We start from the raw sequence: 67,478 nt of genomic DNA on the forward strand, positions 1-67,478 counted from the left end.
CTAGACTAAGCTTACCTGTGAGAGAAACATCTTCCATCTTTTTACAGTTCTGTTTTGGAGGAGTTTCTGTCACTCCCCTTTGACTTTTATCTTAACTAATAGAAAAATACAAAGAAAATTTAGCAGCGTAAGGGACTAGCGAGTGGCACAGTGTGATATTTTAGACAAAGTGATTAGGGAAGGATTTTATGAGGGATTGTTATCTGAGCAGACTCCTGAATGCATGACTATGTCATGTGAATAGGGAGAAAGTATGGAAGGGGGAAATAGTAAAAGGAATACAGTATCTAGTTTCATTTTGGAAACCAAAATTAACATAATGATTATCTGTTGAGGATACCATTTCAACCAAGGAAAGGGGGAAATAGTAAAAGGAAAGGGGGAAGTAGTAAAAGGAAAAGCCCAGAGATGAGAACATGCTTTCGTGTCCAGGGACCATCAAGGAGGCCAAACCTTTTGAAAGGCAAACCTTTCAAATCTTTTCATGCCTGCAAATGAAAATCCTTGACCCTAGACATTGTAGAGACTAGTCAACTTTGCAAGGACTGGTCTCTGCAGGCCTCTTCAAAAAGCATGACCCAGTTGTGAATCTCAGCTTTTACCCAGCTTCATGGCTCACCCTCTAATGGTCCATTTCAAAATGCTTCCTGAGTTCACTATTCAAATACTACGCACTTTTCTGAACCTAGCATGAGTTCTTACTCCAGCTTAAGAACTGGCTCTATTGATCCACCCCTTCCTTTCTTCTTGAGTCTACATAGATATTACTGCCTATATTGTTCATTTTAATTATGAATAATCTATCATTCTGTTCTGATTCATGTGTGTGTCTCTTGCCCCCTCAATTAAGATGTAACATAAGAGCTAGATGTTTAAAAGTGTTTAAAATCCCTTTTGGCTACTATCTGTTCAAACAAAAAGTGCTCACTAAAAACTTTCTGCATGTCCGATGAATGCTTCATTTAACCGTCTCACAAACTAGAAACACAATGGAGAGAGCCTAATCTTTCCCTGTTCCTCCCTTTCGCCAGGAAGATATGAGTAGCTAAAGTATTTGGTGCTATATATAGTCAGTTGATGTCAGCTGAATGCCAGTCTCTTCAGAAAAGCTCAGTCCCCAGTTTGAGTCAGAGTAGGGACCATGCTGTCCCAGGTTCAAGGATAAAAACCATCAGGCCCAAGTGCCATCCATAGTCCATCTCCAGAGTCTTCCTCCACAAACTGGGATTCATCCCCGCTGAAAAAGCACAGTCTAACAGCAAGGTGAGTATGTTGTTTCCTAAAATGTTTTATTAGTCAGTTGTCCAAGAAGATTCAGAGTTGTGACTCATAAATGGGTGTTCTCTGCTTTAAAGCGCAGCTGTTGCCAATATTAAAATGCTACCACCAAAGAATTCTGGTTTAATCTAGTGTCTTCTTCATTCTTACAGTTTGCTGGAATTGATGGAGTGTGATGCTGGTACAAATGAAGGCCAGTGAGGAGACAATGATAGATTAAAATACTATGGAGAAAAGAGAGGGAGGGGAAAGGAGACCAGCAATTTCATTGTTTCTCATTGTCTGATGATCATTATATTAATGTCCAGATAAGACTGGGTCTCTGTTCACTGTGACATTGCCTGTCAGTGAATAACATACTCTGTCACCAGATAAGGAATGCATATTGAAGTCTTTCAGTAGCAAGTGATAATAACTTTTTAATAAAGAACAAAGATGTTGTCTTTTACAACAGTGATTATGAGACACTCCAAATGAGTTCTTCACATTGCCTCAATAATGTCCCTTTGTTTTTAACAGGGAACAAACAAACCATGCTATCACATAATGCTATGGTGAAGCAGAGAAAACAGCAAGCAACAGCCATCATGAAGGAAGTCCATGGAAATGGTATCAATAAAAATCCTTCATAACATTAATATAGATCAGCATGAATGTGGCTCCAACCTGACGTTGTTTAATATTCCATAGTTTACTTCCTTTAAATTCTTGCTGTTCTGTCATAACAAACCTAGAGCTCTAGGGGGTGTAGAAAAGCCTATGGTAACTAATCCTTTTGTAGTCATCCTTTCTCATTTGGAAGCTATTTTCAGAGGAACAACTGCGGTAAAAGGCATGAAGCAATCTGACAGCTGATGTACATTCTGCTTGGCCTGCCTTCCACATTATAAGTTAAGATCACTCTAGATTCTTTTTTTTTTCTGGACAAGTCTCATACAATCTTCTCTTCATTGTCCATCCCACATGGTTTAGCTTGATTTCTTTTACCTTACATTATATAAATCACTCAAAATAAGTTCTGTCATCTTTTTTATAAAGCTATTAAGTTAGAATTCATATTTATTGCTTATTATTTAACTCCATTTCTATTGCTTATTTATTTAACCCTTCAAATTTGGTAATTGATTTACTAACATATTTTGTGTGCAAAGTCTACTTTTATTTGTAACTTCTGAGAAAATATAAAGTTATTGTAGTCTTAAAGCATATGACTCAAAAAATATAAATATATATTACATACAAGGTACTATTTCACTCTCTCCTTTTCTTTAAATTCCAGCAAATAACTTGAGAAACCAATGCTTTATAACTTGCATTTTGAGTCTTATAAAGGAAATTCAACTTTGTTTATAAGCAAGGTATAGCATCAATTTTAAAAGTTAAGAAAAAAATATTCAGGTACTCTTAGGAGCTGATTTGAGCCATTCCAGATATATTTGTGGAATTTTCAGAATGCCTCCTTATTTCCTCTCTACTGACAAGGAATGCAGCCTTTCACCACTACATTATTGAGACCTAGAAGCTTTAGACCTGGGAAGAGTATTGAGCATAATGTTTTCATATTGCACCTTCCATAAAGCAAGAGGAACAGAATCAAAGACTTTTAGGTGCTCCCCACACAATGTAGTCATAACTAAGAGGTCCTGTTGTTGTTTTCTATTTTCTGCAATACAAAACCACTATACTGGATTCAACTTGGTTCTCCTGTTTTACTATAATGTCAAATTAGCTTGGAATAAAATGAGAATAATTCTGAATCAGATGCCAGAACTGAACTCGTACCAATCCAAAGTTCCAAAATTCATGCCTCTTTTTAAAATTTCATGCATCTTTGGATTTCCGGCTTCAAGTAGTTTACTTGAAATTATTTTATCGCTTCCCTGATCAATGTGTCAAAAATCAGATGATCACTAGAGTTTGTGACAAAGTTGTTTACCTTAAAATAAGACTTTTTATGTTATTGTTTTCTAATGGAATCCTAATCATAAAACAGTCAGTCCATTTAATGTGTTCCAGCCTAAGTCATGTGTTGGAGTCTACTCTGTTAGCTCTGACATAGATCATAAAGGTAAGAAGTTTTTTTTCCTTTTTTATAAACATAACTATTGTTTTTATGAAAAATACTTGGGGAAAAAACGCACAATTATATATCAAAGTGGGGGAAACCCTCAAAACCACTATCTCACCACCAGTAAATCCTAGCCACGGAGTCAGCTGAAACCTCCCTCCCATGTCACTGGATGAGTTCCAGCTCCCTTAAGAGGAGTCACATGCTCTGTCTTTGTTGGAATGTCAAGTATTTCAGATAACGTGGGGATAATCAGACTCTTTCCAAGCTCATCCCAGATGAAATAACTTCAGTACTTTATGAAACAGCTCAAATATTTTTCTTCTCTTATTTCCTCTGACATTTTATATGGAACTTCACTATTTGATGATGTTTAGCGATCTGGAGCTAGGGGAGTATAATTTTTTCTCAGGATGCAGAAATAAAATGAACTTCAGAGAAACTTTTTTGGGAGTGATCCTCCAAACTTTCAAATATTTTGCAGCAGTAAAGATCTGGATAATTTAAGATAAAACATGCAACTGCTTTGATCTTAATTGTAAGACAAATAAATCAAATTTTGACTGGATTGTCCTTTATAAAGACAAATGGAAAAGGATGTTCCAGTCAAAATCCCCTTTTACTACATTCCCTCCTCTCCCCTTGTGCATCGGAATTTTTTTTCAGCATCATAACTCATTTAATTTTTATTACTACTTTCCAAAAACATTTAGCTTGGAGGAGTATGAAATGTGACAATGAGTTGGCTAAATCAGTCGTTGTCCTCTGAACATGAGGTGGAAATTCAATCCCATTCTTGTAGGGGAAAGAGATTGCAGTGGGTGAGTCTTTGAGATAAATCAGTAGAAAAATATAAGAATCAGAAATGGAGAGTTTTACATCACAGCCCTCATTCCATCAGAAGGAGAAATAACCTCAAAGATTTACTGAAAAATTCTCTTCATATAGATTATAATGCTAACTGCACAGAATGAGTAAGAAGTGGATAACTCCCAGCCTCTACTAATCACACCCCCAAATTGTTGCTCATTTTGAATCCATTATGATTTGGTTTCAAATTATATACTAGAAGCAAATATACCACACTCCCAACAAATGACTAACAAAAAGCATCCCAAACATGAAGGCTGCCTGCTTTTAGATTTACCTTCCTCATATCACAGTTATGATTACCATCATCATCACCTTGGCAGGAAGCAGAGCTAATGGTAAAGCTGTCCTGGTTACTTTTGTGAGACAAACCTCTGTGCTTTATATAAAAGTATCTCAGCCACAGTTGTTACCATCTAACAAGTGCTATTGTAAAAGACAAAAAATAATTTGGCATTATCTGTGCATGAATTAGTTATGGAGACGAGAAGAGACGGCCTCTAATAGTCCCCACCCATGAGCCCTGCGTAATTTACCCCTAAATCTGTACATATTTTCCAGTATTAATCATATTTTTCTCTTGTTCAGTAACTCATTTGAAACTTGAAGACTGAAGGAAGAGAGAGAGGTAGGAAAGAATGAAAGGATAGGAAGTAATAAACTGATAAAGAGATGGGGCAATCAGAATAAAATAAGGAGAGGCACTCTAGAGGAACTGGCATCTGTTTAGAAATGCTGGGGGAAAGGAATTGGAATTTTAAAAACCATAAGAAGAACTGGGAGTATGATGTTCCCTGACTTCAAGCATGGATATTGCTGACAGTTTAGAATAAGAGCTTCATAAATAGAGAAGACCACAGTGCCTCCTAAGTAAGCTTCGGTCACCCTACAGTCCTCTCACCTGGGTTCTAGGAGGGCTTTTTTTGGTATGTATTTTGTTTGTTTGTTTGTTTCTCCTCATGATTGGGCAACAGCTTTTCCCAGCACACAGAAGAGAACTGGGCAGGTTGTTTCTGTAACTTCAGGAAGAGAGCTTAGCTTTTGGTCTGAAAACAGGAAGCCCAGGTTCTAAATGGAGTGCTGTTGTTAATGTGGTACCAGGGATCCTGGGTTCCAGACCAGACATCAGATTTCACATCAGAAAATGAGGAAGGCTGGATTTGCTGATACATCTAATTATAAAATTCCATGATTCTAATTTACTGAGCTATGTGCAGAAGCCAAACATCAGTGTGTTTGAGTTCTCCCATCAGTAACAAAGGAAATGATAATATTGACATAAATTGTAAGGACTCTTTGAAAATAAGTACAAAGTCTAGAATTTCAGATGAACGATTACATGAAGACCACTTTTACTTCTCTTGTAGGAACGTATCTTAAACTGTAACTAATCAAATCTTCAAAATTAAAATGAAGATGCCAAAAAGGCCTTTCACACCTCCTATCAAATATAAAAAGTTTATAGAAGAAGAACTTAATGATTCAGTGTACAAGTTTGGTAATTTTCTGTTGTTTGTTTTAACCTTTCACATTAGCATTCTCATAGCCCCAAGAAAAATAAGAGCTAGAAAGGTTTGCACGTTTTATTTTGAAAAGTAGTGTGCAGTCATAGCTTGTGAATTCATAAGTTTTCTAAGCATCTAACCTCAATAAGGCACTCCAGAAAACTAGTACAAGAGAACTAGGCTAAATTGTATTTTATACTGAAGTTGAAATTGTAGAGTTCAATTCTAGCTATATTATTCCATCATCCTAGCTTTCTTTGAAGACTTTTTCACTCAAATATGTTTTAGATACACATCCTATAAACAGTACTAGATTATTCTGTTTGTGTAATTCAGTACATTGGTAATCTCATTTTTTGAATGTTTATAGATTTATGGTTTTTAAATAATGTTTTTATTAATGACTAATTTTTTAAAACTTTATAAAATAGCCTTAGAACTCAAATCAAGATAAAGACGTATGAAATAAGAAAATAAAGAATCACAGATGGTATTCAAAATCAACATTTTTATGTAGAGATAATTATCACAGAACTTTTTAACAATTGGAGTTTTAAGGCATTACCCAAAATCACAGTCTGGACTATGATCTTACATGTTATATGTAATATGTACATACATATTACTTTATAGAAGAACATATTTTGTGGACTATTATTCAATCACATAGGCCAACTGTCCAGGGACAGGAGGAAGAGTTCTGTGCAAATGCAGATAATCAATAAGCCCACCCTAAAGCAAATAAGCTTCAGCTAGCTACCCTCTAGTAATTGCAGTTGCCAATCATGGTAGAACAGTTTTAAAAGGTGTTTTGTCTTACTACAATTATTTGTAAGTGAGTGTCTTTGCAAACTATGGATTAGATTAACTCATCTAACTGAAGTTACGGATCAGTATAAATGACACCAATAAGAAAGTATACCTAGCCATATTATTTTTTCTTTTTCTTTTTTTTTTTTTTGAGATGGAGTCTGGCTCTATTGCCCAGGCTGGAGTGCAGTGGTGCAATCTCGTCTCACTGCAACCTCCACTTCCTGAGTTCAAGTGATTCTCCTGCCTCAGCCTCCTGAGTAGCTGGAATTACAGGTGCCTGCCACTACGCTCAGCTAATTTTTGTATTTTTTTAGTAGAGATAGGGTTTTGCCATGTTGGCAGGGCTGATCTCGAACTCTTGACCTCAAGTGATCTGCCTGCCTCAGCCTCCCAGAGTGCTGGGATTACAGGTGTGAGCCACCATGCCTGGCCTTATTTTCAATAGATGATCTAATGCCACAAAGACAACCTTCTAAGCCATGAAGGCAAGGATATGTATTCTAAATAAAACATATCATTTATCAAGCATCAAGATTAAACACACCATTAAGAACTCGTGCAAGGGTTTTCAGTGAAGGGCAGGGAACAGCTGAACTTGGAATCTGTGTGCTCAGATGACAGCGTTCTTGACTCTGAAAGTTTAAGTAATGAGAGTGAGCATGCAATAGATTCCTTAACTCACAAATGTTTCTGAAACGCTTGCTCCAGTGACATCATAAATTTAACTATTAGAAGGGAAAGGAAGGGAAGAAAACCTTGGAGAATTTTGTTTGTGTGTTTTATTTGTTTATGCAAAATATCCCTGACACTGATGAATGTGTCCATTAGTATGCTATTATATATTTAACAATTGGTTCTCAAATGGGGCAGCAGTAGGGATGTTTTGATTTGTAGAATTTGCCAATTTCTGTGATATAAATGCTCCCACCATGACCAAATTCAAGCTACCACATGGAAGCCCTAAATACAGAGTTGGAAAGAGATACGCAGTAGTAGAACATTACATATTTTCCCCATACAGATACAATGGATATAAATAACCTCAAGAGCATAACGTCTCTTCTATCTTTTATAATCTAAACGGAACTTGCTAGTCTGAATCCAGAATGAAAAAGTTGAAATACCACATCCCATCACACTGTCTAGTATGTTGAGGGATATTCATAGACACACTGAAAAATAAACTTGCTCATCCTTCCATGATCCAAACACATAGTGACAGAGACTCCAAACACTTGCAAATAAGTAAGTGTGAATATTCCCTGTAGAACTCAGCAAAGATGATGAGCAAATCTCAGGAAATTGTTGTAAAATACCCTCACATACTCTGCTCTGTTTTTCTTATGCCTTTTCCATAGGCTATTTCTACCATTCCTGGGAACTGCGAAGCACAGCATTTTGTTTTGTTTTGTTTGGGGATGCTAGAGAGCCAAACAGAGCTGTTCTTCATTGCATTAGAAAGAGGTATAAAAATTTTAAAACATTTTTAATAATAGACTTTATTTTGTAGAGCAGTTTTAGGTTTGCAGGAAAGTGAGGGAGAAAGTACAATAAGTTCCCATATAAACTTCTTCCCCGCTGCTGTTCCCTGTATTATTAGCATCTTGCATCAGTGTGTATTTGTAACAACTGATGAACCAATATTGATAACTGTTGCAGTCCATTTTGTGCTGCTATAACAGAATACCTGAGACTGGGTAGTCTACACTGAACAGAAATTGGTTCATGGTTTCAGAGGCCAGGTAGTCCAATATCAAGGTGCCAGCATCAACGGAGGGTCTTTTTGCTGAGTCATCACATGGCAGAGGACAAGAAAGAAAAGGGGGCTGAATTCATCCTTGTATAAGGTCACAAATCCCACCCATGAGGGTGGGGTACTCATGGCTTAATTACCTTTTAAAGCTCTGGGCTCTTAATACTGTCACAATGGCAATTAAATTTCTTTCTTTTCTCTTCCTTTCTTTTTCTTTTTTTTTTTTTTGAGATGGAGTCTTGCTGTGTCACCCAGGCTGGAGTGCAGTGGCCTGACCTCGGCTCACTGCAACCTCTGCCTCCTGGGTTCAAGCGATTCTCCTGCCTCAGTCTCCCGAGTAGCTGGGATTACAGGTACACACCACCACGCATGGCTAATTTTTGTATTTTTAGTAGAGATGTGATTTCACCATATTGGCCAGGCTGGTCTCGAACTCCTGACCTCATGATCTGCCCACCTGGGCCTCCCAAAGTGCTGGGATTATAGGCGTGACCCGCCGCGCCTGGCCTGGCAATTAAATTTCAAAATGAGCTTTGGAAGGGACACACATTCAAACCATACAAACTAAAGTCCGTAGTTTACATTAGGATTCACTCTTTGTGTTAATGCAGTTCTATGGGCTTTCACAAATGCAGTGTCGTATATCTGCCATTACAGCATCACACAGGATAGTTTCTCAGCCCTAAAAATCCCCTATGCTTCAGTTATTCATCCCTGTCTCTCTACCTCCTTCCAATTCCTTGGCAATTATGGATCTTTATGCTGCCTTCTAGTTTTGTCTTTTCCAGAATGTCAAATAGCTGGAATCATACAGTAAGCAGATTTTTCTGACTGGCTTCTTTTACTTAGAAATATGCATTTAAGGATTCTTCATGTCTTTTCATGGCCTGATAGCTCTTAATTAAATTTTTTATCTTGAGATTTTTTTTTTAGATAATCATAGTTTCACACGCAGTTGTTAGATATAATATAGGGCTATCCCATGTGCCCTTTCCCAGTGGTAACATCTGGCAAAACTATATTACAATATCACAACCAGAATATTGACATTGATACAGTCAAGAGATGTAACATTTCCATTCCCATAAGGGTCTCTTGTGTTGCCCTTTCATAGCCATCCCCACTTCTCTCTTGGCCCTATCTCTCCTTAAACCCTGACCAATCACTATTCTGCTCTCCGTTTCTATAAATTTTCTGTAATTTCAAGAATGATATACAAATGAAATCATACATACAGCATATAACCTTTTGGGAATGGCTTTTTCATTCAGTGTAATTCTCTAGAGATTCATCCAGGTCTTGTTCTCAATGATTTGTTCCTTTTTGTTGCTGAATACCATGCTGTGGATGGACCACAGTGTTTTTAATAGTTTACCCATTGAAATACATCTGGGTTGTTTCGGTTTTTGATTATCAAGAAGGAAGATGCTATGAACATTTGTGTATATGATTTTGCAAGAACACAAGTTTTCTTTCTTTCTTTCTTTCTTTTTTTTTTTTTTTGAGACGGAGTTTCGCTCTTGTTGCCCAGGTTGGAGTGCAAATGGCGCAATCTCGGCTCACTGCAACCTCTGCTTCCCAGGTTCAAACGATTCTCCTGCCTCAGCCTCCCAAGTAGCTGCAATTACAGGCATGCACCACCATGCCCGGCTTATTTTTTGTATTTTTAGTAGAGATGGCGTTTCTCCATGTTGGTCAGGCTGATCTCAAAGTCCTGACCTCAGGTGATCCGCCTGCCTCAGCCTCCCACAGTGCCGGGATTACAGGCGTGAACCACCACACCCAGCCAAGAACACAAGTTTTCATTTCACTGGGATAAATGTCCAGTATTGCTGGGTAGTTCTGCATTTAGTTTATAACAGAATTTATGAAATTGTTTTCTAGAGTGTCTGTATCATTTTACATCTTCAGCAGCAATATGCAAGTGACCCAGTTTCTCCACATCCTCACCAGCAAATGGTGCTGTCATCATTTTTCATTATAGACATTCTGATAAGTGTGCAGTGATATATCATTGTGAGTTTAATTTGCATTTCCCTAGTGACTGATGATGTTTACCATCTTTTCAAATGCTTATTTGCAATCTGTATATCTTTTTCAGTTGAAATGCCTCTTCATGTTTTGGTCCACATTCTAATTGGATTGTTTGCTTTTTTAATAGTTAATTTTGATTGTTCTGTATTTATGCTAGACTGTTCTCAAGGTTATATGTTTTGAAAATATTGTTTCCCATCCTGTAGCTTGTCTTTTCATCCTCTTACCAGGGTCTGTCTCAGAGCAAACGTTTTTAATTTTGATGATGTCCAGTTTATCAATTATTCCTTTTATGGATTGTGATTTTGGTGTTGTTTAGCAACTCTTTGCCTAGCCCTAGGTCCCAAAGTTACACTAATGTGATTTTTCTTCCTTAGCCTGTTAACATGGTGAATCTTTGCCTCGCTCTCGATCTCAAAGATATAGTAATGTGATTTTTCTTCCTTAGCCTGTTAACATAGTGAATTACATTGATTGATCTTCGAATAGTAAAACAGCGTTGCCTCCCTGAATTAAACCCCACTGGCTCATGATATAAAATTCTTTTTATATATTGCTTAATTATATTTGCTAATAATATGTTAAAGATTTTGCTTCTATATGTATGTGGTATATTGTTTTGTAACTTTTTCTGTGTGTGTTTTTTGTTTTGTTTTGTTTTTTTGAGATAGGGTCTCACTCTGTCACCCAGGTTGTAGTGCAGGGCCTGATCTTGGCTCACTGCAACCACCTCTCAGCCTCAACTGATCCTTCCACTTCAGCCTCCCAAGTAGCTGGGACCAACGCACCACCATGTCAGCTAAATTTGTGTGTGTGTGTGTGTGTGTGTGTGTGTGTTTGGTACAGATGTGGTTTCACCATGTTGCTCAGGCTGGTCTTGAACTCTTGAGCTCAAGCAATCCACCTGCCTCAGGCCTCCCAAAGTGCTAGGATTACAGGCGTGAGCCACCCCGTCTGGCCTGTCTGTGCGTGTTGTCTTTCTCTGGCTTTGGTATCAGAATAACATTACCTTAATAAAATGAACTAGGAAGAACTCTCTTCTATTTTGGGGCAGAAATTATGTGGCATTGGTGATAATTGTTCTTTAAATATTTGATAGAATTCTTCAGTGAAATCATTTAAGTCTGAAGGCTTTTGGGAGGTGAGGAGAGTTTTAGACTATAAACTGAATTGTCTGAATAGTAATATAGTTAATCAAGTACTCGTTTCATGTTGGGTGAACTGAGGTAATTTGTGCTTTTTGAGGAACTGGTCGATTTTTTCTAATTTTCAAGTTTATGTGAATTTATATGTAGAATTGTTTGTAGTATTAATATTCTTATTATCTGTTTGCTATCTGCAGTGTCTGTAATGATATCTCTTATTTTGTTCCTAATATTGTTACTTTGTGCCTTCTCTATCTTTTCTGTGTTAATCTCACTAGAGATCTATCAATTTTACTGATCTTTTAAAAACCAGCTCCATACTTCATTGATTTTCTCTATTGTTTTTGTTTTTTATTTCATTGTTTTCTGCTCTTATCTTTATTATTTCTTTCCTTCTGCTTGCTTTGGGTTTATTTTGTTCATCTTTTTTTACGTTTTTTGGGGTAGACACTTAGTTTATTGATTTGATACTTTTTTCTTTTTTAACTGTACATTTAGTGCTATAAATATTCCTCTCAGCACAGCGTTAGCTGTTTCCCATAAATTTTGATATGCTGTATTTTCATATTCATTTAGTTCACTGAATTTTTCATTTCCTTTGAGACTTCCTTTTTTGTCCCATGAATTACTCAGAAGTATGTTGATCAGTTTCCAAGTGTTTGGAGATTTTCCTGTTATTGCTCTGTTACTAATTTCTAGTTTAGTTTTATTGTGATCAGTGCTAACACTCTGAATAATTTAATCATTTTAATTTGTTGAGGTTTATTTTATAGCCCAGGATATGATCTATCTTGATATATATTCCATTGGCACTTGAAAGAAATGTGTATTCTATTGTTGTTGAATAAAATATAAATGTCAATTAAGTCCTATTGGTTGCTAATATTGTAGAACTTTATATTCTTACTGCTCTTCTGCCTAGTTGTTCCATCATCTGTTAAGATGGGGGGAACTGGCCGAGCGCGGTGGCTCAAGCCTGTAATCCCAGCACTTTAGGAGGCCGAGATGGGCGGATCACGAGGTCAGGAGATCGAGACCATCCTGGCTAACTGGGTGAAACCCGTCTCTACTAAAAAACACAAAAAACTAGCCGGGCCAGGTGGCAGGCTCCTGTAGTCCCAACTACTCGGGAGGCTGAGGCAGGAGAATGGCCTAAACCTGGGAGGCGGAGCCTGCAGTGAGCTGAGATCTGGCCACTGCACTCCAGCCTGGGCGAAAGAGCAAGACTCAGTCTCAAAAAAAAAAAAAAAAAAAAAAAGATGGGGGGAATTGAAGTTTCCAACTATAATTGTAAATTTGTCTATTTCTCCTTTTAGTTCTACATTTTTTACTTTAAATATTGTGTAGCTCTGTTTTTGGTGCATATACGTTTGGGATTTCTAGGTAATCTTTGTGGATTTGCACTTTAATCATTATATAATGCCCTTCTCTGTCTCTGGTAAATTTTGTTGCTCTGATTTTATCTGATATTAATATCAGATAATATTTGGTTGATGTTGCTAGATGCCTATTTTTCCATTCTGTTACTTTCACTTGCTTATAATGTTACTATAGGCAGTGAGTTTCATGTAGGCAGCATAGTTCAACAAACCATAGTTGGTTCACTTTTAATCCAATCTGACATCAATTGATGTATTTAGATTATTTATATTTAATTTATTAATGTATTAGATCTTAAGTATGTAATTTTTATTTTTTTCTGAGACAGAGTCTTGCTCTGTCACCCAGGCTGGAGTGCAGTGGCAGGATCTCAGCTCACTGCAAGCTCTGCCTCCCAGGTTCACACCATTCTCCTGCCTCAGCCTTCCGAGTAGCTGGGACTACAGGTGCCCACCACCACGCCTGGCTAATTTTTTGTATTTTTTAGTAGAGACAGTATTTCATCTGTTAGCCAGGATGGTCTCGATCTCCTGACCTCGTGATCCGCCTGCCTCGGCCTCCCAAAGTGCTGGGATTACAGGCGTGAGCCACGGTATAGAGTTTTCAAATGTATCCGTTCATGTAACTTTCAGGAGTTGTTCTAAGTATTGCATTATATATGCATAACTTATCATAGTCTACTGATGTTGTCATTTTACTAGTGCAAGCAAAGTACAGAAAATTTATCTACTTTTGACCAGACACGGTGGCTCATGCCTGTAATCCCAGCACTTTGGGAGACCGAGGTGGGCGGATCACTTGAGGTCAGGAGTTCGAGATCAGCCTGGCCAACATAGAGAAACCCCATCTCTACTAAAAATACAAAAATTAGCTGGGCGTGGTGGTGGCAGGCACCTCTAATTCCATCTACTGGGGAGGTTGAGGTAGGAGAATCAATCAAACCTGGGAGGTGAAGGTTGCAGTGAGTCGAGATCAGGTCATTGAACTCTACCCTGGGTGACAGAATAAGACTTTGTTTCCAAAAAAAAAAAAAAAAAAATCTACTTTGATGTCTTTTTATTCTCTCCTGTTTATAAAATAATGGTCTTCAGTATTTCTTCTACATTCATTTACATCAATCAATGTTATAATTTTGGCTTCCACAATAAAATATAATTTAGAAAGCTCAAGAGGAGAAGGAAAGCCTGTTGTATATACCTATATTTCTGCTTACTAATACCTTCTTTATCTCTGATGTTCCAGGCTTCCTTCTTTTATTGTTTCCTTTCTGTTTTAAAAAAAACTTCATTTAGCCATTCTTTTAGGGTAGGCTTTCAGGCAACAAATTCTGTCAGTTTTCCTTCATCTGAGAATGTCTCAAGTTCCCCTTTATTTCTTGCAGGATATTTTTCACTGAGTATGGGATTCTGGGTTGACAATTCTTTTCTTGCAGCACCTAGAAAAATATGGCACAACTTCCTTTTGGCCTCCATGATTTCTAATGAGAAATCCACTATTATTTTAGTTATTTTCCCCTTATAAGTAAGTTGTTTTCCTCTGGTGGCTTTCAATATTTTTTCTTTGTCTTTAGTTTTCAGAAGCTTAATTATAAGTCTTGTTGTGAGTTATATGTGTTTATTATGTTTAGGGTTCTCTTAGCTTCTTGAATCTGTATGTTTATATTTTCTGTCAACTTTAGGACATTTTTCAGCCATGATTTCTTTAAGTAGTTTTCTAGCCTCCCCTTATTTTTCCTCTCCTGGAACTTCAATGACATGAATGCTATATCTTTTATTAGAGTCCCATGAATCCCTAAGAATACCTCGTTCATTTGTTTTCAAGTCTATTTTTCTCTGTGTTGGTCTTATTGGGGAACTTCTATTATTCAAACAGCTAAGTGATTCTTCTCATTTGCCCCCTCTATTTTACTGTTGAGCCCATTCACTGAGCTTTTTACTCAGGTTATTATATTTTCAGTTCTAAAATTTTTTTTTTTTTTTTTTTTTTTTCTGCTGCTGATGGAGTCATCGGCAAAAAAACCTTTCCATTTAAAGAATTTGTTTCAACTCATCCTTTTTTATGGCTGCATAATATTCCATGGTGTATATGTGCCACATTTTCTTAATCCAGTCTGTCACAGATGGACATTTGGGTTGATTCCAAGTCTTTGCTATTGTGAATAGTGCCGCAATAAACATACGTGTGCATGTGTCTTTATAGCATGGATGCAGCTGGAAACCATCATTCTTAGCAAACTATCACAAGAACAGAAAGCCAAACACCGCATGTTCTCACTCATAGGTGGGAACTGAACAATGACATCACTTGGACTCGGGAAGGGGAACATCACACATCAGGGCCTATCATGGGGAGGGGCGAGGGAGGAGGGATTGCATTGGGAGTTATACCTGATATAAATGACGAATTGATGGGTGCAGCACACCAACATGGCACAAGTATACATATGTAACAAACCTGCACGTTATGCACATGTACCCTAGAACTTAAAGTATAATAAAAAAAAAAAAAAAAGAATTTGTTTCAAGTGGTTTCCTAACTGCTTTCTGAAGCATTGTTTTAAATTATGGGTACTTCAAAATCTTTGTCAGATAGTTTTAATATCTCAGGCATCCCAGTGTTAGCATTTGATTGTTTTTTTTTTTTTTTCATTCAGTTTGAGATTTTTCTAGTTCCTTGTATGATAAGTGGTTTTCAAATTTAAGCCTGGACATTTTCACATTATGTTCTGAGACGCTTGCTCTTTAAATAAACCTTCTTTTTCATCTGTTCTTATCTGACACTGCTCCAGCAGAGAAAGGGGAGTGCCAACTCATTGCTGCCAAGTGAATGTAGAAGTCTGGGTTCCCTATTTGGCTCCACTGAAACTTGAGGGGAGCCTCTTTGTTATTGCTAGAAGAGGACAGGAGTTCAGACTCCCACATAGTCTTCACTAAGACTGCGGAGACAAGGAGCTAGTTACTGGCCAACAGGAATGAAAGTCCCAACTTCCCACTCGGTCTCTCTGACACCACCCTAGTGGGAGTATTGGAGAAACTTGTTACAGCCTCACAGGGTGAAATTCTGGGCTCCCCACAAGATCTTAATGTGGGTGAGAGTGAGGTCAAAGTGTTTTCTGTGGTGCTTGGCTAAAGTAGCGTGGCCATTGTCTAAACATTTTCTGTCTTGCAAAGGCAGCCCCTTTCCTGGTCCTTTAGCTGGAGAGAACAGCCTTTCATTGGTGCTTTGTTTGTCTGCACCTCTTGGTGTTTTTGGGTTGCCATCATCTTCAGCTTTAAGTCTGAGATTTAGGGGCTAAAAGAAAACCCAGAGTATTAACCACCATGTTGTTCCTTGGGTCTTGGGGTCCCTAGCTTGTCTGCCTATTTCTTTACACTTTCAGAGTTATTTATTTATTTATTTATAATGTTCAACATGTGAGATTGTACTTAATAGCTTTATAAGAAAAAATGCATCTACTTCATCTTCCCAGAAGCAAAAATCTTGATATTGTGACTTTTATAATTAGTGGACTCCTCTCCATGAAAAAATAAAATAGGTAAACTAATTTTTCTTTCAAAAGAAAAGTGAGGAGAAAATTACACAAGTAGTTCTGTTGTTTTATTCTAAACATTCCCAAAAGCTTAATTGTTATGGTTAATATTTCATATCATCAAAGAATGTTGCCTCAATCAAAATAATTATTTATTTTCCTAATGGCCCAGTTTTTCTTCCTATGCACTTAATGGTAGTCAACAGTGGCAAAAAGACTGTGTGGATATTGCAGAAATATATTAGTGATTACAGAAGCAAGTGGAAGCGTGTATCTCTTTTGGATTTTGGAAAAACTGTTTAGTAATAGAAATAGAAAATAACACTCATTTACTGAATGTCTGGCATATTTAAGGTATGGGAGACACAGAGAGTAAAACCTAAAGAAAATGCAAACCATAAAACAAATAAAGCAAAATCAAATATATGCGATTCAGTGTTATGGGAATATAGAGAATGAATGAGTAATTATGAATAAAAATTTTAGGTAAGAAATTAATATAAATGGCATGTGAGCTGTATTGGGGGAAAAGTTCACTCAATACTTATCATCTGCCTACTTTATGGAGGCTAGTCAGTGCTAGATGCAGAACAAATAGTATTTTGACTGAGTCTGGGAAATGGGGTGGGGTGGAGTGGGTGGGCAGGCATTTCAGTAGGGGGATAGCTAAAGCTGACACATAAAAATGTGGGGAGCAAAACAGAGTTTATGAATATAACTATGAAGCCATGCTATTTGAAAGCTCATTCTATACGGAAAGACTAAATTGTACTAGTAGTAATTACAGGTAACTTTTATTCACACTATGTGCCAGGTACCAGGCTACATGCTTTACACGAAGCATTTTTATTTCATTCTCATATTAATGCTTTGCAACAGGTATTAGTATTATTAGCTCCATTTTAGAGATGAAGGAACTGAGTTTAGAGAAAATAAGTAACATACTTATGATCATGCAATTAGAAAGTCGTGGAATTTTAGAATTAAGAAATTTAGAATAGCATTGAAAATGCTTACTTTGGGATTTTTACTCCTATGAATATTGTTTTACAGATGTTGATGGCATGGACCTGGGCAAAAAGGTCAGCATCCCCAGAGACATCATGTTGGAAGAATTATCCCATCTCAGTAACCGCGGTGCCAGGCTATTTAAGATGCGTCAAAGAAGATCTGACAAATACACATTTGAAAATTTCCAGTATGAATCTAGAGCACAAATTAATGTAGGTATAACTTGAACATGTGGTATCCAAATGAATGAGCAGTATTTCTAAATTTGTATGTATGACTAGTTTCTCAAGCAAATATTCTATATATCTTTTTTCAATTTATTCTGTTAGGCTATTTTTTTTTATCATAATGAATAGTTTAGGTGGGTAAACAAAAGAAGTATTATGTATGATATGAATATGCTTTTAGTTCAATAGGGACATTGTAAGCTTGTAGATTTGGCACTGAGGAACTTGTCTGTTCCACTAAGAGGAGGGACAGGGAATGGAGAGAAGTGGTACTAAAAGTTTCCATGGTCTTATCACAACCAGTTACATGTTTGAGATGGAAACACTTCCAAAGCACATAGCGCTCCACAAGCGAGGATAAGCATTTTATTCACTGAGTAAATCTTGGCACTGAAAACATGCCTAGGAACTACAGACACATTCAACGTCCTTTCAAAGCATTTATTCCGCATTGTGTAGGGAAGTCTGGTACTCACTAACGACAAAAACTAGTTTGGATATAACTCTTTGGACAGAGATTTCCTCAACTCAAAGCTAGTAAACAAACAAAAATTAAACTACATTTTACTTTATTGTATTAATATTATATTCACTTAAACTGTCAATGAAAAAGATTGTAGAGGAAATAGTTGATAGTAGAAAGGCAACCAGCTTTGGGAAGATGGCTTTAAAATTCAAATGGCTGGTGTGAAGAATCAAAAAGGAACAGTGCAATTGTCTTAAATTTGAAAAGATCATGATGACTTCAACAAATACGTTTTATTTACTGAGAGTTTCTTCCTAGAGCTATTAAAGATTTACTTACAAATTTAAGCCTGAAAACTCACCAGCTCCCATCACTAATAAGTTGTTTTGAATGGACAGCTCACTTCTTTACAGCAAACAGACTAATTTCCCTGATTTATTTTACCATAATTACTAAAACACATTATAGAAACTAATATCTACATCCACAAACACCAACATTTTGTTTCCCATATTTCTATTTTCCTTGTAACGTTTTTTGTTAACAGAAAATGTTGAGAGGACATTTAACAAATTTATTTTCATATTTGTGAACATTCTTCAGCCATCCATTGATTAAATCTAGTTTTAATTGTGAATTCAGTTAGCCATCAAATCTTACTCAACTATAGTATTTACACTTGTGAGAAATGATTTTTTAGTTGAAGTCAGTGTACCCTATAAGTATTCCCAGTATCCTCTTACCAAAAACATCTTCTAAGTATGAGTCAAAAATAATCCCTACCGCATCTGCTGGAGTCTATGTAATCATATTCTTTCAATAATGACAATAGAGAAGACTCTATGGAGTAGTACAAAATAAGGTGGCTTAAGGAAGTCTTTGAAAAGTCATCTGCAAGTTTAGATATTTGAATAAACGAATAATGTCAGTTTTTATAACTTCCACTTACATCTCTAGGAATAATGCTTTAACTACAATTCTGAAGAAAGGTACAATAAGATTTAAAATGTCCCTGTGAACACAACATATTATCTTACCACCAGTATTTCAAATTATTGACTATAATTTTATATACCTGTGGTTGAATGTGTGCTGGTTACACATAATACATATAAGACCATGTCTTGGCTGGGCACGGTGGCTCACGCCTGTAATCCCAGCACTTTGGGAGGCCGAGGTGGGCGGATCCACGAGGTCAGGAGATCGAGACCATCCTGGCTAACATGGTGAAACCTCCGTCTCTACTAAAAAATACAAAAAAAAATTAGCCAGGTGCGCTGGCCGGCGCCTGTAGTCCCAGGTGCTCGGGAGGCTGACGCAGGAGAATGACGTGAACCTGAGAGGCGGAGCTTGCAGTGAGCCAAGATCACGCCACTGCACTCCACACCCCAGTCTGGGCCACAGAGCCCGACTCCGTTTCAAAAAAAAAAAAAAAAGAACATGTCTTGACAATTTTTCACTATTCCCAGAAGACTGGGCACTGAATAAATAAAATGGCCCCAAACAGGTTTATTGAAATAAATAATTAAATATTGATAAATAACTCAGAGCAATAAGCAATAATAATGTATGCAATAAAGTCATATTTTATTGAGTTACATAACATACTCTGAAGTGTGATGAATTTTACTCTTCTTTCAAAATAAGTAAAGTAGTATTCAAGGAAGTATGTTCATTTGACTTAAGCAACACCATAATAAAGAAGATTGAAACTCAGCTGTCAGAACTCTAGAGTTCTTGGCACCAACTCCTTTCATGGTGTAATTAAAGGAAACTCTGGCCTGGGAATCAGGAGACCAAGGTTTGGTCCTGGCTCTCCCACCAGCCATGTGATTTAGCGTTAACTCAAAAAGGGTTTTTGTTTTGTTTTGTTTTGTTTTTTGTTTTTTGCCTTTCTGAATTTCTCCCTTCATTTTAAAAATAAAGATATGCACTCCAATACTCTCTCAGGTGCCTTCTGTCTTTAATGATCTGTGTGTTGCCTGATCTTAATTCAAAAAATTACCTGCACAATAAATCATTAAGGAAGATAGTGAGCCACATTGTACAATGATACACTTACTTTGTCAAGGCTGTAGATTGCAGCTTGAAACGTTAATATGACAGGAATTCAAAAATAATATTAGACTCAGGTCTATTTCCATTCATATTCATTTATACTTTTGGCAAATATTTATTGGGTGCCTATTATGTTCTAGATACTATGCTGCAAGCTCAAAGATAAATAAATACAGGCTTTATCTAGTGATATAGAGACCAAACAACATTGAAAGATAAGAGAGCTTTTATTACTTACAATCTAGTTCTTGAATGATCCTTGTGTGATTTATACCACATTAATCTAATTTATTGACTACATTTTCTGGAACAAGTTTTTACTTTTACTGCTTCCCTTGAGCAATAGATGTTGTCAAAGTAATAATTTAACTCAGCTTTATATATTTCGTATTCTAGTATAATGTTGAAGACCTCATATGAATGAAAATATAAACCACCCTCCTGGTAATTAATGCCATTTGTTCAAACATTACCATTTTAAAAATAGAAAAAATAAGTGTAGCTTTGAATTCTACTGGTGAGGGACACTGGCAAATTCAAGCTACATATACTTTCTATGACATAAACAGCAATAATAGTAAATATGTGTTCCTAAAAAGAAATGAACATTGCTTGCTACATGAGCCAATTTTGAAGCCCTAGTTCATAAACTATTTCTTAACCAAAATGGCAAAATGGAGATGGATGAAGAAAATAGGCCACCAGAAATAAAGTAAAATGGAATAATGCTTCATGATAATTAAAATTCTCTTCTTATAAGTTACTATATTTTTTGAATCACTAAAAAGATTCTATATTTTTTATATAGATACTATATAAGATACTATATTTTTTGAATCACTAAAAATCTTAAATACTACTGGGAAAAGGGGAAGTATACTATTAAAAGTAATTCTGAAATAAGACCACACTAAATAATTGGAACTCTAAATATATGTTTGCTTTGTTCAAAAAATAACTTCTACCATGTATTTGGCACAAAGCATGGAACAGACAAAGAAGCCTTCTTTTTTATTTCTATTGATATTTTAACAGAAATCATGTAAATCATCTTCTATATGTGTTTTTAATTTACATAGTCATAATCTATAGGATATGGCTCTAGTTTTGTTTTCTTTAGAGTCAACTTAACTGAGGTAAAGAGAGACATATTTTCATTTGTCTTTCCAACTTTTCTGAAAGGAATTGCAGGTGATGGAATGCTGTGGTGTAAGGCTTATAATTATATAGGTTACTGTCTAGCTATTATATGGCTTTGCTTGTTTTCTTAATGATGATGTAGAGGTATTCGGTGTCTCCTGATAATTAATGACTAACTAGAAAGAGTTGATTTTCTGGCTCATCATTAATTCCCAGGAAGAGGTTACAGAATGTTAGTATTACAATTCCTAGAAATTAATGTAGGTGGAATTATTTGTAAGTTTAGGTGAAATTCATTTCATGAACACATTCTAGGAACTTAGAAAATGTTATTCTTTGTGCATTATGCATTTAAACTTCCTAAATTTATCTCAAATGCCTTTTTATTTACAATTACAGTTATCAGGAACTCTACACTTTTTAAAGAGGTAGTATAGATTTAGAAGTAAAAACAAAAAGATACTAATCTAGTCAATTATTAAGTCCAACACCCAAGATAGGAGCTGAGTTCAAAATGCAAAATGTTATATTACACACACACACACACACACAATGCCTGTCTTAGTCCATTCATGTAGTTATAAATAAATAGCTGAGACCAGGTACTTTATAAAGAAAAGAAGTTTATTTGGCTGATGGTTCTGTGGGCTGTACAAGAAGCATGGCATCAGCACCTGCTTCTGGTAAGGGCCCCAGGAAACTTCCACCCATGGCAGAAGGGAAAGGGGAGTTGGCATCACGTGGTGAGAGAAGAAGGAAGGGAGAGGAGGGAGGAGGTGCCAAGTTCCTTTTAACAATCAGTTCTCATAGGAACTAATTACTGCAAGGATGGCACCAAGTCATTCATGAGGAATCCACCTCCATGACCAAACACCTCGCACTAGGCCCCAACTCCAACACTGGAAATGAAATTTCAACATGAGATTTAGAGGGGACAAATATCCAAATCATATCAGTGGCCAACTAGACTTCAACCAGATTATAAATAGGGTGGGGACTCCAAATGACATAAATGCAATACCAAAATCCAGGTAACAGGAACAAGTAAAGAAAGAGCATGAGAAGGTGGCATAGGTTTTATTGAAGTATTGAGATAATACAGAATATGGAGACATTTCCAGTAGATTAAGTTAGTCAGAAAGAAGAGGTAAATTCTAAGATGGGTCTTAGAGGAAACCTGGGATTTGGTTTAGTAAAGAACAGAAAGGAGGGTATTCCAAGCAGGTGAAACAGCCTGTGGGGCTGAGGAGGGCAGAGGGTAGCAGTGGAGAACTGGCTTGTAGAAGTTTGCAAGGAATGAAAGGAAATGTTTGTGAGGTGAGTACGACATCTTCATTACCAGGCAAAAGAGTTTGTATTTTATTCACTAGGCAATTAGGAACAATTTCCAAAGATTGTAGTAATGCCACACCAGCATTTGTATTCGGTCTGACTGGAAGGAAAATGCTGGGTGGAAAATGAACAGAAGGCAGATGATGATATGATAAAGTATGAGCAATGAGGATAACAGGCGCATGAAGACTAACGTGAAAAAGGAAGATGACATTTGTCATAGTGAAAAAGAATCAGCTGGGTTTGGCTATTCATTCACTAAAAATTCAGCTAATGTTCACTGACTGCTTGTGCTGTATAAGGCACCATCTTAGGCTTTGTAAAAGACATATGGGCAAACTGAAATTCCCTGTTCTCAAGTAGCTAACAAGCTAGTAAACGAAACAGGACAAAACATATTATTTTAAAGGTGAATTATAGCAAATGATATGGGAGCAGCCAGAAAAAAGACAAAAAAAACTTTTTATTGGAAGGGGAGGAAGAATAACAGAAGGGGTGTTTTTTAAATTAGGACAGATCTGATCATGGTAATGATGGAGAGGGGGTATCTTGCTAGGGGAACTCCTATGATCAAAGATCTAAGGTAGAAAGGTGGAAAAGCATACAAGATAATGGGGGAACCTTGATCTATGATCAAAGGTAGAAAAGCATACAAGATAACGGGGGGATCATAAATGGTTTGGTTTTAAGCTTAGGGTACATCTTTAAAAACCGATGAGACTAGGTAGGCAGGTCTCAGTGCAAGCCTAAAGCATTTAGGCTTATTCAGTACGCAATAAAGTGTGAACGTGATGATGAGTTTGCAATTAGGCATGCGATGTTTAAAGTTTTAAAAATGTTTAAAGTGGTAATATTTTTGCTATAAATTTTAACCTCGGGCAGAGACAGCTGTAAGAGAATTCCTTCCCAAAGTAGATCTTTTAAAATTCTAATAGAGATTAAGTATTTCTGTTTAAAAAGCTGTTAGTTGAAAAGATATATATGTTCCTGGGAAGTCAGTATATCATCAGATTACCGATATTTTATAAGTATAATTTATTCATGAAGATTTTATTTTATCATTGGCATTTTCTGCCCTGTCCAAATGCGGGCTTTGATGAAGCAGACGAAAGAAGGTAGGCTCAAATTTGGACTACTGCTTTGAAAGTAGACTTTTTTGGGATGCTGCAGAGATTAACATGAATGCAAAAGCACTTGGGGAGGGACTGTGTGGGTGAAGCATAAAAATGGAGATAAACTTTATTTTCTTCATAATTGTATTAGGTGAGGATCTTAATTTATGGCCTTTAGTTATGGTAAGTATTTAAGTTTTAAAACAAAATTGTATTCTATCCTGAAATTGCTATAAAGTTAAAAAAGTGTTAAAATGTAAAGGTATATTTCATCACAAAATCTTACAAACAAATATATAAATTAAAAAATTAAAGATTTTCTGTCACACACAAAAGAGTCAAAATCAGTGTCTAATTGCTATGCTTTTTACTAAATTTTTATTTTTGAAGTTAAAAGATAATTTGACCTAATCCCTTATTTTAAAATACACATATTTCCTATATGCAATTAAAACAATGATTTCTTGTAAGAATATAACTTAGCTATACTTTTGAGGACATTACCTACTACAATGACTATTTGTTTTCTTAAAATGCACACTGAACATTTTTAAGGTGCTATATTATTGCCATAGAACAAATCCTGTAATAGTAAAACACATTTATCGAAATTTAAAAGACAAATGTATTTTTTTCAGCATTTTATTTTCTAAAAATCACAAATTTTTCCTTTTGCAAATCTGTACAACCTAAAATATAAATGATTTTTGGTTTTTTTGGGCATACATATGATTGCCGTTCAAATTTCAGATTAGATTTTTAAACTTTCTATCCACTAAAGAATCTAATTAAAGCCCAAATATAAATACAATGGAACATAAGAATTATTAGACCAAATGCCTGGCCAATATGCTCTACATTATTAGATTAGTAAGGATTCAAAAATTAAATACATTTTTCTCATAGGGATGTTCTGAATAAAAAATGAAATGATTGGTATGAACCACTAGACACAGTGCCTGGCACACAGTAAGGCTCAATTAATTTCAGCTTTTATTATTATTAAGTGGATTGTCATCATACAACAGATCTTAGACTGATATCAGTAAATCTTCTCATTCAAGTGTGCAACCATCTTACTATGAAATACTTATTGAGGTCCCAGGAAGTAATGAAGCGACATTGCATTTAAATTATAAATACACAAATGAAGTTTTGCATATATAGCTCCTATTATTGTGCTTACATTTTTGAGTTTTCAGCAGAGTTTACTTTTGATTAAATACAGCACAGTATTGCTATGCAGAATGGGAAAGTGGATGGAAGTAACTTGGAAGGTGGTTCGCAGCAAGCCCCCTTGACTCCTCCCAACACCCCAGATCCACGAAGCCCTCCAAATCCAGAAAACATTGCACCAGGTAACCAATTCCCTTGCCAATAGAACAATAAAATTTCTATGTACCTAATGATATAACTCAAGGTATTTAAAGCCTTTGTTAAATAGTATTTAAATAATATATGTTTTCTCATTAAATATGTTTTTTGGGCCCCAGGCACAGTGGCTCACACCTGTAATCCCAGCACTTTGGGAGACTGAGGTGGGTGGATCACCTGAGCCCGCAAGTTTGAGACCAGCCTGGACTACATGGTGAAACCTAGTTTCTACAATAAATACAAAATTTAGCTGGGTGTGGTTGTGCACACCTGTAGTCCCAGCTGCTTGGGGGGCTGGGGTAGGAGGATCATTTGAGTCCAGGAGGTGGGGGCTGCAGTGAGTCATGATCACACCACTGCACTCCAGCCTGGGCAACAAAGAAAGTGAGATCCTGACTCAAAAAAAAAAAAAAAAAAAAAAAAAAATTTTGGCTAAATACAAGACAAATGCAAAAATTCAGACCTAAAGGAATCACATAAAACATTTATAGTAGCCATATATTCTTTGTTTTAGATGGTCTGTTAATCACCTGCTATATTGAAAATTATAATAAGTAATTTATAATTATATTGAAATCCTATTTGTATAGGATTGCATAATTTATAAAGTACTGCGATATATATTTTCTTCTTGAATTTCACAGTAACTCTATCACATACTAATCGCAATCCTCATTTTATAAATTAAGACGTTGAGGTTATGAATGTCTATGAAGCAGCAAAGAATGAATAAGACCTAGTATTTGACAGCACAACAGGGTGACCATAGTCAATAGTAACTTAATTGTACATTTTACAATAACTAGAAGAGTATAACTGGATTGTTTATAACATAAAGAATAAATGCTTAAGATGATGGATACCCCATTTATCCTGATGTGGTTATTGCACATTGCATGCTATTTTCAAAATATCTAATGAACCCCATAAACACATACACCTATTATGTACCCACAAAAGTTAAAAATAAAAATCTTTTAAGTTAAAATTACAAGAAAAAAAGAATTAGGGCCAGGCACAGTGGCTCACACCTATAATACCAGCACTTTGGGAGGCTGAGGAGGAGGCTGAGGAGGATCACTTTAGGCCAGGAGCTCGAGACCAGCCTGGTCAACATAACAAGACCCTATCTCTACAAAAAATAAATAAATATAACAAAAAAGAATTAAGCCCAGATCTGGTGCCAAATTTCAAGTGCCTCATGTCAACAGACCTTATGGAGATTGTTTTTGTTATTCTCTGTTCCCTCAGAGGACTTTCAGTGCAGCTCCTAAACAGTATACACTTGTTTATCATTTTAGAAGAGAATCAACTCCTTTTTCAGTCAGTTTATAGTCTTTATAAATAATGTTAGGTATTAAAATAAGACATCTTTCAAAAAATTACATTATCTAATTAGACAACTTTTCAAAGTAACCTATAGTGTCTTTGAAAATTCAAGCATTTCCTCAAGAGTAATGTATAGATTTCAAAAATTTAAAATAGTTATGTCTTGAAACTAAAGATATATGTCTTTTTTTGTAAAATAAACAGTAAATTTAGCAAAATTACTCCTAGCATTCTTCTCAAATGTAATACTATTTTTGAAATTATGTAAATATTTTGAGATGTTATACAGGTACAGCACCTGTAAAACATTAAATATTATTTAAAAATAAGGTATTAGAGCATTCTTAATGAGCACGGTGAGAAAAACTATGGATAGACTTAGCAAAATAACATTGGCCGGGCGCGGTGGCTCAAGCCTGTAATCCCAGCACTTTGGGAGGCCGAGCCGGGCGGATCACGAGGTCAGGAGATCAAGACCATCCTGGCTAACACGGTGAAACCCCGTCTCTACTAAAAAATACAAAAAACGAGTCGGTCGAGGTGGCGCGTGCCTGTAGTCCCAGCTACTCGGGAGGCTGAGGCAGGAGAATGGCGTAAACCCGGGGGACGGAGCTTGCAGTGAGCTGAGATCTGGCCACTGCACTCCAGCCCAGGTGACAGAGCCAGACTCCATCTCAAAAAAACAAAACAAAACAAACAAAAAACAAAAACAAAACAAAACAAAAAAACCTTGAAGGAAACCAATTAGGCACAATTAAAATGCATACCATTCTGAAATGGATTATTTTAATAAAGTTCTCTGGTAGCTGTCAACAAAAGTTATGGCAGAAAAAGCAGGTAACAGAGTCTGTATCTACATCATCAACCACATAAGAAAAGAAACAAGGTTTAGAATCAGACAGATAGATCCGGGTTCAACTCTCAGACAGATCCAGGTTCAACCCTATGGCTCTTCCCGTTTTACTGCTGTACTGGGAAAGGAAATACATCTCTTTGGGCCTTAGTTTCCTCAATCTGTAAAACAGAGAAAAGAAGTCTCACTGCACAGAAAAGATATCTCACTGTGCAAAGTAAGTGTGATGGTATGAGTGTAGCCCCTAACATGTATTAAGCACTCAGTTAAAGTTAATTCTTTCCCCATCCACCTTTACATCCTTCTTACACAATAGAATACACAGATACTATCTGAGCTCCAACCACTGTACTACAACCCCTGCTTACTTTTTGCAGTGTTTTTTTAATTAAATAGGAAAGAGCGAGGACATATGGAAAAGTGAATGTTGATACAATTTAGTGCTCTCATCACTTGGAACTTTTATTATGTAGTCATTACTGTATACTATGGAGTTACAAAATGAATAGAATAATTAATCTCTATCCTCAAGGAATTAATAGACATAGAGAGATGGAGCAAATGTCCAAAGTATATTTATATTTTCACCTTCTGTGTATATAATTCAACATCATATGCGCATTTTGCTGACCATCAGGAATAAATATGTGTGTGGTTGTGTACGTATGTTTATATATATCCAGAGAGAGACTTTGTGGGGGGAAAACTGCATACTTTATTAAATGGTATATTCAACACACTTTTCTGTATCTTAATTTTCTCATGTAATGGAACCTCAAAGATGTACCTCCAACTCAACTGTTATAGCCCTAATTAATATTGTTTAAATTGACATGTAATAATTGTACATATTCTTGGGGTACATAGTGATGTTTTGATACATATCCATCATCTCAAATATTTATTATTTCTTTGTGTTGGAAGTATTCAGTATCCTCCTTCTAGCTATCTGAACTATATATTCTTATTTATATATAAATTTTTATATAAATAATTATATATTATTCTTACAACACCCTACAGTGTTATAGAAGACTAGAACTTATTCCTCCTGCTATAATTTTGCATTCTTTAACAAATCTCTCTTTGTCTCCACTTCTCTCTACTGTTCCCAGCCTCTAGTATCCTCTGTCCTATTTTTTACCCCTGGGAGATCAACCTTTTTTAGCTTCCACATATGAATGAGGACTTGCAATGTTTAACTTAAGAGAAATTTTTAAAGCACTAATTTATGTAGCTATTTAGAGCTAGTATCCAATTATTAAATATTAGAGAATGTCTATGCAATATAGAGTATGAAAAGGGGGAGTTTGGGTGTTATTAGGTAGTTTACTATGAAGCAAGAGTACAAATGGATTCTTCCTTCTGAGTAGATAAGTTGAAAAGTACAATAAGCTCAGTAAACAAACTATAATTATTCAAATTTAGCAAATTAATTTGTTAGTGATTAACCAACTATGTATCCAAAAGCCAACTTTTTTCATACATGAATAAATAATAGTATGAAAATGCCATAATACTGTAAAAATAAAATTTATCTAAATTTCAGTTATATTAAAACATTTAAAAATCAAATAAATGTAGACATATGGCATTGCTGAATTGTAATATTTCTGTGTGGTTAAACATAAGCACATTCTTTTCTATAAATAACTCAGCGTATCAAAAAAGAAAAAAGTTGTTATTTAATGACATCTATAAAAAGAAATTAGAAAACCCTGAATGTTCAAAATTGGGAAAAGATTACATAACTATGGTTATTTAATTTAATAGATTATTGTGAAACCCTTAAAATAATTATGAACATGATATAGTAACATTTAAAAGTATTTTCAACAAATTTTTGGGAAAAACGTAATACTACACTAGATGTTCTAGTTGTGTGATCATTATGTTTATGCGTAAAGAAAAACTGGAAGAAAATACACAAAACTAAATACTTGTGTTAGGGTGGTGGGATTTTGAGGGATTTTGAGGAATTTTTAAAAATTTTATAAAACTTAAAATTTTCTGGTTTTTAAAGGTCTGACCTCTGTTCAACTCCAGGAAAGGAATAGGTAATGAAATGTGGTAGTTACGGTGATACAGTTACATATAATATACAAAGACAAAACACAGAAGAGAGAACTCTTTTCCTTGGGGAGGCAGAAATGGCTTCATAGAAGGGTGATCTGAAGCCAAGGTTTATAATAGAAATTTGCACATGACAAGAAGTAGGGAGAACATTCCAGGCACAGAAAATAAACAGACCCAGTAGTGGGGCATAAGGGGCACCCCAAGCAACAAGTAACTGGATCCATAATCCTGGAGCAAAGAGTGTGAAAGGAGAAAGCATGTGGTGAGGCTGGATGGGTGGAAGGGCCACATGGGTCATGCTGAGTGGTTGCGATTTTGTCCTGGGAGGCATTAGGGCCCCCTGAGCAGGGAAAGAGCGTAGCCAGTTAGGAAGGTCTCCTGGGGCAGCAGTGTGGAGGGTGGCTGGGAGAGGGTTAGAGCTAAAGGATTAGTTTTGAAGCTGTGGTGAACACCCAGGCAAGAGACACCTGGGCCTGACCCAGGGCAGGAGTAACAGAAATGTAAAGAGAATTTTTTAGAGCAATGTTCCTTGTTGTTCTGTTTGTAGACCACCTGCATAAGATTTGTATGAGAGTTTGTTAAACATTGGAGTTTTAGGTCATACCTGAGACTTACGGAAGCCAAACTTCTGGAGGGAGGATCCTATTATCTACATTTTAAATACGTATCCAAGATAATTCAGACACACAATAATATGAGAGCCACTGTTTTAGAAATCCTTAGGAAGTATAGTTGGTTACACTTTGTGATTTCTTGTGGGGATGAGGGAGATTTTTCAGATAATGCTCTGTCTTGGGCATCTGAGAGTAAAGTGATAACATTTGCTAAAATAACCAAAATAGAAAAAGAAGTAGAATATATTAGAAAATGGCTGCATTTAGGTCTAGACAAGTTATAAATGGTGCCACTGGATCATTTATTTTGATAAATATAGTGAATAATTGACTAGAGGGCTTGATGTTTTTTTAAAAAAAGAATTATCAATACATAGGTCACAATCGAAGCTATGAATATAAATGGAATTTTCTAGGTAGAGTGCATTGTGTAAGAAAAGAGCTTTGAGGAACAACAGTATTTAAGTGGTAAGCAGAGAAAAGGAGCCTACCAAAAAACATTTCTATTAGATACTGGAGACAATCTGAAGAAAATTAAATAATCACAAATAACTGTTTAGACATGGAATTATCAGGAAGGGGCTTTTTTTTTTTTTTTTTTTTTTTTGAGGAGACAAACATTGTAGTGTAAAGAGAAGATAGGCATGCTTTGACAGAAGAAAATCAAAATTATTGCAGAGATGGGAAAGAGCATCAGAGAAATCTAAAAGTAGAAGTCATCAAATGGTAAAGGGATTTGACATGGTGGAAGAGAGAATTGCAGGGATATAATTAGGTAATATGGCAGTGTAAACAGAAAGTAGATAACTGTGCCTTAGAAGACTGGAACAGTGTCACTCTATGCATGTGAAAAAGGTTTAAAGATCTATGCCAAGAATTTCCATGACTTTTAAACAGTATTTACAGAAAATTCCCAGCTGTTGTGGGTGGGAAGAATAAACTGGGGAGATGAGATCAGAAGCAGAAAAGTTAGGTAAGAAATCTTGAGGAACAAAATAAACAGGGGATGGATACATCAGGAGATAAGAAGAGCTGGACCTGAATAAGGAAGTGGAAACAAGTTACTTCATCTTCTTGAAGCTTAAACATTTTACAGAGCACTCAGCAATTGAAGATAGACAAGACCCAAACATCACCTCTAAAGAATCAGCTCTAGGGGGAGGGAGATTTTGTCTTCATTGTGATTTCCCCTAGCTTAGACTACAATAGGCACTCAATATTAACATTTTTAAATTAATTAATTGTGGTATCTAAAGTCTAGTGTGAATTAATGTAAGGAGCACAATTTTTAGAAAATGAAATGAACGGTTTTACTAGAAATATATATATACTAAGACAGTCAAGAAAAAACTGTGTAATTTGGAAAAATTAAACATTAAGAAAAATGGTTTATTTTTAAAGTTCCATAAGCTTACAGGAGCTCTGAAATGTCTAACACTTGCAGACTGCTGTTTTCTAAGGGATCATAAAAAGGATGCATGCTTCATAAATTTATCCCAGCATTAAAAATCAAACATGGTAAAATGTTGGCTGGAGGTTAGTAACTCTCGGGCACAGTGTTTACTTATTTTTGCTATATTTTTCCAAAGGATATTCTGGACCACTGAAGGAAATTCCTCCTGAAAAATTCAACACCACAGCTGTCCCTAAGTACTATCAATCTCCCTGGGAACAAGCCATTAGTAATGATCCGGAGCTTTTAGAGGCTTTATATCCTAAACTTTTCAAGCCTGAAGGAAAGGCAGAACTGCCTGATTACAGGAGCTTTAACAGGTAATTCAATGATCCTGGGTGACACTGTTGGCGTGTAATACCAAGATTTTTCCATAATGGTATATATAACTGAATTCCTTGGGTGAAAACAATTTTTTCTTTTGAGAAAAGAATCTAAATAGCAATATAGGATATCTTCTAAGCCTAGGCAAAGACTCATTTTTGTAATATTACTACTATTTTCAAACTTGGTCATTTTTAGTATAAGAATGAAGGAAATGATTCAGAAACTATCATGGGTATAACATCAAGATTATCCCCTCATACTTTAAAAATGTTATTTTAATAATAGTTTCAAATCCAAAGATTGATCTGGGTTTATGCATTGTTTGAAATGGCAATACTGGGCCGGGCGCGGTGGCTCAAGCCTATAACCCCAGCACTTTGGGAGGCCGAGGCGGGTGGATCACGAGGTCAGGAGATCAAGACCATCCTGGCTAACAAGGTGAAACCCCGTCTCTACTAAAAATACAAAAAACTAGCCGGGCATGGTGGCGGGTGCCTGTAGTCCCAGCTACTCGGAGGCTGAGGCGGGAGAATGGCATGAACCCGGGAGGCGGAGCTTGCAGTGAGCTGAGATCCGGCCACTGCACTCCAGCCTGGGCGACACAGCAAGACTCCATCTCAAAAAAAAAAAAAAAAAAAAAAAAAAAAAAAAAGAAATGGCAATACTGTTCAAGAATTTAATACATAATTAACATGCAAGGCTACGAGAATTACTGTGTAACTCCAGAGTCCATCTTATATTTTTGCAGGCTTTAGGACAGATTAAAAATAATTTAGACTTAATGGCTCAAGATTCCAGAAGTACAACCCAAAACTTATGCTATCAAAAATATCACCAAATGATATCTGTAGTATAGTTTATAGAATGGGCATCTATTTTTCTCTGTTATTCAGTTTTTTATAATTTCCATGGATATTTTGAATTTTTAATAGTCTCCTAATCCATTATTTGATCACTTGACCTTCATTTTAGAGTAAAATATCTAATATCTAGTATGCTGTCTCGCACTCAAAAAAAGTTAGACTCAATTTATAGGCTGCTTAATAACTATTCATTACAAAATGAATAGATGAATGAGTAAATTTTTTATTTCAAAAAAGAATGCCAAATAAACTGCATTTAAATAGTGATCTTCTTGAGTATTTTTAAATATTGTGATCGGATGTGGTGGCTCGTGCCTGCCATCCCAGCACTTCGGGAGGCTGAGGTGGGTGTATCACTTGAACCCAGGACTTCAAGACTACCCTAGGCAACATAGCAAGAACCCTGTCTCTACAAAAAATACAAAAGCTAGCCAAGAGTGGTGGCATGTACCTGTAGTCCCAGCTACTTGGGAGGCTGAGGTGGGAGGATCACTTGAACCCAGGAGGTGGAAGTTGCAGTGAGCAGAAATCATGCAAATTCACTCTAGCCTGGGCGACATAGGGAGACCTTGCCTCAAAACATAATAAATAAATAAAATAAAATAAATATTGTACTATTAAGATTTTAGTTTTTACGCACTACCATTATTAGTAATACATCCCTTGCATGAAAGAGGTGTACCATAGAATGTGAAGAGGGATTGAGGAGTGGCAGGGAAAAAAATTTGGAGGCCCATTCTGATCAATGTTATAATATTTTTTTCAAAATGAGAGTGTAGAAAATTATAAAAGTAAAACATCAGGGGAAAATGGAAATTAATGGAATAACTCGGATTTGTTTTTGAGATTAAGTGCTTAAAACATGCTGTAAGACTTCTCTGTATCTTGAGGCCTTGGTGCCCTGTACCTGCTGAGCAGCTTGCCTGTAGTTCTACACATACTGGTGTAGTAATATTTGGGTTAGTTATAAAGAGATGCCTATTGAGTGTGAGTGCTGTATCAGTGAGCACAATACCATTCAATAGGAAATGTAGCTCCCTGTGTTAATCAAAGCTTTTGTAAATATTACATGTTGTGTGTGTGCGTGTGTGTGTGAGACAGAGAACTTAACCTGCTAATACTTCTCTTTTACTTTAGAACACTTTATTCCTTTGCATATATACATCAACATAGAAATAAAAACTTAGGAATTAAGTTCTTCCAACATGACAGTATATTCTTAGACTTCCTATTATCATTAAATAACATTAACAGATGAAACAAAAACATGATGTGACACATAGACAGCCCAAACAGGTAACTGTAAGGTCTTTTCTGACCTTGAAGCGTATGTAGGCCATGTGCGGTGGCTCATGCCTATAATCCCAGCACTTTGAGAAGCCAAGGTGAGCTGAGCCCAGGAGTTTGAAACCAGCCTGCACAACATAGTGAGAACTCAAAAAGTGAGGTGAGAGGGTCGTTTGCGCCCAGGACGTTGAGGCTGCAATGAGCTATAATCACACCACTGTACTCCCACCTGGGCAATGGGAGTGAGACCCTGTCTCAAAAAAAAAAAAAGTATATGCATAGGGATACACAAAGTTTAAGACATTGTCTAGTACATGCATTGCTTTAGAAGTCCACTTAAAAAACAACTAAACAGTGTACAGGCATACTTCGTTTTATTGCGCTTCACTTTATCCTTCTCTGCAGATATTGCATTTTCTCACAAATTGAAGGTTTGTGGCAACCCTGTGTCAAGCAAGTCTATTGATGCCATTTTTCCAACATCATGTGCTCACTTTGGTAATTCTCACAATATTCCAGTTTCATTATTATTATATCTATTATGGTGACCTGTGATCAACAATCTTTGATGTCACTATTGTAACTGTTTTGGGGTATCATGAACCATACCCATGTAAAAAGGCAAACTTAATCAATACATGTGGTGTGTGTTCTGAGTGCTTCAATCACCAGTCGCTCCCCCATTTCTCTCCCTTTCCTGGGCCTCTCTATTCCCTGAGACACAACAATATTGAAATTAAGCCAATTAATAACCCTACAATAGCCTCTAAGTGTTCAAGTGAAAGGAAGAGTCACAAGTCTCTCATTTTAAATCAAAAGCTAGAAATGATTAAACTTAGTGAGGAAGACATGTCAAAAGCAGAGATAAGCTGAAAGCTAGGCCTCTTGTGCCAGTTAGCCAAGGTGTGAATGCAAAGGAAAAATTCAGGAAGAAAATGATGAGTGTTACTCCAGTGAACACATGAATGATAAGATAGTAAAACAGCCTTATTACTGATATCAAGAAAGTTTGAGTAGTCTGGATGGAAGATCAAACCAGGAACGACGTTTCCATAATTTAGCCAAAACGCAATCCAGAGCAAGGCCATAAGTTTCTTCAACTTTATGAAGACTAAGAGAGGCAAGGGAGTTGCAGAAGAAAAGCTGGAAGCTAGTAGTGGTTGGTTCATGAAGGCTGAGGAAAGAAGCCATCTTCTTAACTTTTCTAGTGCAAGGTGAAGCAGTAAGTGCAGATGTAGAAGCTGCAGCAAGTTATCCAGAAGATCTAGCTAAGATCATTGATGAAAGTGGCTACACTAAATAACAGATTTTTAATGTAGATGAAACAACCTTCTATTGGAAGGAGATAACATCTATGACTTCCATAGCTAGAGAAAAGTCAATGCTTGGCTTCAAAGCTTCAAAGAACAAGCTAACTCTCTCGCTGGAAACTAATGTAGCTGGTGAATTTGAGTTGAGTTGAAGCCAATGTTCATTTACCATTCTAAAAATTCCAGGGCCCTTAAGAATCATGCTAAATCTCTGTCTGTGCTTTATAAATGGAACAACAAAGCCTAAATGACAGCACATCTGTTTGCCGCATGGCTTACTGAATATTTTAAGCCTACTGTTGAGACCTATTGTTCAGAAAACAATATTCTTTTCAATTTATTACTGTTTATTGACAATGAACCTGGTCACCCAAGAGCTCTGATGGTAATGTACAAGGAGATTAATGTTTTTTTTTGTTTTTTTTTTTTTGTTTTTTTTTGAGATGGAGTCTCACTCTGTTGCCCAGGCTGGAGTGCAGTGGCACGATCTTGGCTCACTGGAAGCTCCGCCTCCCAGGTTCATGCCATTCTCCTGCCTCAGGCTCCTGAGTAGCTGGGACTACAGGCGCCCGCCACCACGCTCGGCTAATTTTTTGTATTTTTAGTAAAGACGGGGTTTCACCATGTTAGCCAGGATGGTCTCAATCTCCTGACCTCATGATCCACCCACCTCAATCTCCCAAAGTGCTGGGATTATAGGCCTGAGCCACTGTGCCTGGCCTAATGTTTTTTATGCCTGTTGACATGACATTCATTTGGTAGCCCATGGATCAAGGAGTAATTTTGACTGTCAAGCCTTAGTATTTAAGAAACACATTTCATAAGGCTATAGCTGCTATAGAAAGGAATTCCTCTGATTGATCTGGGCAAAGTAAATTGGAAACCTTCTGAAAAGAACTTCCATTCTAGACGCCATGAAGATTATTTGTGACCATGGAAGGAAGGCAAAATATTAACATTAATGGGAGTTTGGAAAAAGTTAATTCCAACCTTAAAATCATGGTTGACTTAAAGGGGTTCAAGACTTCAATGGAGGAAGTAAATACAGATCTGGTGGTAATAGTAAGACAACTAAAGTTAGAAGTGGAGTGTAAAGATGTGACTGAATTGCTGCAATATCATTACAAACAAACAAACAAACAAACAACAACAACAAAACAAACAACACCTGAGCAAATCAGGAGTTGCTTCTTATGAATAAGCCAAGAAAGTGGTTTTTTGAGATGGTATCTACCCCTGCTGGAGATGCTGTGAATATTGTTGACATGACAACAAAATATTGAGAATATTCCCTAAACTTAGTTGATAAGGCAGTAGCAGGATTGGAGAAGATTGACTCCAATTTTGAAATAAGTTCTACTGTGGGTAAAATGCTACCAAACAGTATCATATGCTACAAAGAAATTTTTCATGAAAGGAAGAATCAATTGATGCAGCAAACATCATTGTTGTCTTATTTTAATAAATTGCCACAATCAATCCAACATTCAGCAATCACCACCCTGATCAGTTGGCAGCTATCAACAATAAGGCAAACACTCCACCAGCAAAAAATTTCAACTTACTGAAGGCTCAGATGACCATTAGCATTTATTAGCAGTAAAGTATTTGAAATTAAGGTATGTACTTTGTTTCTTAGACATATTGTTCTTAAGGACACAATGATATTAGATACTTAATGGACTACAATACAGTGTAAACATAACTTTTATATACGCTGGGAAATAAAAAATTTCATGCGACTTCCTCTATTGTGATACTCTCTTGCAGTAGTCTGGAACCAAACCTACAATATCTCCAAAGTATGCCTGTAATTATATCTTTGGCTTAAATGCTTGCTAAATGAATAAGCCCAAAGGAATTACATAGGTAAGATTTTCACATCCAGCTATGGCAGACTACTTTATATTAGAACAACTTCATAAAAATAACCAGAAAAACTGGTTTTAAAAAGGAGTTTTAAAAATGGTTTAAAAGCTACCAAGGAAGTGAGTACTTGAGGGCCAAGGTTCTGGAGATGAGGGAAATTTCGATATTTTAACCCAACATGTGGTACCACTTTTCTCCTTGAGGCACTTGTTGATTCATCAGCAACGTTAAAAGTCTAAAAAGCTGAGTAAACCTTTTGGCAGCCCAAGTCTGGGAAGACCAAATAGGAGTATAGGGTCTTCCAAGGAGGAGGGCTCTTGGTAAATACTCCATACTTTCAGCTGGGAGTCCTAAAGGGCTATACCATTGGAATAAACGTGAACAAGTAATACATCAGCCTTCATAAAACTAAATATTGCTCTCAATCAACAAAATCTTAGATTGGATAAAGGCTATCTCCCCTAAATCAAACTGCCTGCTCTGACAAAAATGAATCCCTTCTAGAAAGAAGATGACACCACTTAAAGACTTAAATCACCCTATAGGTTTTTTAAAAAATATTTTTTGTTGTTGTTGTCATGGTGGTGGTGATACACACATAACATAAAATTAACTATCTTAATCACTTTAAGCATACAGTTCAGTGGTATTCAGTACAATACTTCATAACAACATGCCACCATCACCGTCATCCTCTCCATAACTCTTCATCTGGTAAAACTGAAACTCAGTACCCATTAAACAATAACTCCCCATTCCTTCTCTGCCACCATCAATTCCTGACAACCACAATTCTACTTTCTGTCTCTATGATTTTTACCACTTTAAGGGCCTTGTATAAATAGAATCCTATGGTATCTGTTTTTTGTGGCTGGCTTATTTCACTTAGTATAATGCCCTCATGTTAAAAAAAAATTCATAAGCTTATATTACTATAAAAGTCAAAATATTGACTACCTCTAGGGGCTAGAGGGTATTGTGATTGGGCAGGGACCATGGAGAGAGCTCTGGAGTAGCTCTTGATATGCGTAGTCCTTTCCAAGATTATTCATTGCATAGACATTATATATACTTTCTTAAGTTTTCTGTACTTGTGTTATGTTAAATAATAGAAACGTTTTTAAAAGTCCATAAATGGAATTAATAGCAGATTAGACATAGCTGAAGAGAGAATTGCCAAATTGAGGCAGAAAGTGTTCAAGCTGCAACATGGAGAAAATAGGATTTAAGAAGCAGAAAAACAGCAGAAGATATACTTGGATCAGTAATAAAAATGCCAATATATGTGTGTCGTTGGAACCTCAGAAGGGAATGAGAGAGAGAAGCAATATTGAAAGAATTAATAGCATAGGATTTTTTCAAAGTTGACAAAAGACATCAAGCTTCAAGTTCAAGAAGCACTACACCACCCAAGAAGAGTAAATGCAAAGTAAACCACACAAAAGGCACGTGATTGTAAAATAAAGACAATTAAGAAAATCTTAAAGCAAAGGAATAATAGACACATTATCTTAAAATGAGTAAAAATAAGACAGTTGATTTTCCAACTGAAATGATGGGAGAGAGTAGATTAACACTTTTAAAATAATGAAATAAATAACAGCTGACCTGTAGTTCTATATCCAGTGAAAATATTATTTAAAGGTAAAAGTTAAAACATACTTACATAAACATTTTCAGAGAAAGATGCTGTTTACCCCTGCCAAACAATAATACAAGAATAATAAATAAAATGGGTAAGTATAGGAAAAGAAAAATAAAGATGTCATTATTCACAAATGACATGATTATGTCAATAGAAAATTTAAGAGAAGCTACCAGTAAATCATTAGGATTAATAAGTGAATTTAGGGAGAGCACAGAATAAAAGGTCATAATTAACAGTTATTTTTATATACTAGCAATAATTAGAAAATAAATAGTATTAATTAACTTTTACCTTATGATTTGTGCACTTTTTGTACTTACACTTCAATAAAATTTTTATTTCAAAAAAATCACATAGGCAAAATAATCTCAATAGGTATCTGGGTCTTTATAAACTAAATGTGACAAAAGCCATTCTTTGAATTAGTCCAGAACAAAATCTAGTCATTTAAAATAGAGGCTAAAATGATTTTCAGGTATAAAATAATTTTCAAGTTATTATTTTCAATTTATTATTTTCCCTGTTGTAGGTTAACATGATTTTATTTTATCAAACCACTCAAAATTATAAGAAAGCCATTTGGCCAAAGATTTAATTGGTCATACAACTATTATACATATATATTGTTAATAACATATTTTATTTTCCGATTATTAAACTGATTATTAAATAATTTAACATAATATTACATGAAGACTTTATTCTGATATATCTATTTTTCATATTTTTTAAACACACACACACACACATACACACAAAATAAAAAAAAACAGGCCGGGCGCGGTGGCTCAAGCCTGTAATCCCAGCACTTTGGGAGGCCGAGACAGGTGGATCACGAGGTCAGGAGATCGAGACCATCCTGGCTAACACGGTGAAACCCCGTCTCTACTAAAATACAAAAAACTAGCCGGGCGAGGTGGCGGACGCCTGTAGTCCCAGCTACTCCGGAGGCTGAGGCAGGAGAATGGCGTGAACCCGGGAGGCGGAGCTTGCAGTGAGCTGAGATCCGGCCACAGCACTCCAGCCTGGGCGGCAGAGCGAGACTCCGTCTCAAAAAAAAAAAAAAGAAGAAGAAAGAGACAAAGAGAAAGAAGCAAGCAATTTCCATTTATTTCCAAAGTCCTTGCAAAGAGTAAAATAACAGTGTGGTAGTTTACATTATGATACATATTTATTAGATATTGCTGATAAAGCCTAGAGAGGTAAGATACAGTCAAATGACATTCAGCAATGATAATGATTGGATGAAAATTGGCTCCTAAGTCTAATCACATTTTCAAAATGACCTAGAGTTTAATTCAACTTTGAATTTTTGTAGTGCCTCTGAGTGTATTCAAATTTTATGTTACATTCAAATATTATATTAAACCCATGAGAAAAAGTAAACCAGGAGCAAGGAGGCTTGTAAACTCGCAAAGTGTTCTCCTTTCCCCCTGCCTAGACAGAGCTGATTTATCAAGACAGGAGAATTGCAATAGAGTTTAATTCACACAGAGCTGGCTGCATGATGGGAGACCAGAGTTTTATTATTACTGAAACCAGTCTCCCTGGGGATCAGGCTTTTTAAGGAAACTTTGGTCGGTAGTGGGGATATTGAGTCAGGAGTGCTGATTGGTCAGGTGGGAGATGAAATCATAGTGAGCCGAAGCTGTCCTCTCAGGCTGAATCAATTCCTGGGGGCCACAAGACCAGATGAGCCAGTTTATTGATCTGAGTGGTGCCAGCTGATCCATCGACATCGAGTACAGGGTTTACAAAATATCTCAAGCACTGTTCTAGCGTTTTACCGTAGTGATGTTACCCCCAAGGAGCAATTTGGGGAGGGTCAGAATCTTGCAGTCTCCAGCTGCAAGACTCCTAAGCCATAAATTCTGATCTTGTGGCTGATTTGTTAGTTCTGCAAGAGCAATCTAGTCCCCAGGTAGGAAGGGGATTTGTTTTGGGAAAGGGCTGTTACTGTCACTGTTTCAGAGTTAAACCATAAGTTTCTCCCAAAGTTAGTTTGGCCTATTCCCAGGAATGGACGAGGAACAGCTTGGAGGTTAGAAGCAAGATGGAGTCAGGTAAGATCTCTTTCACTGTTATAATTTTGCGAAGGCAGTTCCCGATTCCCAGTTCTGCTTCAAAAAGTTGTATGACCTCGGGTATGTCACTTAACCTCTTATCTTAATTTCTTCATCTGCAAAATAAATTATATAATGATATGATTAAGTACCTTTAAATATAGTACATTCATTAGCTATTTAGTAGAATCATTTATTTTAACTTTTATACAATCATTTTACCTACTTTACCTTATAGAATAATTAGCAATTATTATAGATGTATTATATATCCAGTACTATTAATTTTCACAAATGTAATCCATCGCTGACCCATCAAAATAAACAAGAAAGTATCTATTAACTGTGAATCTGAATGAAACAGGCTTATTTTTCACTACATAGATGACAAAATAGAAAAATCATTTTAAGTCAGACCTAGGTTTAAAGAATTTCTGTGATATGGGAATTGGGTAGGTAGATGCACAGGTAGTTTTCAGTAGACTATTTTAAATCTTTCATTGGAAATGTTTGCTTCACTAACTTTGACTTAAACTTGAAACTATTTTCAGGGATCTTAAAAATCTTATGAGTAGTCTCTTACTTTGAAAACTTAACATCTCTGTTAATGTACTCTCTTTTAATTTGTGTGTTGAGGGCAATGAAATTCAAACAAACAGGATGTAGCCTCAGTGGTGCCAAAGAAAACTGCTTTCCAAACAGCAGCTCTTCACTGTATCTGTGGTAGGAGATGGGAGGTGGGTGATAAAACGGAAGGAAATGTTTTCATTTATGAGAAGAAAATGACCTACAAATTTGCAGGAAAAAAACAAAATAGAACTGGATAAAAAGGGGAAAAGCAATCCACTAAATGCCAACCCAAATATGGTATTTTAGTGCAGAGGGATGTATCTTCTTTGATGTAATTCAGAAAACAAAATAACTGAATAAATTCATTTCTGGAATAAATAAATACAAGATTAATTGATCAATTTTTGCTTAAATCTAGAAATGTTCAGTTGCAGTCTCTTGCATCTAATGGATAACTATTCATTCTTAAAATCCAAATAATGGGCCAGGTACAGTGGGTCACACCTATAATCCCAGCACTTTGGGAGGCTGGGGCAGGTGGTGTTAGGAGTTCGAGACCACTCTGGCCAACATGGTGAAACTCTGTTTCTACTAAAAATACAAAAATTAGCCAGGCATCTGTAATCCCAGCTACTTGGGAGGCTGAGGCAGGAGACTCATTTGAACCCAGGAGACAGAGGTTGCTGTGAGTCGAGATTGTCCCACTGCACTCCAGCCTGGGTGACAGAGTGAGGCTCCATCTCAAAAAAAAAAAAAAAAAAAAAAAAAAAAAAAAAATCCAAGTAATGGTTATGTGACCTATGCAATTGCACGGGGCCCCACGTTGATTTATCTCAAAGGGCCATGTTTGGTTTGATGCTCTGCTGTTTCTTTCTTCAAATTCTTAATAATTTCTGAACAAGGGGCATTGTGTTTTCATTTTGCACTGGGTTCTAAAAATTAGGTAGCTGGTCTGGATCTTGAGCTCAAAAGTGAAGCAGTGTGCTCTGACCCGTCAGGTAGGCTAAGGTGTTTTTTACCCTAGGCTCCTCTGCACTCAGGACATTCTTCTCTTAGAGTAACTAAGAGTAACTAGCTTATTCCATGTTGTATTTTTCCTCCTGTTTCACCATCTTTGAGTTCATTGAGGTTAAGATCTACAATTTTTTCGTGTTTGATTCCCTAGCATGCAGCATTGTATCTAGACGTGCTAAGAAATCAGTAATTTGTTGCATGAATAAATGGGTGAATCAACCATTGAACAAACTTTTTTTTTTTTTTTTAAGACAGAGTCTCACTCTTGTCGCTCAGGCTGGAGTGCAGTGGCACAATCTTGGCTCACTGCAACCTCCACCTCCTGGATTCAAATGATTCTCCTGCTTCAGCCTCCGGAGTAGCTGGGATTACAGGCGCCTGCCACCACACCCAGCTAATTGTTTGTATTTTTAGTATAGACAGGGTTTCACCATGTTGGCCAAGCTGGTCTCAAGCTCCCTACCTTGGGTGATCTGCCCACCTCGGCCTCCAAAAGTACTGGGATTACAGGCGTGAGCCACCGTGCCTGGCCCTGAACAAACTATTGATATACAATGGCAAGATTTTAAAATGATAAAATATCATCTTGAACATCTGGGATAAGAAGTGTTCTTTTGTACTGAATCAAATTTGAGTCATAGAGACTCCTCAGTTACTAAACCAGATAACAAAATGTGAGATCTTGAATCATCTAGTTTGTAAGAGAGATTAATTTGAAAAAGAACTTTAAGAACTTAGATTATCATTCAGGTACTTTGTGATTATTAAACTTCATAAGGCATAGTAATGATGAAAGCTACTTTACTGAGTGGGTACTATGTATCAGGCACGGTTTTAAGTACTTTTCAAACTCTATCAGTATGGGAATTACCTTGAGCTCTTGTCAAAGTGCAGACGCCATTTTAGTAAGTTTAGGTTGTGTAAGTTAGGTTTAGTAAGTTTAGGTTGTGTCTAAGATTCTGTAGCTCTAACCAGTTCCCAGATGAAGCCAGTGCTGCTAACTGTGACCACACACTGAGTACCGGGAGACAGAGGTTGCAGTGAGCCGCGATCATGCCACTGCACTCCAGTCTGGTGACAAGAGTGAGACTGTCTCAAAAAAAAAAACAAAAAAATTTGTTCTTTATTTCAATAATGCTTCAGTTACACATACCAAAATGATGCCATTTTTTAAATTACATCAATCCCTTTGCTCACAATTTCTACCTAGACGGATTTTGTAGTTCGCCATTATGATCATTCCATTTTACACACATCTCATCTTCCTCTCGTCTCTCTCCAAATGTTGTACCCAACTGCTAAAGTTCCAATTCTGATTAAGTCCAGAATCCATCTACTTTGCACTCATATTTAAGCAGCTGAATGTGGCTGAATAAAAACACATAGTTTTGCTGTCTCCCCTTAAAGTGATTGCCACAAATCTCAGCACTGCCAGACAATCCAACAACATTATCTAGCAAATTCAGTTTGTCAACCTCCTAGAAGACAATTCACACTTTCTCTCCCGTCAACAAACATCCTATACCTCACCCTACTTCTCACTGTCAACCGATGGGATCACTTTTTATTTTTCAAAAGAAAGTGGAAGCAAATTGGAAGAGACCTACCTTACCTTCTCATTATCAAATTTGCCAGTTGAGTGCATTCGGACCCACACAGTCTGCCTTTTCTCTTAAAAGAGCTGATGAGTTGCCTGCCTTGTTCCTAAAGTCAGCCCCTCTAATTGCATACTGATTCCCAATCCCTCTCATCCACTCTAGGGTTTATCCTGCAATAATTCCTTCTCTTGCTGCATCATTTATTTTTCTTTCTATTGGGTTATTCCTATCAGCATACAAACATTAAAATGCCTCTCATCTTTAATAAAAATCTTTTTTCCCCAGGCTCCTTCCAATTACCTCAAATTTCTATGCTTTTTCTTGACAGTAACAAGTCCTCAAAGATTGTCTATATTTATTGTCTCTATTTCCTAATGTCACATTCTCTCTTAAATTCATTTTAATCAGGACTGCATCCCACCATTCCATTTAAAGAGCTAATCCCCATGTTGTCACATCCAATGGTGAATTCTCAGTGATCAATTTCCTCAGCTTCACAGCAGTAGTGAAATGGTTGATCATTCCCCCTTCCAAGAAATAATTTTGTTCCTTGGCTTTTTGATCATCAAACTTCCCAGATCTTTTTCCTTCTCAGTCTTCATTGCTGGCTCCTTCCTTTCCAAACTCCATGTTAGGCACCAACTTCTCTTTATTTACACCCATTCCGGGCTGTGATGGTATGCAGTTCCGAGGTTCTAAATGTCACCTACGTGCTGATAATTTCAGGCTAGCTAGTCTTTTTCTGCTTTTAGGAAAGGAATAGATAAATTCATAATATTATAAGGTAATGAAAAAAAGAGCTATGAAGAAAAATAAAGGAGAATGAGTAGATGAGAGTTTGTTCTATGTATTCATATCACTGTTGAATTTTAGTCCAGGAGAAAGAGTACTATTTAAATAAATTTTCAGGAAGTGCTCTGTGAGATGACATTTTAGCAAAACTCTGAAAGATGTGAAGGAATGATCTTCAGAAAAAGGCAGAGCTTCACTCTGCCACTGGACATCACCGATAGGATGGGTAACAAACATACAAAAATTAACATGTCAAATGAAACTCGATCTCTAGCTCTAAATCGGCTCCTTTCCCAATCTGCCTCATCTCAGTAAATTGCATATTTATATTCCTTGTTGCTCACATAAACAATCTAGGACCTATCCTTAATTCCATTTTCACCTTATACTCTATACCATCAGCAAAATCCTATTAGGTCTATTTATTTATTTATTTAAGACAGAGTCTCGCTCTATCACCCAGGCTGGAGTGCCATGGTGCGATCTCAGCTCGCCGCAATCTCTGTCTCCTGGATTCAAGTGATTCTGCTGCCTCAGCCTCCCGAGTAGGTGGGACCATAAGCATCCACCATCTCGTCTGGCTAATTTTTGTATTTTTAGTAGAAACGGAGTTTTGTCATGTTGGTCAGGCTGGTCTCAAACTTCAGACCTCAGGTGATCCACCTGCCTCGGCCTCCCAAAGTGTTGGGATTACAGGCATGAGCCACTGCGCCTGGCTCTTCGGTCTATTTTCAAATTACATTCATCCTAGTACAAACTGCCATCATTTCTTATTTTGATTACTGCAAAAACTTTCAGGTTGGACTTGGTGCTTTCACTCTTGCCCTCCTTTAAGCTGTTCTCCATAGAACAGCCAGAAAGAAGGCATTTAGAAATGAAAATCAGGTCATGTCCCCTTCCAACTAAAAACTTTGTAACTGTTACACATAAAATACAATCCAAACTTGTTATCATGACCTGGAAGACCTCACAGTCCTGGCCCCTATCTGTCTCCGGCTACATCTTGTATGGTTTTCCTCAAGCTCACCCGGCTGTATCCACACTGGGCTTCTACTGTTTCTTACATAATAGACTCCTTCTCATCTTGAGGCCTTTGCGCTTGTTTCCTTAGGCCTGAAATGTTTTCCTCAGATTTTCAGTAAATCATTCCTTTACATCTTTCAGAGTTTTGTTAAAATGTCATCTCACAGAGCACTTCCTGAAAATTTATTTAAATAGTACTCTTTCTCTTGGACTAAAATTCAACAGTGATACGGATACATAGAACAAACTCTCATCTACTCATTCTCCTTTATTTTTCTTCATAGCTCTTTTTTTCATTACCTTATAATATTATGAATTTATCTATTCCTTTCCTAAAAGTGAGTGTCCCTATCTACAGGGTAGGCACCCACAGAGAGCTGCAACTTTTATCTGTTTTATTCAACATTATGATCTTAGTGTAAGTCTTAGTTTGTGCTGCTGTAACAAAATACCTTAGATTGGATAATTTATAAAGAACAGAAATTTATTTCCTCACAGTTCTGGAGCTTGAGAAGTCCAAGATAAAAATGCCAGCATTTGGTGTCTGGTGAGGGTCTTCTTGCTGTGTCCTCACATGGCAAAAGAAGTGAACACTGTGTTCTCACATCATGGACAGGAGAAGGGCAAAGAAAGGCTTAAGCTAGTTCCTTCTAGCCTCTTTATAAGGCACTAATCCATTCATGAGGGCAGCACTCTCATGACTCAGTAATTTCCCAAAGGGCTCCACCTCTTAATACCACCACAGTAAGGATTAAGTTTCAACACATAATTGTTGGGAGACATTCAGATCATAGCAACATCTAAAACTGTAGCTGGCACATAGTAGGCACACATTAAATATGTATATTAAAAGGTGAATGGATTTTACATAATGATTGGGGAAACCTGTGCTGTGTATGTCAAGTAATTTACCTTTGATCAAGGTGGTATTTCAGGATAGCTAGTCTGACTCCTGAATCCCATCTCTTAGACTGTTCTATTTTATTTTTTATTCAATGCTCTATAAATTCTACCTTGTTTACTTTTATTGCCTGTGGTGATCTGGAGAGAAGAAATCCTGTCTTAACTTCTACCCATCATTCTTGTTAGATTGTATATATGAACGATATCCCTAATAATTAAATTCAAGAACAAAGCAATAGCTTCTGATTCCCACCTATGCATGGGAGGATGAGAAATATGCCCTCTACTCTACCCTCATCCCCTGCCTGCCAGCTAATACTTGTTAATTTAATCTGCAAACTACTATTTGCCTTTCTGTCATATAAATATTTTAAACTAGATATTCTTTTCCAAGAATAGCAGCTTGCATTGGTATTTAATTTTCATGATCATATATTTTTTTTGAGATGGAGTTTTGCTCTTGTCACCCAGGCTAGAGTGTGGTGGCACGATTTCAGCTCACTGCAACCTCTGCTTCCTGGGTTCAAGCGATTCATCTTGCCTCAGCCCCCTGAGTAGCTGGGATTACAGGCTCCTGTCCCCACACCCAGCTAATTTTTATATTTTTTTTTAGTAGAGATGGGTTTCACTATGTTGGCCAGGCTGGTTTTGAACTACTGACCTCAGGTGATCCACTCGCCTCGGCCTCCCAAAGTGCTAGGATTATAGGCATGAGCCATTGTGCCCGGCCTATGACCACATTTTTAAAGTGGCTTTTATTCTCATTGCCAGTACTTTTTATATTATGCTTCTTGAGTTATTTATCCAAAAGTTATCTGGAATATGTCTTCAAGTAATTCTCTTAGGAAGGGAACACCAATCTGAGTCCATGCATATCTATAATACATATATATTTTTTACCTTGGTATATGAATAATTACCTGGTCACAGTCTTTTCTCCACAACACCTATTCGATACTATCTTTTGGTATGCAATGTTTTGGAAAAGATTATGGATAGCCTTATATTCGTTCCTTTTATGCATTCCTTCCCGCTTCCCTCCCTGTATGGCTCATTATATTAAAAAAATTAAAATTCTGACAAAGAATGTCCAGGTAGCATCTTTTTTTTTTTTTTTCTTGTTAACTTTGTCTAGTACTTGGTAACTCCTTTTCCTCTATAATCTCTTCTTCCTTCAACTCAGGAGAGTTGTCTTCCATATCTTTGGTTCATGATTGTGATCATAATGTTCTGTTTTCTTCTGCTGGAAGCTTGAATATCCTCATCTGGATTCCAGTTTATTTTACTTTTAATCACATTGTCTGTTCCCTGTGCATTCTGGGAGAGTTGTTCTACATAATTTAGTATACCTTTCTTATGAAAAATAACATAAAATTTTATTATTTTCTCAATAGATTGAAAGTTCTTTGAGAGTAAAAACCATGACTTTCATTTCCATTTACTTGCTTCCAGCATATTCCTGGAAAATAGTGGCTATTCAAAACAGCCATTTGGTTTCCTTAGATGGATAAAATATCTGTGATGGAGGCACATTAACTTACTACAAAAACTATGGCATAGTACTGAAAAGGTGGAATTTGAAGGGTATTTTGAGGAGTATATATGTAGTAAACATTCTGCAGGCCAAGAGCCCAGAACTTAATACATACAGAAGAGAACGAACAACTATAAGTTACATACATGAAAAAAAGAACATAAATTTAGCAAATTTGGAATCTGATTTAATTTATATAAACTGAATTTTAGGAAAGTATTATTATAATAAAACTGTAAATATTGCAGGGTTCAAAAAGTACACTGAAGAACAGAGTATCCGGTAAATATTATAAAACAAGATTTTATTGTTTTAGAAGTTTGATAGTAGATTTTCAAATCAACATACAAAATTTCAAGTTTTAGGCTTCTGACCTAACCTAATACAGTATTCATAAGCTTTTGGGATTATTTTCTCCACTGTGCATAATAAAAACTTTTTAAAAGAGGAAAGTGTCAAATTATATTGCAAGTTAAAAGCAACAGAAAACATTTCTCATGACACTGAAATAATTTTGGAACAAAATGTGACACAGTTCACCTGCAGTTCTCACAGTCTATGGTAACTATTGTCAGCAACAAACATCTTTAACTCCTAGCAAATTGGTTGGATAAAGGATGTAATGCCTGATGCTTGAAGTATTGTTTGCTTTACTCTCTACTTCCAGCAGTCTGAGTGCTTCTTACACAGGCCTTTATAGTGAATTAAGTCTCCTTCTGCATCCCCAACCTGTATCATGGTACTTCAGGAAGGACAGAGTAGTTCTCAGTCACAAAAAGGCAACTTCTAATAAGGAATTTGCATGACACTGTAATACAATGGTCCGCAACATTTTTGGCACCAGGGACCAGTGGAAAACAATGTTTCCGTGGAAGACAATGTGTTCGTGGAAGACAATGTTTCTGAGAATGGGGGAAGTGGTGTAGGGGTGGCGGGGTAGGGGGGAGATGGTTTTGGGATAAAACTATTCCACTTCAGATCATCAGGCATTAGTTAGATTCTCATAAGGAACCTGCAACCTACATCCCTCACATGCAAAGTTCACAATACGGTTTGCACTCCTATGAGAATCTAATGCCCCTGCTGACCTGACAGGAGGTGGAGCTCAGGTGGAAATGCTCACTCACTCTCCACTCACCTCCGGCTGTGTGGCCTGGTTCCTAACAGGCCATAGGTGGTTGGTCTGCGGCCTGAGGGTTGGGGACCCTTACTGTAACAGATGCAATGGAAATATACAAAAGAAATTGAATATGACTTTCCTTTTTACAGACTAAAATCTACTGGGGAGGGAAAATTTAATTGAAATGAAAGTAACAGAATCAAATTTGTAGCATAGTCTACATATTTATTTATTTATTTATTTATTTATTTTTTTGAGGCGGAGTCTCGCTCTGTCGCCCGGGCTGGAGTACTGTGGCCGGATCTCAGCTCACTGCAAGCTCCGCCTCCCGGGTTCACGCCATTCTCCTGCCTCAGCCTCCCAAGTAGCTGGGACTACAGGCGCCCGCCACGTCGCCTGGCTAGTTTTTTGTATCTTTTAGTAGAGACGGGGTTTCACCGTGTTAGCCAGGATGGTCTCGATCTCCTGACTTCGTGATCCGCCCGTCTCGGCCTCCCAAAGTGCTGGGATTACAGGCTTGAGCCACCGCGCCCGGCCATATTTATGTTTTTATTAATTCTTAAAAAAAACACTCAGAAATTAAGGTAGTCAAGAAAGATAGCAGAGTGATTGAGCTACAAAGAAAATAAGATCTCTTCCATGTTTTAAATAATCTTCACAATATTAGAGAATCTATATAGTCTTGCCAGGTCCTATGGTACAATGCATTATGTAAGTATATTGTAATGAATTACAAAGATACATCAAAGAGAATTCCAATCTTCTTAGAGTACAATCTGGTAAGAAAAAAGGCAGACATACCAATGGATATAATGAAAGCCACTTGCATATAAAATAGGATCACAGGGGAGGTGAAAATAGAAGTCATGGAAACTTCAGAGTGGAAAGCTTACTTCTGGCTGTGGGAAATTGGGAAAGCTTCAAGAAGAAAGTTAAATGTGAATTAGGGATTACAGGGGATTTAGAAACATAGTTGTAAATTAGAGTACTCCAAGCAGAGAAAGAGAGGGAAAAAAAGAGTATGAGTAGAGGCAGTGAGGTAACACAGCATAAATGCAAAGAGCAAGCAGTTAAAGGATGCGTGAAAGTGAATAGGGCAAAACCTGCATGACTGACCTCTCCACTGGGATGGCTAATCATGTTTTCCATGCACACACCAACTCTGTTCTTTTCTGTCTTCCACCAGCCAGTTGCTAAAACTCTAAACATAGGAGTTTTCGTTTATTTTTCTATTTTCCTCATGGTTTTAATCCAATTTATCAGCAAATCCTCTTGACTCTACCTGTAAAGCACATCCTGAACCCACCCACTTCTTTCCATCTTTCCATAAAATACATGAAATACAAGTCATCATTTCTTGCTTGAGTTATTGCAATAGCTTCCCTCCTTCCACTGTTGTCTTTTTGTTGTTGTTGTTGTTTTTTGTTTTTTTTTCTTTTTTTTTTTTAGACTGAGTTTCACTCTTGTTGTCCAAGCTGGAGTGCAATGGCACGATCTCGGCTCACTGAAACCTCCACCTCCTGGGTTCAAGGGATTCTCCTGCCTCAGCCTCCCGAGTAGCTGGGATTACAGGAATGCGTCACCATGCTCAGCTCATTTTCTTGTATTTTTAGTAGAGATGGGTTTCTCCATGTTGGTCAGGCTGATCTCGAACTCCTGACCTCAGGTGATTCATTTGCCTTGGCCTCCCAAAGTGCTAGGATTACAGGTGTGAACCACTGGCACTGTTGTCTTCTTATAATCTGTTCACACAGCAATAGCAGCCAGAATGATCCTTATGAAATGTAATTAGGTTATATAATCTCCTGCTTACCATCCTACAATGGTTGCCCTTCACATTTAGAAGGAAATCCATATTCCTTATTTAGAAAAAGTCCCACACAACTTTACATCTCTGTCCCCTCTTCCCTCTGCCCTACCCTCACCCACTAGTCTAGGAACATAAGCCTTCTTTGTTTCCTTGAACATGCCAACATTATTTCTGCCTTAGGGTTCTTGGCATTAGCTATCCTGTCTACTGGAAATGCTGATGTACTTTAGCTATATTGTACATGTTTAACTTCTGTCCTTCAGATGGCTATTTAAATGTCACCTCTTCAGAGAAGTCTTCCCTGGTGATTCAATCTGAAGTAACGTTTTAGTATTTCAGTTGTTCAGTATTACAACACCCTATTTTAACTTCATGCATAGCTGCTATCACCATTAGATATTTTTGCATATAGTTATGTTTAGGTTCTCTTTCACTAGAATGTAAGAACTAAGACTTTCATTATACTGCTCACTTGAAGCTGTGTCTGGCACTGAATGAGTAATCAAATGCTTAAATCAAACAAAGAGAAAAAGTTATATGGGCTCTTGAATGACAAGATAAAGAAGTTGGGCTTTATTCAGAAAACAAATGGAAGAATGCTAAAGTTTTTGAGGTAGAAAGATGCAACAGACATACTTCTTGCCCTAAAAGAGTTTAGAATTCACAGATAACCCAAACAGATAATCCATATTCTTAAAAGGAGAAGCTCAATACAAAGTACCATTTCATTAGTAGCAAATGACTGACACAGAACAATTGATGCTACAGGAATGTGGCTAAGAATGTGGGCGGGGATAGTTTGAAGAAAGTTAGAACTGCAAGGCTATAGGACATTCATAAGTGGAGAAGTCAGGGAGGAAATTGCCTGTCTTTTATTTTCCTTTTCTTTCCTCTTCTCCCCTCTTCCCTCCCCTCTCCTCCCCTCCCCTTCCCTTTCCTTTTTTTTTTTCCTTTCCTTTCCTTTCCCTTCTCTTTTCCTTCTTTCTTTCTTTTTTTCTGAGACGAGGTCTTGCTATGTCATCCAGGCTGGTCTCAAACACCTGGGCTCAAGTGATTCTCCTGCTTCAGCATCCCAGGTACTTGGGATTACAGGTGTGAGCCACTGCACCCAGAAGGGAATATCTTTTTTTTTTTTTTTTTTTTTTTTGAGACAGGTTTTACTCTGTCACCCAGGCTGGAATGCAGTGGCGTGATCTTGGCTCACTGCAACCTCTGCCTCCTGGGTTCAAGTAATTCTCCTGCCTCAGCCTCCTGAGTAGCTGGGATTTCAGTTGCCTGCCACCATGCCCAGCTAATTTTTGTATTTTTAGTAGAGACAGGATTTTGCCATGTTGGCCAGGCTGGTCTCAAACTCCTGACCTCAGGTGATCCTCCTGCCTCGGCCTCCCAAAGTAAGCCACCACACCTGACCTAGAAATATCTTGAATAGGGGAAATATTGTTGGTAAAAGTATAAAGGCAAGACATGTCTGTAATGAACTCAGTGTACAGGGAATAGATTAGTCCAAAACTAACAGTATATACAAAGGAACGTCAAAGAATTTGTTATCAATGTTTGGTTTTTCATAAAAGCATGGTCTTTAAAGTAGAAATGCTTGCCTCAGAGGTCAGAAAATGGCAATCATTCATAGAGTGTAAGTAAGCCCATAAAATCATGAATTAAACAAACCCATAAAATCATGAAATTGTTTTCTATTTTGACAAATAAATTTGAATATTAATTAAGATCTGTTTTCTTTTTTTATTTCCCACAGAGTTGCCACCCCATTTGGAGGTTTTGAAAAAGCATCAAAAATGGTTAAATTTAAAGTTCCAGATTTTGAGCTACTATTGCTAACAGATCCCAGGTTTATGTCCTTTGTCAATCCCCTTTCTGGCAGACGGTCCTTTAATAGGACTCCTAAGGGATGGATATCTGAGAATATTCCTATAGTGATAACAACTGAACCTACAGATGATACCACCATACCAGAATCAGAAGACCTATGAAAAGAAAGTTGTATGTGCCACATAAAACTCTGAATATAAAAGTTGCTGTTTTACTATTTTAATTACTGGCAAAGCCACTTGCATTTTTCATTAGTAGCAATAATAGCAATTTAGTGATTTTCCTTTTGTGACATTCAATTTCAATCTCAGATCAAATACTAATAAACATTTAGAAATCTTACTTTAAAAAACTTATTACTTACTTGTCTTCATTCATAATTTTGTTTTCACCTGGTTTAAAGAATCTAGACATTTTATTGCAAAAGTTCAGTTGGAAAAATAATTGACAAACAGTTTCACCTTTGTCTCATTTTATATGATTTATTGCAGGGTAAGTTTTTCAAGTGGAATCTAGAATTAAAATACAGGGAGAGATATGAAGACTTATTCAGAGTTTCATCTAAGGGATGAAAGCTATGGAAGATGATGTACAAATGTTATTGATGGAGAAAAGGCTTGGGTGTGTCCTTTCTGGTGACCATGAGAAAATAATATGTCTTGATGAAGTCTTTTCATTAGTCACTCTTAGAATTCTAAAGTGCTTTGCACTTTTCAATGTTTTGAATCATTAGGTAATTATTCTGGATGATAGTCTCCTAAGTTCAATTCAGTTATTATATTCATTTAGCATTAAGTCAAGGATACTGAGAGACAATGACTCAAGGCACGTCATAGTACTATAATTTTAAGGACCAAGGTGTGCCCAAAATTCAAGTTTCACAAATTCCAATGCTGTGCATTGATTATGTTCAACTTTATGTGTGCATTTTTAGAAGAGTAAGAACAAATAAAGTACACACTAATATACATATAAATACATACATGTATGTGAGAGAAGGAAAGAGTAAGTAATTTGAATTGGCAGCTTTTTTTGCTAAATCTTTAAATTCTGTTAAAATCCTCAAGTAACTGGGGAGTACATGCTTTAAGACACAAACAAAAACAAAGGGCATGAAAGTAACTGAAAGCAATGTAGCACACATCTATCATAATATATGTAATATACTGACATAGAAGACTCAAACTAAACTAATATAGTTATAGCTATATCTTAAAATATGATTAAGGAAGTATATGACATATAACTTATAGAAATCAGTATCAATTTCTCCCATTTCAATTCAGTTAAGAGTTCTGTGATAGATGTTTATAGCAGAGAGGAAATGTCTCATCAATAGAAAACTGTCTATCAGATAAAGTTTAGGAGATAGGAAGAAGGACTGTGTATAGTAATGAAAATACCAAGTTGCAACATTACATATTTACAAAACAAATCTCTGTTTGTAGTGTGGAAATCGGTGACTGTTTTAATCATCGTCTAGACTTGTAAGTAGAAAAATTTTAAAAATTTGCTTATGAAAATATAACCCCTAGAAAGTAACAATGACAAAGTATTATATTTATACATACTATTGTAGAGAATTTGTATATTTTTAAATATGTCTTAAGATATCTTAATTTTATTTGTAAGTTTTGGTGTTTACCTGTTTTAAAATGATCATGTTGGCATCTGTGATAAATTATCATTGAGGCTCCCATTATGCCATTTTTTGTTCATTTTAATCTTTAAAAAATAAAAATTAGGCATATTCATTATGTATTTTGATGAAATGGTTTAGTTCTTTATTAATATCATGAAATGAGTCATTATTTTTAATGAAAATGAAATCTTTTGCATTATTTCAACCATTTCCAAATATAAACTGTATGATTACTGTCCCTATTCTGCCAACCACTGAAAGTAGAGGACAGCAATAAAGTATGTTAGCTACAGAACAGTACTCCCCAGTATCATAAAAGATAACTTAAAAAGAAAAATCCTAGCTGGGTGTGGTGGCTCATGCCTGTAATCCCAGCACTTTGGGAGGCCAAGGCAGGTGGATCATGAGGTCAGGAGATTGAGACCATCCTGGATAACATGGTGAAACCCTGTCTCTACTAAAAATACAAAAAATTAGCCAGGCATGGTGGCAGGTGCCTGTAGTCCCAGCTACTCTGGAGGCTGAGGCAGGAGAATGGCATGAACTTAGGAAGCAGCGCTTGCAGTGAGTCGAGATCGTGCCACCGCACTCCAGCCTGGGCGACAGAGCAAGACTCCGTCTCAAAAGAAAAAAAAGGAAAATCCTAAGTGATACTCATTGTTTTAAAAAGATTGAGTAGGAAAAGAAAAAATAATCTTCTGTTCCCTATTGTATTTCTTTATTTTTTGGAAGTGTCTATTAATTCTATCTCAGCTGACACCTTTAGAAAGGCCAACATTTCACTCTGGTTATTACACAATTCAGAATTCAAAAGGAATTTTGAATGGGTTTTGATTAACCTGAAAAATAGCTAAATCTTTCAAAGTCTAAAGAAATATGACAGTCCCAGCACTTTTGGAGGCCAAGGCGGGTGGATCACGAGGTCAGGAGATCGAGACCATCCTGGATAACACGGTGAAACCCTGTCTCTACTAAAAATACAAAAAATTAGCCAGGCGTGGTGGCAGGTGCCTGTAGTCCCAGCTACTCGGGAGGCTGAGGCAGGAGAATGGCATGAACTCGGGAGGCGGAGCTTGCAGTGAGCCGAGATCGCATCACTGCACTCCAGCCTGGGTGACAGAGCGAGACTCCGTCTCAAAAGAAAAAAAAGGAAAATCCTAAGTGATATTCATTGTTTTAAAAAGATTGGGTAGAAAAAGGAAAAATAACTGTCTGTTCACTATTTTATTTCTTTCTTTCTTGAAAGTATCTATTAATTCTATCTCAGCTGACACCTTTAGAAAGGCCAACATTTGGCCAGGCGCGGTGGCTCAAGCCTGTAATCCCAGCACTTTGGGAGGCCGAGACGGGCGGATCACGAGGTCAGGAGATCGAGACCATCCTGGCTAACACGGTGAAACCCCGTTTCTACTAAAAAATACAAAAAAAAAAAAAAAAAAAAAAAAACTAGCCAGGCGAGGTGGCGGGCGCCTGTAGTCCCAGCTACTTGGGAGGCTGAGGCAGGAGAATGGAGTGAACCCGGGAGGCGGAGCTTGCAGTGAGCTGAGATCCAGCCACTGCACTCCAGCCTGGGTGACAGAGCGAGACTCTGTCTCAAAAAAAAAAAAAAAAAAAAAAAAAAGAAAGGCCAACATTTCACTCTGGTTGTTACACAATTCAGAATTCAAAAGGAATTTCGAATGGGATTTGATTAACCTGAAAAATAGCTAAACATTTCAAAGTAACAAAAATATGATAGTCTCTTTACAACAACAGAAAGACTGTGACATTTTTTCCACCTGCTTTTGTATAAATAAGATACGGAAAAAAGGAGAAAAAATATTTTTTAAAAAGGTAAAAATGAAAATTTGTTGCTGGAGTACTAAATGTCAGACACTAGTCATTTCCTTATAAAGACAATTTAATATATTTAATATTGTGTTTTCATAATTATTCTGTAAGGATGGCATTACAAATAATCTCAATTTTATATTGAAAAGATTGAGCCTCAGAGAACCAACATGACTTGAAATAAGCCTAGCTCATAATTGGAAGAACTTGGTGAGTCTGGCTCTAAAGTACATGCTCTAAGAACACATGGTTCATAACTTTTCTCTAAGAATAAAGTTCAGCCTTAAAGTATTTAGACAAAACAATAAAAATTCTCTATTATCTTAATTTTGAGCAAATACATCTATACACTGAAGAGTTTTAGAGTCATTATCCAAAGTTTTACAGGCATTCATAAAAAAACTGAACTTTCAGACTGTGTTGAAAGCAAACTAAATTAAACAGCAGTATGCACATTTAATTTTGAAATTGGAGAAACACAAAAGTGCACACTGATTAAACCTGCTCATTTCTGCTCAGTATTGTACACCTGTTTGATCTATGTAATCTTCCTTTTCTAAGGAGAAAGAGTGGGAAAGCAGAAGAAAGAAAGAGTTAAGAAATGCATGACAGGCTGAAAGAAATCATCTAGTTAATAACATACCAAAACCACTCCTTCAAAATAAAACATTTTCTACTTTTTAAAATGTTAGAGGAAATTATCTCAGATTTCATTATACTGTTAAATAGACTTCTGGGTCATGAAATTATATCTTCTATTTTAAGCCAATTTCTTCTAATATCATTGGCAGGACTGATGATCAACTTACCAACTGTCCCCTGGATGATAACTACAGCTACATTAATAACCAAAGCTATGGTTAGAAAGACTATCTTTGGCTTTTAACTCTCCACTTCCTTTCATCATTTCTCAAACATTTTATTTTTTACCTCATAACTCAATTTTTAAGAGGACTTGACAATTAAAAATAACTAATTATTGGTTATTACAAAATCAAGCCAAATATAGACAATAATTTTTAGTCAAAATGATCATTTATTGCATCTACCTTAAATTTTACATCTTCTAAATAGACCCATTTATAAATATTTTAGCAGCTTGGAAGTGGAGGGATCCAATTAACCTCGCAAAGGCTAATATCAAGCAAAATGTCCAGTCGTGAGTATGAAAAGAACAGCCTAAACTTTTCAACTAAGGACACAGCTGTACCAGCACATTTATTAATTCTGGAATTTCTTCACTATGCTGCTTATGCAAGATAAAACTTACATGGCATGATTGCAGTTTTTCAGCCACAACTGTCTTTTATTAAGCTTAGAAAAGTATTACTTTGTCCCTTTTCTTATGAAAAATAATTTTGCCCTCCACACTCTATTCTGTAGCAAGACAGGCCGTTCACTTTCTATGAAAGGCGGAAAAGTGCCATGCTTTTACCAAAAGACAAGCAAAGGCAATCCATTTCAAACTAACTGATCAAAGCACATTGCAAATATATAAAATAATTTTTAAAAAAATTATAATGCCTTTTACAAGTTAAACTTTCCTGAACTAACAAAAAAGGAAGTAAAAGTGTCTAAGAGTTTTAACGGCTTAAACTAAAATGTTATTAACTAAAAGCACGGGTTATTTGAATTTCTTAAATGGAGGAGCTAGATTGCAACCCAGGATATAAATTTACCCTGCCTTCTCAATGTAATGTGATTTCAGTGGGAAGATTTGGTACATACGGGCAAAGAGAGAAAAAAAAGCTATTTGAAAGTGCTTATAGTTCAGATCAAAATAAGAATGTGCTTGTTATTTTGTATTGTGTAATTTTTTTTTTAAGAGACAGTTTCTCATTCTGTCACTCAGGCTGGAATGCAGTGCACTGGCCTGGTTATAGCTTACCACTGTAGGCTCAAACTCCTAGGCTCAAGTGACCCTTCTGTCTCAGCCTCTTGAGTAATTGGGACTATAGGCATGCACTACCACATCTGGCTAATTTAAAAAATTTTTTTAAAGACAGGGTCTTGCTATGTTGCACAGCCTGGTAAAGTGATCCTCCCACCTAGGCTTTCCAAAGCATTAGGGTTACAGGCAGGCACCACCAAGTCCAGCCTGGATTGTGTAACATTTTGAAAAACATTTTTATGACAACTCAGGGCAGTGCAGATGTTTCAGGAAACAGGACTGGAAAGTTATAAGGAAAAAAAAGATAAAGTAAATGTCATTCCCTATTTTGAAATTGCTCATTAAAGAAACTGCATCACTAACAAAATAAATATAAAAGAAGGGGTGTGTATGGAGGGAAAGGACGGCCAGAGTGAAGTAGGCTGGAAGGAAATACAATTCCGGCTATACAAAAGCTAACTGCATTATATTATGATTTCTGAAGCTTTTTATTCACCTCTTTTAAAGCATTTTTGGTCTACATAGACACAATTGTTTGATGTGGATTGTCATCTAAATAGATACTCTCATTACATTTATCATCTCTCACAAATAATATATTAAAGCAATTTTATTTAAAGGTTCCAGCTTCACAGTAACAAATTTACATGCTGATTTACCACAAATCAATGAGTAATTTCAAGCAATTTACTTCACACTGTAAATCACAGTTTTCTCCAAGTATTTATATGGCTCAAACATCACCTCCTCCTAAGACCTTTCCTGACTACCTTTATTTAAAAGAGCACACTTCTAATCCCTTATTGGGCTTTTATTTTTCTTTACAGCACTTATCACTCCCCAACATGTGTTAGTCCAGATCCTCTGAGAAGCAGATGTGAAGATGAGATTAAATGTGCAAGCATTTTATTAGGAGAAATGCATGTGTGGAACAAAATGGGGAGGGAGTCAAGAATGTCTTGGAGATATATACCCACTATGTACCCACAAAAATTAAAAACTAGAAAAACAAAGTCTGGGAGAGCCAGCAGGCCTAAAATGGAAATGCGTGCAAGTGTTCTAGGCTGTCATGCAATCTCAGGAAGATTCAGCAAGGCTGTTGGGAGATCCTGAGCCAGTCAGCCATACTCAGAGGGTTCCTGTGTTTCCCAGAAACCGCCTATCTTAGTGGCACTGTCATAGTCAGTCATGACTAGCTAGGAGTGGCCTGTGAAGGCAGCCTCTGCACCAATGCATCGTGGAGTTCAGAATACAGCATCACTGGGGCCCCTGGCCAATTATGTTGCTGGTGTTCTACAAGGAGCATTCCAATGACTGCCACACATATTTTTACATATATTTATTTCTTTATTGTTTAATTCTTTCACCAGAATGAATGCTGTCTGAGGGCAGGGATTTGCCTTATTTATTTATTTAATTGACAAATACAAAATTGTATGTTAATCATGTATAACATGATGCTTTGAAATATGAATACATTGTGAAACACAGGCATTACCTCATATACTGATCATTTTTTTGTGGTGAGAACATTGAAAATCTCTCTTCATGATTTTCAAAATACAATGTTATTATTAACTATAGTCATCATGTTGTACACCAGATTTTTTGAACTTCCTCCTATGTAACTGAAATTTTGAATCATTTGATCAATATCTTCCCAACCACTGCCCCCTTCCCAGCACCTGGTAACTACCATTCTACTCTCTACTTCTATGAGTTCAACTTTTTTAGATTCTGCATATAAGTGAGATCACTTTTATTAACTGCTGTATCCTGTATGCCCGGTCCATTCTAAAGAATAATATTGGCTGGGCGCGGTGGCTCATGCCTGTAATCCCAGCACTTTGGGAGGCCGAGGCAGGCAGATCACCTGAGATCAGGAGTTCGAGACCAGCCTAGCCAACATGGTGAAGCCCCTTCTCTACTAAAAAATACAAAAATTAGCTGGTGCAGTGGTGGGCGCCTGTAATCCCAGCTACTCAGGAGGCTGAGGCAGGAGAATTGCTTGAACCCAGGAGACGGAGGTTGCAATGAGCTGACACGGTGCCACTGTACTCCAGCCTGAGTGACAGAGTGAGATTCCATCTCAAAAAAAAAAAAAAAAAAGAACAATATCTATTTGTGAAATAAACATATCTGAATTATGGCAATAACATAAGTATCTATATTTTAAAAATGCATTATAAAACACATTATCCAATAATTGGTAAGTGCTCAATAAATGGAAGCGATTTGTATTTAAAAAATGAAAAATTATTAAGATCACACAGTAAAAAAGCAATGGTATTCAGAACTAAATTAGATCAGAGATGACACTGGAATTACTTTGGGATAAATATACCGATATGATTTGGCTCTGTGTTCCCACCCAAATCAAGGGAGGGACCTGGTGGGAGGTAATTGGATCAAAGGAATGGTTTATCCCATGCTGTTCTCATGATAGTCAGGGAGCTCTCACAAAATCTGATGGTTTAAACGTGTTTCCCAGTTCTCTCTTTGCTCTCACTCTCCTGCCACTTTGTGAACAAGGTACTTGCTTCCCCTTTGCCTTCTGCCATGATTGTAAGTTTCCTGAGGCCTCCCAGCCATGTGGAACTGTGAGTCTCTATTAACTCTCCTTTCTTTATAAATTACCCAGTCTCAGGTAGTATCTTTATAGCAGCGTGAGAACGAACTAATACATATACTTAGCCTGGATTTAGCATATATGTTGGAACAATTAGTATATTAAACATACACAGAGAATCAGAAACACTAAAGTAGCCTGTATTTTAGGATAAGCATTAGCATTAGCTCCATTCTCCAGACTCAAAACTGTCATTAAGATAGCCTATTTACAGATCAGGCATGGTGGCTCATGCCTGTAATCCCAGCACTTTGGGAGACTGAGGCAGATGGATCACATGAGGCCAGGGGTTCCAGACCACCCTGGCCAACATGGTGAAACCCAGTCTCTACTAAAAATACAAAAATTAGCTGGGTGTGGTGGGGTGTACCTGTAATCCCAACTACTTGGGTGGCTGAGGCACAAGATTCCCTCAAACCTGGGAGGTGGAGGTTGCAGAGCCGAGATTGTACCACAGCAGTCCAGCCTGGGTGACAGAGTGAGACCATGTCTCGAAAACAAAAAAAAGGTAGCCTATTTAGGAGCTTGCTAAAATGGTCTTATTTCTTGTGAGCATTCACATTTTGTATATTATGTAAGAATTTTAAAAAATCAATATGGTGGATACTTTTCTTGATCAGTATACTGTACTTTTGTGGAAAGTGTATTATATAATCAGAAGGGTGTTCCCATGGGATTGACACGTAGTACAGTACTGTCTCTTTTTTTAATACCTAAAATGGTTTTTCATGTAAATACCTGTTTGCAATGTTTTGAATCAAGAAAAATATTGCATCTGGATTCTGATTCCTTGACACAACAAAACAAGAGTATAGTGAATAAAAACAAACATCTCCAAGTCCCTTGCTTTGGGGTGTTTCCACCTTGCTTAAGGAAAGTAGGCACTTGGAAGCTATAACCAATGCAAGAAGGTGACTCCTCTGTCAGCTGAAATAATGGCAAATCCATGAAATAATCTTTTTTTCCTTCCCCATTTACCATGAAAAAGCAAGCAGGAATACTGACCAATTTCTACATACATTCTACTCTCAAACTTAATTTTTAAACTCAGTTTCTAACATCCATCTTTCCTTAATCCTACCTATGTAAAATATAAGGGTTCATGAACGTTCTACAACATAGCTAACTGGCCTCAGGTCCCAGGCCTCCTGGAAAAGACTTCTTCTAGGTCCTGTAGCACTCCAGGAAGAGTATTTTTTTTTTTTTTTTGATCTCGGCTCACTGCAAGCTCTGCCTCCCGGGCTCACGCCATTCTCCTGCCTCAGCCTCCCAAGTAGCTGGGACTACAGGTGCCTGCCGCCACGCCCGGCTAATTTTTTGCATTTTTAGTAGAGATGGGGTTTCACCGTGTTTGCCAGGATGGTCTCAATCTCCTGACCTCGTGATCTACCCGCCTCGGCCTCCCAAAGTGCTGGGATTACAGGCGTGAGCCACCACGCCCAGCCAAGAGTATCTATTTTAAAACATAAAGTCAAATATGAACATGGACCACATTTATTTAAGAAATACACATATATAATATTTTGATTTGTTTTCTTATTCTGTCTACATTTTTAACATACCTAAAAATTTGTAAAATATTGGCTATAAATCAACCTGAAAGAAAACTAACCGTTTTTCAAGGATATATTATCAACAAAGCTGGTAAATATTTCTGGTTTATCAAGTTCAATCAACTTGTTTTTCCTTTGATCTTCCCAAATGAAATTTACATTAATGACAAAAGCAAACCACTTTTCCTTTTGGCAACAGAGGGTCACCATTATTAATAATTTCCTTACTCTCTCCTAGTCTCGATTCCTCACACTTTACTGGCCATTTGAAACTTAGAGTTCCCCTATCAAAAAAACTAGATCAAACAATGGACTTTGAATATGAAATTATTTTTCACATTAATTTTACAAATACTGTAACACAAATATATTTTACAAGTTTAAATAAAGTACCTTTCCACCTTCTTAAAAGATTCCTCAGTTCCTAAATAGAAATCGCAGGGGAAACAATGCTATTTTTTTTTTTTTTTTTGAGACGGAGTCTCGCCTTGTCACCCAGGCCGGAGTACAGTGGTGCGATCTTGGCTCACTGCAAGCTCCGCCTCCCAGGTTCACGCCATTCTCTTGCCTCAGTCTCTCGAGCAGCTGGGACTACAGGCGCCTGCCACCACGCCCGGCTAGTTTTTTTGTATTTTAGTAGAGACGGAGTTTCACCGTGTTAGCCTGGATGGTCTCGATCTCCCGACCTCGTGATCCGCCCATCTCGGCCTCCCAAAGTGCTGGGATTACAGGCGTGAGACACCACGCCCGGCCAACAATGCTATTAAGGATCATATATAAGATAGTAGTGGTGCAACTGTAGTCCCAGCTTCTCAGGAGATTGAAACAGGAGAATCACCTGAGCCTGGCAAGTGGCGGTTGCAGTGAACCGAAATCACACACCACTACTCTCCAGTCTGGGAGACAGAGTGAGATACCGTCTCACCAAAAACAGAGAAAAGAAAAAAAAATAGAATGGATGAAAGCAGCCAAACAGATAGTAGAAACTAATTAAAATATAACTAATTTAATTATTTCCAGGAAGCCAATAGAAACACTGTAGCATTTATTTTCTGCGTAGATCTCATGAATTTATCCTCAAAGGCAATTTAAAAATCTGTCATTTGGAGGATCTAGTTTCTTTTTTTTTATTATTATTATACTTTAAGTTCTAGGGTACATGTGCACAATGTGCAGGTTTGTTACATATGTATAAATGTGCCATGTTGGTGTGCTGCACACATTAACTCATCATTTACATTAGGTATATTTCTTAATGCCGTCCCTCCCTGCTTCCCCCACCCCATGACAGGCCCCAGTGTGTGATGTTCCCTTCCTGTGTCCAAGGGTTCTCACTGTTCAATTCCCACCTATGAGTGAGAACATGTGGTGTTTGGTTTTCTGTTCTTGCGACAGTATGTTGAGAATGATGGTTTCCAGCTTCATCCATGTCCCTACAAAGGACATGAACTCATCCTTTTTATGGCTGCATAGTATTCCATGGTATACATGTGCCACATTTTCTTAATCCAGTCTATCATTGATGGACATTTGGGTTGGTTCCAAGTCTTTGCTATTGTGAAGAGTGCCACAATAAACATACATGTGCATGTGTCTTTATAGCAGCATGATTTATAATCCTTTGGGTATATACCCAGTAATGGGATGGCTGGGTCAAATGGTATTTCTAGTTCTAGATCCTTGAGGAATCGCCACAGTGTCTTCCATAATGGTTGAACTAGTTTACAACCACACCAACAGTGTAAAAGTGTTCCTATTTCTCCACATCCTCTCCAGCACCTGTTGTTTCCTGACTTTTTAATGATTGCCATTCTAACTGGTGTGAGATAGTATCTCATTGTGGTTTTGATTTGCATTTCTGTGATGAGCAGTGATGGTGAGCATTTCTTCATGTGTCTGTTGGCTGCATAAATGTCTTCTTTTGAGAAGTGTCTGTCCATATCCTTTGCCCACTTTTTGATGGGGTTGTTTTTTTCTTGTAAATTTGTTTGAGTTCTTTGTAGATTCTGGATATTAGCCCTTTGTCAGATGAGTAGAATGCAAAAATTGTCTCCCATTCTGTAGGTTGCCTGTTCACTCTAATGGTAGTTTCTTCTGCTGTGAAGCTCTTTAGTTTAATTAGACCCCATTTGTCAATTTTAGCTTTTGTTGCCATTGCTTTTGGTGTTTTAGACATGAAGTCCTTGCCCATTCCTATGTCCTGAATGGTATTGCCTAAGTTTTCTTCTAGGATTTTTATGGTATTTAGGTTGAATGAGCCTTGCATCCCAGGGATGAAGCCCACTTGATCATGGTGGATAAGCTTTTTGATGTGCTGCTGGATTCGGTTTGCCAGTATTTTATTGAGGAGTTTTGCATTGATGTTCATTGGGGTTATTGGTCTAAAATTCTCTTTTTTTTTGTTGCGCCCCAGGCTTTGGTATCAGGATGATGTTGGCCTCATAAAATGAGTTAGGGAGGATTCCCTCTTTTTCTATTGATTGAAATACTTTCAGAAGGAATGGTACCAGCTCCTCCTTGTACCTCTGGTAGAATTCAGCTGTGAATCCATCTGTTCCTGGACTTTTTTTGGTTGGTAGGCTATTGATTTTTGCCTCAATTTCAGAGCTTGTTATTGGTCTATTCATGAATTCCACTTCTTCCTGGTTTAGTCTTGGGAGGTTGTCTGTGTCCAGGAATTTACCCATTTCTTCTAGATTTTCTAGTTTATTTGCATAGAGGTGTTTATAGTATACTCTGATGGTAATTTGTATTTCTGTGGGATCAATGGTGATACCCCCTTAGCATTTTTTATTGCGTCTATTTGATTCTTCGCTCTTTTCTTTTTTATTAGTCTTGCTAGCGGTCTATCAATTTTGTTGATCTTTGCAAAAAAACAGCTCCTAGATTTTTGAAGGGGTTTTTGTGTCTCTATCTCCTTCAGTTCTGCTTTGATCTTAGTTATTTCTTGCCTTCTGCTAGCTTTTGAATGTGTTTGCTATTGCTTCTCTAGTTCTTTTAATTGTGATGTTAGGGTGCCAATTTTAGATCTTTCCTGCTTTCTCTTGTGGGCATTTAGTGCTATAAATTTCCCTCTACACACTGCTTTAAATGTGTCAGAGATTCTGGTACTTTGTGTCTTTGTTCTCATTGGTTTCAAAGAATATCTTTATTTCTGCCTTCATTTCATTATGTACCCAGTAGTCATTAAGGAGAAAATTGTTCAGTTTCCATGTAGTTGTGCAGTTTTGAGTGAGTTTCTTAATCCTGAGTTCTAACTTGACTGCACTGTGGTCTGAGAGACAGTTTGTTGTGATTTTTGTTATTTTACATTTGCTGAGGAGTGTTTTACTTCCAATTATGTGTTCAATTTTAGAACAAGTGTGATATGGTGCTGAGAAGAATGTATACTCTGTTGATTTGGGGTGGAGAGTTCTGTAGATGTTTCTGAAGTCTGCTTGTTGCAGAGCTGAGTTCAAGTCCTGAATATCCTTGTTAACTTTCTGTCTCACTGATCTGTCTAATATTGACAGTGGGATGTTAAGTCTCCCGTTATTATTGTGTGGGAATCTAAGTCTCTTTGTAGGTCTCTAAGTACTTGCTTTATGAATCTGGGTGCTCCTGTATTGGGTGCATATATATTTAGGATAGTTAGCTCTTCTTGTTGAATTGATCCCTTTACCATTATGTAATGGCCTTCTTTGTCTCTTTTCGTCTTTGTTGGTTTAAAGTCTGTTTTATCAGAGACTAGGATTGCAACCCCTCCCTTTTTTTGTTTTCCATTTGCTTGGTAGATCTTCCTCCATCCCTTTATTTTGAGCCTATGTGTGTCTCTGCACGTGAGATGGGTCTTCTGAATACAGCACACTGATGGGTCTTGACTCTTTATCCAATTAGCCAGTCTGTGTCTTTTTTTTTTTTTTTTTTTTTTCTGAGACGGAGTCTCGCTCTGTCGCCCAGGCTGGAGTGCAGTGGCCGGATCTCAGCTCACTGCAAGCTCCGCCTCCCGGGTTTACGCCATTCTCTCGCCTCAGCCTCCCGAGTAGCTGGGACTACAGGCGCCCACCATCTCGCCTGGCTAATTTTTTGTATTTTTTTAGTAGAGACAGGGTTTCACTGTGTTAGCCAGGATGGTCTCGATCTCCTGACCTCGTGATCCGCCTGTCTTGGCCTCCCAAAGTGCTGGGATTACAGGCTTGAGCCACCGCGCCCGGCCAGTCTGTGTCTTTTAATTGGAGTAGTTAGCCCATTTACACTTAAGGTTAATATTGTTATGTGTTAATTTGAATCTGTCGTTATGATGTTACCTGGTTATTTTGCTCGTTAGTTGATGCAGTTTCTTCCTAGCATTGATGGTCTTTACATTTTGGCATGTTTTTGCAGTGGCTGGTACTGGTTGTTCCTTTCCATGTTTAGTGCTTCCTTCAGGAGCTCTTGTAGGGCAGGCCTGGTGGCGATAAAATTTCTCAGCGTTTGCTTGTCTGTAAAGGATTTTATTTCTTCTTCAGTTATGAAGCTTAGTTTGGCTGGATATGAAATTCTGGGTTGAAAATTGTTTCCTTTAAGAATGTTGAATATTGGCCCCCACTCTCTTCTGGCTTGTAGAGTTTCTGCCAAGAGATCTGCTGTTAGTCTGATAGGCTTCCCTTTGTGGGTATCTCTACTTTCTCTATGGCTCCCTTAACATTTTTTCCTTCATTTAAACTTTGGTGAATCTGGCAATTATGTGTCTTGTAGTTTCTCTTCTCGAGGAGTATCTTTGTGGCATTCTCTGTATTTCCTGAATTTGAATGACCTGCCTTGCTAGGTTGGAGAAGTTCTCCTGGATAATACCCTGCAGAGTGTTTTCCAATTTGGTTCCATTCTCCCCGTCACTTTCAGGTACACCAATCGGACGTAGATTTGGTCTTTTCACATAATCCCATATTTCTTGGAGGTTTTGTTTGTTTCTTTTTACTCTTTTTTCCCTAAACTTC

The 67,478-nt window shown here is 37.0% G+C and overlaps 1 protein-coding gene across 1 annotated transcript; it reads left to right on the forward strand.

The window, feature by feature from the left end:
• The first annotated feature begins 1,064 nt into the window (after nt 1-1,064).
• On the forward strand, nt 1,065-54,730 carry MYOZ2 (myozenin 2). Its single transcript, XM_010364862.2, has 6 exons — nt 1,065-1,263; nt 1,798-1,887; nt 17,429-17,598; nt 24,950-25,079; nt 31,557-31,740; nt 52,905-54,730. The coding sequence occupies exons 2-6, from the start codon at nt 1,812-1,814 to the stop codon at nt 53,137-53,139; spliced, it is 795 nt and encodes a 264-aa protein (XP_010363164.1). The 5' UTR covers nt 1,065-1,263; nt 1,798-1,811; the 3' UTR covers nt 53,140-54,730.
• Nucleotides 54,731-67,478: the final 12,748 nt, after the last annotated feature.

The sequence above is a fragment of the Rhinopithecus roxellana genome, chromosome 2, assembly GCF_007565055.1.
Source record: "Rhinopithecus roxellana isolate Shanxi Qingling chromosome 2, ASM756505v1, whole genome shotgun sequence".
NCBI classification, from domain to species: Eukaryota; Metazoa; Chordata; class Mammalia; order Primates; family Cercopithecidae; genus Rhinopithecus; species Rhinopithecus roxellana.

Bases quoted from the DNA above. Each gene is read 5' to 3' on its own strand.
- MYOZ2 (XM_010364862.2), top strand. From the start codon at position 1,812: ATGCTATCACATAATGCTATGGTGAAGCAGAGAAAACAGCAAGCAACA. The intron at 17,599-24,949 runs GTAGGTATAACT...GATTAAATACAG, and splicing joins AATCTAGAGCACAAATTAAT to CACAGTATTGCTATGCAGAA. The intron at 25,080-31,556 runs GTAACCAATTCC...ATTTTTCCAAAG, and splicing joins TCCAGAAAACATTGCACCAG to GATATTCTGGACCACTGAAG.